The 72,089-nt window shown below is 43.7% G+C and overlaps 1 protein-coding gene across 5 annotated transcripts; it reads left to right on the forward strand.

Annotated features, from left to right (window-relative positions):
- The first annotated feature begins 1,814 nt into the window (after positions 1-1,814).
- LOC121573905 (BRCA2-interacting transcriptional repressor EMSY-like) lies at positions 1,815-60,049 on the forward strand. Of its 5 annotated transcripts, none has more exons than XM_041886299.2 (21): positions 1,816-2,151; positions 3,043-3,107; positions 5,389-5,497; positions 5,855-5,954; positions 6,096-6,170; positions 6,305-6,480; positions 6,721-6,876; positions 7,114-7,373; positions 9,425-9,668; positions 16,415-16,633; positions 16,836-16,985; positions 17,238-17,411; positions 36,193-36,329; positions 41,372-41,542; positions 44,975-45,179; positions 46,014-46,187; positions 53,970-54,128; positions 54,981-55,144; positions 57,022-57,573; positions 58,286-58,702; positions 58,827-60,049. In XM_041886299.2, exons 3-21 carry the CDS (start codon positions 5,392-5,394, stop codon positions 59,025-59,027), a joined length of 3,840 nt encoding a protein of 1,279 aa, XP_041742233.1. In that variant the 5' UTR covers positions 1,816-2,151; positions 3,043-3,107; positions 5,389-5,391; the 3' UTR covers positions 59,028-60,049. The 5 variants fall into 5 exon arrangements, with proteins under 5 accessions (XP_041742236.1, XP_041742237.1, XP_041742233.1 ...); XM_041886300.2 differs by having other exon boundaries at positions 5,401-5,497; XM_041886301.2 differs by having other exon boundaries at positions 5,404-5,497.
- The last annotated feature ends 12,040 nt before the right edge of the window (positions 60,050-72,089 follow it).

The following is a 72,089-nucleotide window of genomic DNA, read 5'->3' on the forward strand; positions in this document are numbered from 1 at the left end:
AATTAGTAAGAAAAATATACTTTATTTCTCAGCTGCCTCCCCAATATCTTTACAGTGTGCTGTGAATTATTAACTTTTCAATATTCACAAGTCCATTCCTCAGACTAAGCTAACATATGGAATTGTTTTAAGATTGTCATACCAAGGATAATTTAGCTATTTGATTTAGAATTTTAGGACCCCTAAGGTATCAAAAAATGAATAAACAAATTATTTAATGAAACATTGAATTTGGCCTTACTGCTATTAGCCCTTATAAGCGTATTGAATAACAGCTTCATACATGGATAACAGATAGTAAAAGAAATCTAAAGGAAATGTGTTCTGAAGTTTCTCTACTATATCTGAGAGATAATTTATAAGAAAGAAAATGAACCTATTTATCCCCTTATTTTAGGCACTAAACTATCAACATACAGTTGAAGTCGGAAGTTTACATACACCTTAGCCAAATACATTTAGACTACGTTTTTTAATCCTAGTAAAAATTCCCTGTTTTAGGTCAGTTAGGATCACCACTTTATTTTAAGAATGTGAAATGTCAGAATAATAGTAGAGAGAATGATTTCTTTCAGCTTTTATTTCTTTCATCACATTCCCAGTGGGTCAGAAGTTTACATACACTCAATTAGTATTTGGTAGCATTGCCTTAAAAATGTTTTACTTGGGTCAAACGTTTCGGGTAGCCTTCCACAAGCTTCCCACAATAAGTTGGGTGAATTTCCTCCTGACAGAGCTAGTGTAACTGAGTCAGGTTTGTAGGCCTCGATCGCACACGCTTTTTCAGTTCTGTCCACAAATGTTCTATAGGATTGAGGTCAGGGCTTTGTAATGGCCACTCCAATACCTTGACTTTGTTGTCCTTAAGCCATTTTGCCACAACTTTGGAAGTATGCTTGGGGTCATTGTCCATTTGGAAGACCCGTTTGTGACCAAGCTTTAATTTCCCAAGTTGTTCAGTGATGCTTAACAGAGCTCCACAGCGGAGGTGTCATAATACCCATAACACCTAGCAATCAAACAGGGAAATGGTTCCAATTGTTTTTCCACCATTCATTTTTCCCATAGGGGATTTTAGAAACACTTAAAATAAGGGCTGTGTTTCGTGTAGGCTTACCCTGGCGTTACATGGTTTTGATAACCATGTAAATCTCTCTCGGACAAGGTGACTTTTATCCGCCATCTTTCCTCCTCACACCTCAGTCAGCTCAGGATCAAAACTCCGAACAGTAATATTGCGCTGCTCTGTCATTTTGTCAACAAGGCAGCATGGTGGATCGTCCAGAAACATACAACATATATTTTCCATGAAATAAATGTTTGATTTTTCTAATTACTTTTCATTGGAAATGCAGATAAAGCGTTTTTTATCAAAAGCAATCCCTTTTGTAAGGGAAAACACATAATCCTAGTAATTACTCCACGTGCTTAATTATGTCACTTTCTCTCCTCTTTCTAGAGCTCAGTCTTTCCGACCATAAGATCACTAACGTCACGATATAACCTAGGTTTTTTTTCGAGTTCCCAGTTGTCGTGAACGTACCACTAGAAAGAGGCTCGAGTTCCCGAGTTGGAATTCCGAGTTGATGGCCGTTCAAAACGATTTTTCCCAGTCGGAGCTCGTTTTTTTACTCCGAGTTCCCAGTTGCTTGAACGCACTGAAGGCAAAGATTTCCGAGTTCCCAGTTGTTTTGAACGCGGCAATTATAACCAAAGATGGTGGCACAAAGAACGTCAACAGTGACGTAAATGGTCCTAAAAAATAACGCTTGAAAAAGCGCCTATTTGGTTGGATGTCTGTGCATAACTTTATGAGGTCTTTCAATTATTATGCATGTAAAAAAAAATATTGGTGATGGAGATGCCTAACTGGAATCAATATTTGTTCGAAACAATGGTGATAATTTCAAAATCATGGGTCAATCCAATCCAGGCTTATGTTTAGACAGCATTATTTCAGGCCCAAGTGTTTTGGCGTCGTTCAATCATGGCGGAATGGAAGATCTATTGAACTGAGGTGGATCCTCTGTAAAGAAAAACATGTATTTGTCATTTTGGTGGGTGCAACTTCCTTTGGAATAATATGTAGCTAATCTCTTGATCCTGTAAATCAGGATCATAACGACGTTGTACTCATCTCAACACTACATGGTAAGTTGGAAGCTTACTTGCTCCATTTTCCTGGGGGATGCTTGCACAATTTTAAATGCTTGACAACAACAGCTATGCAAACACTGTTTAACTTCGTGTTAGCAAGATAATATACGAATATACATATACTGAGTTACACCCCCATTTGTCCTCAAAACAGCCTCAATTAGTCAGGGCATGGACTCTACAAGGTTTCGAAAATGTTCCACAGGGATGCTGGCCCATGTTGACTCCAATGTTTCCCACAGTTGACTAGTTGGCTGGATGTCATTTGGGTGGTGGACCATTCTTGATACACACGGAAAACTGTTGTGTGAAAAACCCAGCAGTGTTGCAGTTCTTGACACACTCAAACTGGTGCGCCTGGCATCTACTACCATACCCCGTTCAAAGGCACTTAAATATTTTGTCTTGCCCATTCACCCTCTGAATGGCATACATACACAATCCATGTCTCAAGGCTTAAAAGTCATTCTTTAACCTGTCTCCTCCCCTTCATCTATACTGATTGGAGTGGATTTAACAAGTGACATCAATAAGGGATCATAGCTTTCACCTGGTCAGTCTGTCATGGAAAGAGCAGGCGTTCCTAATATTTTATACACGATGTATATTTGCGGTAATGTTGTTAGTTAGTAAGTAATATATGGCACCTTATAGCTTCGGACCGCAATTTGGATCTAGACTAGGTAGCTAGCTACAGTCATAACGGGATATGTGATTCTCCATATCGCAGTTACAGCTTCGCTAGTGTAAAGTTTAGCAAGGAATTTTTCAACTAATCTCTTCTTGTCTGGCAGCTAAAATGGCGAGAGAACTCATCTCTCAGTGCAAAAGGTGGATATAATATCTTTCTGAATTCATTATTATTTTTATTTATTTATTTTTTAGAGCCACCTGCAACTGGACACGGACATTTATGATACAATTTTCTTCTGACTCGAGAAACGACAAAAGTAAGTTTCAAGTTTTAATGTCACATGCACAAGTACAGTGAAATGCCTTTCTTGCAAACTCAAAACCCAACAATGCAATAATAAATAATAATGTATTACTAGAAAAAACATATGTCTGCTGCTGAGGTTCGTGTTTACATGGCTAGATCTTGATGGGACATTGAGCTTAAGTGTTTATTTTTTATTTTTTTATTATGATTATTATTTTAAAGAAAATTTAGGGGGTAGATCAGCTTTAATATTGCAGATAGATTGTAACTTCCATCAATGTAATTGTCTGCATCACTTCCAATCCCCCATGTTTTTTTCTTTCTCGCAAATATGTATACATACATATACACACATACATACATATAAATACATATCCTTTAAAAAAAAATATTTCCCTTTATTACTTTCCAACCCCACCACCCCTTCCCTAATTGGAGTAAACTAGTGAACAACAATGATTAGGCCTCTACTTCCAGCTTATACATACTATATACATTTTATGGACACAGTCAATTTTACAATAATTCTATTTTGTTTGTTTTTACTCCTGAACTTCCTCTACCCTCAACCTCTCCGATCATTTTCATGATGTCCATCCCATTGGGCTTAAGTTAGATGGATTCTTAGCTCTAGTTTGTCTTCCATACAGGGTTCTAGAGCGATGTGCCCAGAAGAGCGTTGCACTACAAGTCTACTTGTAAAAATGTCCATTCTTTAATGCTTTCCTTGTAACTATGTTTGTCTTGTGTAACTGCATGCTTTTTTTAGTTGCTGAAATCTGTAGTTATTTAGTTATTTTAATTTTAACATTTGTCAAACTGCGCCCCGTAATCCACTGTTTTCCAATGCAATAGAGTAGGAAGGTAGGACTGCAAGCGTTCACTACCACTCAATACTTGTATAAATGTCCATTATTTAACGCTTACTGTGTACCTGTGCTTGTCCTGTTCGTTATAGAGTTGTCAGTTGCATTCTTTGCGTCCCCTGTCAAAACAAAGCAATGACGGGCTTCTCCTTCTTCATCAACAAACAACGGCTCCCTTGGCAGAGGTCACTTAAAATGCTACTTTTATAAAAAGCTACGGATTTCACACCGAAAGAAAAGTTTGCAGTTACTTAGGACAAACATAGGTACAAGGAAAGCATGAAAGAATGGACATTTTTACAAGTATCGACTGATAGACTCGATGTAGTCGGTGGTACACTCCACCGACACTCATCGCAACTAAACTCCGTTGGAAGGAGTTGAGTTTACTAAGCTAATGGATCCTAAACCCAATGTTCCGTCGATCCTATTTGTGGTCCGAAGCTAGGCACCCGTAGGCTAGACCCGTAGGCAAAGTTAAACAAACCATACAACAATGCACAAGGACTAATTTTAACAATTTCCACTGAACATTTTATGAAACACATTTACTTGAATAACAGTGCAGATGCAAAGTTTGGTAACATAATGACTGCACCAACAGCACATACTGTCTTACTTAGCATCTGCACGGTTCTTCAAGTAAATGTGTTTTTGTAACATTTTCTGTGGAAATTGATAGAATTATTAGTTGTGCATAGAGTTGTATGGTTTGTTTAACTTTGCAATCATTGGTTTTTGTTTGGCATACATTTTAAAGGGGAAAATCAGAAGCTCAGCCTCACTCTGTTACTGTGTAATTGCCCCTAGGCTCCTGAAAGTGTTATCTAACTAGCTATGCCAATGATGTCTAGAAGGTAACCATATAGCTAACCCTCATTTTTGGAGGCTTATTTAAACCTCTTACTGAAAGCAGGTTCCAACTCAGGGAATAAGCGTACTCATAACAGACCTTTGGTTAGTTAGCTTGTTTCAATCTAGCTTCGGACAGCAACTACGATCTTGACGGGACATTCTGTGCCCAATATCCCGTCAAGATCCTTGTTGCAGTCTGAAGCTAGTATCAATCCTGATTTGGAAGCTGCTGGCCGTGCTTGTTTATGGTAACATCCAGAGTTGAAGAAACTCATTCATATTTCAAATGAAGGATTTGTAGTGTATGGATAATCTACAACAGTGTTTTCAACCCTGGTCCTCGAGTACCCTCAACAGTACACATTTTTATTTTAACCCTGGACAAGCACACCTGATTCAACTTGTCAACTAATCATCAAGCCCTCAATGAGCTGAATGAGGTGTGTTTTTCCAGGGCTACAACAAAAATGTGTACTGTTGGGGGTGCTCGAGGACCAGGGTTGGGAAACACTGACCTAGAAGATGACATATTTGCCATGTCCTCTCCTCTTCTGCTCACTCTAAATGTAGTTGATGATTCAGCAGGTGAAACCGCATCTGGCTGTCACCATGCCTGTGGTGTGGCCCACCCTCCTTGACCTGGGCAGGGATGAGTGTAAGAGAATCCTCCGTAAACTTGGTAAGACCCTTTCAACTTCTCCGGCTTGCCTCTTGCATTAAGTTACTTTTTTTAAATTATTTTTTTATTTAACCTTTACTTAACTAGGCAAGTCAGTTAAGAACAAATTCTTATTTACAATGACGGCCTACCCCGGCCAAATTGTGCGCCGCCCTATGGGACTCCCAATCACAGCCGGATTGTTATACAGCTGGAATCGAACCAGGGTCTGTAGTGACGCCTCTAGCACTGAGATACAGTGCCTTAGACTGCTGTGCCACTTGGGAGACCTGTCACTTTCAAAGAACCCAAAATGTTACTGATGTTTCAGAGTGAAAGCGAAGTTGTTTTTAATGATAGCCCGTATTGTTTCAACAGAGCTGGAGGCGTACGCCGGCGTAATCAGTGCTTTGCGAGCCCAAGGCGACCTCACCAAGGACAAGAAGGACCTCCTCGGAGAACTCACTAAAGTCCTCAGGTAAACCACCGAAGTCACTGTATTTTTTCCATAGCTAGAGGAACCTAGGGAATATGGGGCCCTTTTCTTTGTAAAAACAAACTTTGCCTGTTACTTAATTGCTCATTCTTACTTTGCTAATTGTGTGGTTGTCTCCCACAGCATTTCAACAGAGCGTCATCGTGCCGAGGTCCGTAGGGCCGTCAATGATGAGCGCCTTACCACCATTGCCTATCAGTAAGTCATGTTACCGCCCCAAGATTATCAATACTGAAACTACATACACATTATGAACTACTACCAAATACTAATACACGCATCAGTCCCTCAATGTACCATCAATTTACCCTGACAATTCTCTCTTGTCACAGCATGTCAGGTCCCAACAGCTCCTCAGAGTGGTCCATCGAAGGACGTCGGCTGGTCCCCCTGATGCCCAGACTGGTCCCCCAGACGGCGTTCACCGTGACGGCCAACGCAGTGGCCAGCGCCACAGCCAATCAGAATGCCTCCCTCTTGCTGCCTGCCAAAACAGGAAATAAAGAAGGTAAGATCACCGACAGCTCAAGGTGGAAACTGCCCTTAACCACAGATCTAGGATCAGATTACTTTACTCCTAATCATAACTGGAGGGATTTTGGAGATTAAAAAATATCTGACCCTGTATCAGTGGTTAGGGGTAACATGCTACCTGCAGCATCAACGGAAGACAGAGGAAGACCATAAAGTATCACTTGACATGTCTCGTTATAGTGTCTTTATATGAAGTATGGTTATTTGTTTGCAGTGGTTGTTTGCTACTCCTACACAAGCACCACGTCCACCCCCACCAGTGCCACGGCGCCCAGCGGCAGTGCAGCAGCCACAGTGAAATCCCCCCGTCCGGCCAGCCCTGCCTCCAACGTGGTGGTGCTGCCCAGCGGGAGCACCGTCTATGTGAAAAGTGAGTGTCAGAACAGAGATTCCATGTTTGTTTATTCCTTTACTTCGGAAAGAAAAATAAGTGTTAAGAGCATTGCATTGGTTAAGGGATCTCCGGTGTAACACTCCTTAAACAGAACCTGCAAAATGGAACAAGGCAAACCTCTTAATGTATCACTGCATTTTTTTGTCTCAATTTACATTTGTCTCTGTCTGAATGTTTAGTTTTTCTCTCCCTCTGTCATTCTCTCGCTCACAGGCGTGAGCTGCTCTGACGAGGACGAGAAGCCGCGCAAGCGGAGGCGGACCAACTCCTCGAGCTCCTCCCCCGTGGTGCTGAAAGACCTTGCCAAGGTGGCCCCTCCCTTGTCCAAGACCATCACCGTGCCAGTAAGCGGTAGCCCCAAGATGAGCAACATCATGCAGAGCATCGCCAACTCGCTGCCATCGCACATGTCCCCCGTCAAGATCACCTTCACCAAGCCCACCACCCAGACCACAAACACCACCACGCAGAAGGTGAGCAGGAGAGAACCAACCGGAATTCGTAAGAAAGCCTCTTGTTCTATAGGCAAAGAGTCAATATACTGAGGTGTGAGACAAATAGTATAGGAATGGTTGAATATGTTTGTATGATCGTAAATTATTGCATACTTTCTGCAAATTTGATTGCAAGGGATTGTGTACATGAACTCTATTTTAAGTGATTGTATGTATATACAGTGGGGGAAAAAACTTATTTAGTCAGCCACCAATTGTGCAAGTTCTCCCACTTAAAAAGATGAGAGATGCCTGTAATTTTCATCATAGGTACACGTCAACTATGACAGACAAATTGAGAATTTTTTTTCCAGAAAATCATATTGTAGGATTTTTTAGGAATTTATTTGCAAATTATGGTGGAAAATAAGTATTTGGTCACCTACAAACAAGCACGATTTCTGGCTCTCACAGACCTGTAACTTCTTCTTTAAGAGGCTCCTCTGTCCTCCACTCGTTACCTGTATTAATGGCACCTGTTTGATCTTGTTATCAGTATAAAATACACCTGTCCACAACCTCAAACAGTCACACTCCAAACTCCACTATGGCCAAGACCCAAAGAGCTGTCAAAGGACACCAGAAACAAAATTGTAGACCTGCACCAGGCTGGGAAGACTGCATCTGCAATAGGTAAGCAGCTTGGTTTGAAGAAATCAACTGTGGGAGCAATTATTAGGAAATGGAAGACATACAAGACCACTGATAATCTCCCTCGATCTGGGGCTCCACGCAAGATCTCACCCCGTGGGGTCAAAATGATCACAAGAACGGTGAGCAAAAATCCCAGAACCACACGGGGAGACCTAGTGAATGACCTGCAGAGAGTTGGGACCAAAGTAACAAAGCCTACCATCAGTAACACACTACGCCGCCAGGGACTCAAATCCTGCAGTGCCAGACGTGTCCCCCTGCTTAAGCCAGTACATGTCCAGGCCCGTCTGAAGTTTGCTAGAGTGCATTTGGATGATCCAGAAGAGGATTGGGAGAATGTCATATGTTCAGTTGAAAACTTTTTGGTAAAAACTCAACTCGTCGTGTTTGGAGGACAAAGAATGCTGAGTTGCATCCAAAGAACACCATACCTACTGTGAAGCATGGGGGTGGAAACCAGGACGACTGACCAGGACGACTGATCCGTGTAAAGGAAAGAATGAATGGGGCCATGTATCGTGAGATTTTGAGTGAAAACCTCCTTCCATCAGCAAGGGCATTGAAGATGAAACGTGGCTGGGTCTTTCAGCATGACAATGATCCCAAACACACCGCCCGGGCAACGAAGGAGTGGCTTCGTAAGAAGCATTTCAAGGTCCTGGAGTGGCCTAGCCAGTCTCCAGATCTCAACCCCATAGAAAATCTTTGGAGGGAGTTGAAAGTCCGTGTTGCCCAGCGACACCCCCAAAACATCACTGCTCTAGAGGAGATCTGCATGGAGGAATGGGCCAAAATACCAGCAACAGTGTGTGAAAACCTTGTGAAGACTTACAGAAAACGTTTGACCTGTGTCATTGCCAACAAAGGGTATATAACAAAGTATTGAGAAACTTTTGTTATTGACCAAATACTTTTTTTCCACCATAATTTGCAAATAAATTCAATAAAAATCCTACAATGTGATTTTCTGGAATTTTCTCTCATCTTTTTAAGTGGGAGAACTTGCACAATTGGTGGCTGACTAAATACATTTTTTCCCCACTGTATATACTGATCAAAAATAGAAACGCAACATGCAACAATTTCAACGATTTTACTGAGTTACTGTTCATATAAGGAAATCAGTCGGTTTCACATTACTGGGCTGGGGTGCAGCCATGGGTGGGCCTGGGAGGGCATAGGTTTTTCCCCACAAAATGGCTTTATTACAGACAAAAATACTCCTCAGCACCCCCTCCCCTCAGACAATCCATATTTTATTTCAGCTCATGAAAAATGGGACCAACACTTTACATGTTGGGTTTATATTTTTGTTCAGTATATGAACTTGATTCTACGTGGCTGTATAACTTACTGTATAATGTATGATTTGTCAGGTAATCATTGTGACGACCTCTCCAAGCTCCAACTTCGTGCCCAACATCCTGTCCAAGTCTCACTCCCACAACTACGCGGCGGCCATGTCAAAGCTGGTTTCCACCTCCATGCTGACCTCGGCCAGCCAGAAACAGACGGTGTTCATCCCGGCCAGCTCAAGTCCCTCCTCGGCCCCCTACACGGTTGCTGTGACCACCGTGGTCTCCTCCAGCCCATCTGTGCTCATGTCGACCATAGCGCAGAGTAGGTTTGAGAGTCCCGCAATAGACAAAGATGTTAGATGTGTTCCTTCCAGCAGTGTTCAACAGATGTCAGATATTTTACTCAGGATTTATTACCAGCCTTCGCCCAATTAGAGACAGAGTTTGTCTTGTTGTAGCTACCAAGACCTTATATATATATATATATATATATATATATATATATATATATATATATATATATATATATATATATATATATATATATATATACATACTTTTTTCCCTCACTGAATGTATGTATTTGATCCCCTGCTGATTTTGTATGTTTGCCCACTGACAAAGAAATGATCAGTCTATAATTTTAATGGTCGGTTTATTTGAACAGTGAGAGGCAGAATAACAACAAAAAAATCCAGAAAAACGCATGTCAAAAATGTTATAAATTGATTTGCATTTTAATGAGGGGAAATAAGTATTTGACCCCCTCTCAATCAGAAAGATTTCTGGCTCCCAGGTGTCTTTTATACAGGTAAACGAGCTGAGATTAGGAGCACACTCTTAAAGGGAGTGCTCCTAATCTCAGCTTGTTACCTGTATAAAAGACACCTGTTCACAGAAGCAATCAATCAATCAGATTCCAAACTCTCCACCATGGCCAAGACCAAAGAGCTCTCCAAGGATGTCAGGGACAAGATTGTAGACCTACGCAAGGCTGGAATGGGCTACAAGACCATCGCCAAGCAGCTTGGTGAGAAGGTGACAACAGTTGGTGCGATTATTCGCAAATGGAAGAAACACGAACTGTCAATCTCCCTCGGCCTGGGGCTCCATGCAAGATCTCACCTCGTGGAGTTGCAATGATCATGAGAACGGTGAGGAATCAGCCCAGAACTACACGGGAGGATCTTGTCAATGATCTCAAGGCAGCTGGGACCATAGTCACAAAGAAAACAATTGGTAACACACTATGCCGTGAAGGACTGAAATCCTGCAGCGCCCGCAAGGTCCCCCTGCTCAAGAAAGCACATATACAGGCCCGTCTGAAGTTTGCCAATGAACATCTGAATGATTCAGAGGAGAACTGGGTGAAAGTGTTGTAGTCAGATGAGACCAAAATCGAGCTCTTTGGCATTAACTCAACTCGCCGTGTTTGGATGAGCAGGAATGCTGCCTATGACCCCAAGAATACCATCCCCACCGTCAAACATGGAGGTGGAAACATTATGCTTTGGGGGTGTTTTTCTGCTAAGGGGACAGGACAACTTCACCGCATCAAAGGGACGATGGACAGGGCCATGTACCGTCAAATCTTGGGTGAGAACCTCCTTCCCTCAGCCAGGGCATTGAAAATGGGTTGTGGATGGGTATTCCAGCATGACAATGACCCAAAACACACGGCCAAGGCAACAGGAGTGGCTCAAGAAGAAGCTTATTAAGGTCCTGGAGTGGCCTAGACAGTCTCCAGACCTTAATCCCATAGAAAATCTGTGGAGGGAGCTGAAGGTTCGAGTTGCCAAACGTCAGCCTCGAAACCTTAATGACTTAGAGAAGATCTGCAAAGAGGAGTTGAACAAAATCCCTCCTGAGATGTGTGCAAACCTGGTGGCCAACTACAAGAAACGTCTGACCTCTGTGATTGCCAACAAGGGTTTTGCCACCAAGTACTAAGTCATGTTTTGCAGAGGGGTCAAATACTTATTTCCCTCATTAAAATGCAAATCAATTTATAACATTTTTGACATGCATTTTTCTGGATTTTTTTGTTGTTATTCTGTCTCTCACTGTTCAAATAAACCTATCATTAAAATTATAGACTGATCATGTCTTTGTCAGTGGGCAAACGTACAAAATCAGCAGGGGATTAAATACTTTTTTCCCTCACTGATACATACATACATACATACATACATACAGTACCAGTCAAACATTTGGACACACCTACTCATTCCAGGGTTTTTCTTTATTTTTTACTATTTTCCTCATTGTAGAATAATAGTGAAGACATCAAAACTATGAAATAACACAAATGGAATCATGTAGTAACCAAAAAAGTGTTAATTCAAATCAAAATATATTTTATATTTGAGATTCTTCAAATAGCCACCCTTTGCCTTGATGACAGCTTTGCATACTCTTGGCATTCCCTCAACCAGCTTCACCTGGAATGCTTTTCCAATAGTCTTGAAGGAGTTCCCACATATGCTGAGCACTTGTTGGCTGCTTTTCCTTCACTCTGCGGTCCAACCCATCCCAAACCATCTCAATTGGGTTGAGGTCGGGGGATTATGGAGGCCAGGTCATCTGATATAGCACTCCATCACTCTCCTTCTTGGTCAAATAGCCCTTACACAGCCTGGAGGTGTGTTGGGTCATTGTCCTGTTGAAAAACAAATGATAGTCCCACTAAGCCCAAAACAGATGGGATGGCGTATCGCTGCAGAATGATGTGGTAGCCATGCTGGTTACAGTGAGGGGGGAAAAAGTATTTGAACCCCTGCTGATTTTGTACGTTTGCCCACTGACAAAGAAATGATCAGTCTATAATTTTAATGGTAGGTTTATTTGAACAGTGAGAGACAGAATAACAACAAAAAAAATCCAGAAAAACGCATGTCAGAAATGTTATAAATTGATTTGCATTTTAATGAGGGAAATAAGTATTTGACCCCGTCTCAATCAGAAAGACTTCTGGTTCCCAGGTGTCTTTTATACAGGTAACGAGCTGAGTTAGGAGCACACTCTTAAAGGGAGTGCTCCTAATCTCAGTTTGTTACCTGTATAAAACACCTGTCCACAGAAGCAATCAATCAATCAGATTCCAAACTCTCCACCATGGCCAAGACCAAAGAGCTCTCCAAGGATGTCAGGGACAAGATTGTAGACCTACACAAGGCTGGAATGGGCTACAAGACCATCGCCAAGCAGCTTGGTGAGAAGGTGACAACAGTTGGTGCGATTATTCGTAAATGGAAGAAACACAAAATAATTCTCAATCTCCCTTGGCCTGGGGTCCATGCAAGATCTGACCTCGTGGAGTTGCAATGATCATGAGAACATAACTTTTTTCCCTCTCTGTAAGTGTGCCTTGAATTCTAAATAAAACAGTGTCACCAGCAAAGCACTATTACACCTCCTCCTCCGTGCTTCACGGTGGGAACTACACATGCGGTGATCATCCGTTCACCTACACTGCGTCTCACAAAGACACGGCGGTTGGAACCAAAATCTCAAATTTGGACTCCAGACAAAAGGACAGATTTCCACCGGTCTAATGTCCATTGCTCATTGCTCGTGTTTCTTGGCCCAAGCAAATCTCTTCTTCTTATTGGTGTCCTTTTAGTAGTGGTTTCTTTGCAGCAATTCGACCATGAAGGCCTGATTCACGCAGTCTCCTCTAAACAGTTGATGTTGAGATGTCTGTTACTTGAGCTCTGTGAAGCATTTATTTGGGGCTGCAATTTCTGAGGCTGGTAGCTCTGGGTCTTCCTTTCCTGTGCCTGTCCTCATGAGAGCCAGATTCATCATAGCGCTTGATGGTTTTTGCGACTGCATTTTAAGAAACGTTCAAAGTTCTTGAAATTTTCCGGATTGACTGACCTTCATGTCTTAAAGTAATGATGGACTGTTGTTTCTCTTTGGTTATTTGAGCTGTTCTTGCCATAATATGGACTTGGTCTTTTACTAAATAGGGCTATCTTCTGTATACCAACCCTACCTTGTCACAATACAACTGATTTGCTCAAACGCATTAAGAAGAAAATAAATTCCACAGATTAACTTTTAAGAAGGCACACCTGTTAATTGAAATGCATTCCAGGTGACTACCTCATGAAGCTGGTTGAGAGAATGCCAAGAGTGCGCAAAGCTGTCATTAAGGCAACGGGTGGCTACTTTGAAGAATCTCAAATATAAAATATATTTTGATTTGTTTAACACTTTTTTGGTTACTACATGATTCCATTTGTGTTATTTCATAGTTTTGATGTCTTCACTATTATTCTAAAATGGTGAAAATAAAGAAAAACCCTTTAATGAGTAGTTGTCCAAACTTTTGACTTGTACTGATATATAAACTCAGCAAAAAAAGAAACATCCTCTCACTGTCAACTGCGTTTATTTTCAGCAAAATTTACGTGTAAATATTTGTATGAACATAACAAGATTCAACAACTGAGACATAAACTGAACAAGTTCCACAGACATGTGACTAACAGAAATTGAATAATGTGTCCCTGAACATAGGGGGGGTCAAAAGTAACAGTCAGCATCTGGTGTGGCCACCAGCTGCATTAAATACTGCAGTGCATCTCCTCCTCATGGACTGCACCAGATTTGCCAGTTCTTGCTGTGAGATGATACCCCACTCTTCCACGAAGGCACCTGCAAGTTCCCAGACATTTCTGGGGAGGAATGGTCCTAGCCCTCATCCTCTGATCCAACAGGTCCCGGATGTGCTCAATGGGATTGAGATCCGGGCTCTTTGCTGGCCATGGCAGAACATGTCATGTCAGGATGAGCCTGCAGGACGGGTACCACATGAGGAAGGAGGATGTCTTCCCTGTAACGCACAGCGTTGAGATTGCCTGCAATGACAACATGCTCAGTCCAATGATGATGTGACACACCGCCCCAGACCATGACGGACCCTGCACCTCCAAATCGATCCCGCTCCAGAGTACAGGCCTCGGTGTAACGCTCATTCCTTCAATGATAAACGCGAATCCGACCATCACCCCTGGTGAGACAAAACTGCGACTCGTCAGTGAAGAGCACATTTTGCCAGTCCTGTCTAGTCCAGCGACGCTGGGTTTGTGCCCATAGGCGATGTTGTTGCCGGTGATGTCTGCTGAGGACCTGCCTTACAACAGGCATAAAAGCCCTCAGTCCAGCCTCTTTCAGCCTATTGTGGACAGTCTGAGCACTGATGGAGGGATTGTGCGTTCCTGGTGTAACTCGGGCAGTTGTTGTTGCCATCCTGTACCTGTCCCGCAGGTGTGATGTTCGGATGTACCGATCCTGTGCAGGTGTTTTTACACGTGGTCTGCTGCTGCGAGGACGATCAGCTGTCCGTCCTGTCTCCCTGTAGCGCTGTCTTAGAAGTCTCACTGTACGGACATTGCAATTTATTGCCCTGGCAACATCTTCAGTCCTCATGCCTCCTTGCAGCATGCCTAAGGTACGTTCACGCAGATGAGCAGGGACCGTGGGCATCTTTCTTTTGGTGTTTTTCAGAGTCAGTAGAAAGGCCTCTAGTGTCCTAAGTTTTCATAACTGTGACCTTAATTGCCTACTGTCTGTAAGCTGTTAGTGTCTTAATGACCGTTCCACAGGTGCATGTTCATTAATTGCTTATGGTTCATTGAACAAGCATGGGAAACAGTGTTTAAACCCTTTACAATGAAGATCTGTGAAGGTATTTGGATTTTTACGAATGATCTTTGAAAGACAGGGTCCTGAAAAAGGGAAGTTTTTTTCTTTGCTGAGTTTATATATATATATATATATATATACACACACACAGACATTACCAAAAGTATGTGGACACCTGCTCGTCGAATATCTAATTCCAAAATCATGGGCATTAATATGGAGTTGGTCCCCCCTTTGCTTCTATACCAGCCTCCATTCTTCTGGGAAGGCTTTCCACTAGATGTTGGAACATTGCTGCAGGGGCTTGCTTCCATTCAGCCTCGAGCATTAGTGAGGTCGGGCACTGATGTTGGGCGATTAGGCCTGGCTCGCCGTCAGAGTTCCAATTCATCCCAAAGGTGTTTGATGGGGTTGAGTTCAGGGCTCTGTGCAGCCAGTCAAGTTCTTCCACACCGATCTCAACAAACCATTTCTGTATGGACCTCGCTTTGTGCACGGGGGTACTGTCATGCTGAAACAGGAAAGGGCCTTCCCCAAACTGTTGCCACAAAGTTGGAAGCACAGAATTGTCTAGAATGTCATTGTATGCTGTAGCGTTAAGATTTCCCTTCCCTGGAACTAAGGGGCTTAGCCTGAACCATGACAAACAGCCCCGGACCATTATTCCTCTTCCACCAAACTTCACAGTTGGCGCTATGCATTGGGGCAGGTGGCGTTCTCCTGGCATCAGACAAACCCAGATATGTCTGGCAGATGGTGAAGCATGATTCATCACTTCAGAGAACGCGTTTCCACTGCTCCAGCGTCCAATGGCGGCGAGCTTTACCCCACTCCATCCGACGCTTGGCATTGCGCATCGTGATCTTAGGCTCAACCATGGAAACCCATTTCATGAAGCTCCCGACGAACAGTTCTTGTGCTGACGTTGCTTCCAAAGGCAGTTTGGAACTCGAGTTTTGCAACCGAGGACAGACTATTTCTACGCGCTTCAGCACTCGGCGGTCCCGTTCTGTGAGCTTGTGTGTCCTACCACTTCGCGGCTGAGCCGTTGTTGCTCCTAGACGTTTCCACTTAACAATAACAGCACTTACAGTTGACCGGTGCAGCTCTAGCAGGGCAGAAATGTGACGAACTGACTTGTTGAAAAGGTGGCATACTATGACTTTGCCACGTTGAAAGTCACTGAGCTCTTCAGTATGGGCATTCTACTGCCAATGTTTGTCTATGGAGATTGCATGACTGTGCTTGATTATAATTGTTTTACACCTGTCAGCAACGGGTGTGGCTGAAATAGTCCATTCCACTAATTTGAAGGGGTGTCCACATACTTTTGTATCCATCTATTAAATATACATTTTAAACTGGAACTGTGCGTATGTAATTGGGCCACTATTTCCTGTCCTCTCCCTGTGCCAGGTGGCTCGTCGGCGGGTGTGAAGGTGGCCTCTGCCAGGCTCCCCTCTCCTAAGACCATGGTGGGGTCTCCCACCCAGATTCTGTCCCAGTTCCCCAAGCAGCACCCGCAGTCCCCCAAGCAGCAGCAGCAGGGCTCCCCCATGGGGACCGGCGCCATGGGCCAGGCCTCCAACACTCCCCCCAGCTCCAAGCCCATCATTCAGATCAAGGAGGAGTCAGGTGAGCACAGGGTGTAAACCCGAAACCCACTGGTGTTAGTACTCTACCCTGAGTTTCCCCATTATAGTTTTTTTAATGAGTGTGCAATGTTTCATTTTCTGGACCTTCTCACCTGAACTTGGTTAAGTGTACAGAAAATCTGGGGGTGAACAAATATGTGACCTATGTAATTACTTAACGATTTGTCTAATTGTTCCTATAGGTGTGAAAATCATCACCCAGCAGATGCAGCCCAGTAAGATCCTGCCCAAGCCCTCCTCTGCAGGCATGCCCAGCAGCAGCTCCTCCCCCATCATGGTCGTCAGTAGCAACGGGGCCATCATGACCACCAAGCTGGTGTCCCAGCCCACAGGTGTAACTTCTCATAGAAACTCCCTAAACAGACAGAACTGTCGTCCAAGCATGTATATAATACACAAAGACAGCAGATGGCAGCACTGGTTTGGACAATAGTTTGATTTAAGTTAATTGTTTAGGCATTGTTCTGTGTGCTTTTATCCTTTATTCTATCTGTAGATATTGATATGGAGAAAGAAAACTGTGCTAAGTGAGGACCTGTCAATTGTTTTAATTTAAATTGAGGAAAAGCATTGTTTTTGTGCAGGCACCCAGGCCACCTACTCGAGGCCCACCGTGAGCCCCACTATTGGAGCCAGGATGGCGACGTCGGCCAGTGGTGCCACCTACGTCAAGACCACCAGTGGCAGCATCATCACGGTGGTCCCAAAGTCTATGGCCACATTGGGCAGCAAGATCATCAGCAGCAACATTGTGTCTGGTGAGACTGGTATTATTTTTCTACACTTCTGTAGTGTTTAGGGATGTGAACGTTTAAACGTTAAAACATCTAAAGAAAATTGGGATCATTAACTAAGAAATAATCCTAACCAACATTTTTTTTTTTTTTTACAACACATTTTTTTTGCAGTGCAGTTATCACAAAACTACCATAAAATGGGTCATGATCAACATCATAAAGTAAAAAAATTAAATAAACAAATACTTAACCCAACAAAGCTGTAACGTTAGGATGAGAATATTATTATTATTTTAGCTGCTTTATTAACCGGATCTGTAATGCAGGGCTAATTGAGACTACATAACTGTAACTGTGCACATTATCCCCTTCCTACAGTAAATAACGTTCACCTTATTAAAGGGGTTTGTTCCTAAACCCCTCTGACTCGTTGTTGGACTGTCTGTCAAATTGCGCAACTCTCTCACTCAGGGAGAGCGAGGTAGAGCTAGAGCGAAAGCTACGTCACAGGGTTATACAGCCCCCCACTCACTGCAGCACTAGATAGAACTTTGTGGAATAACGCAAATCAACAAAAAATATATACGTTCTGTCAGAGCGATAGGGCTGACCCCATGTCGATAGGCTGTTGGTCGACTGAGATTTCTTTAGTCGAGCAGTAGCAAAAAAAATATAATAAAAAATATCATGGTGTACAAGACACCTGTGTGATTCACGCCTGTCTGAGTGGACTGATCAGTTGTGGAGGCCGTTGGGATGGCACAGTCCATCAGTTGACCGAGATTTATTTAGTTGAGCAGTGGAAGAAAAAAATAATTATATATATATATATATATATATACACACACACACACAGTGCATTCGGACCCTTTACCCTTTTCAACATTTTGTTACATTACGGCTTTATTCTAAAATGTATTAAATTTTTTTCATCATCAATCTACACACAATACCCCATAATGACAAAGCGAAAATAGGTTTTTAGACATAAAAAGAAAAAAGGAAATACATTATTTACATAAGTACTCAGACCCTTTGCTATGAGACTCAATTGAGCTCAGGTGCATCCTGTTTCCGTTGATCATCCTTGATGTTTCTACAACTTGATTGGAGTCCACCTGTGGTAAATTCAATTGATTGGACATGATTTGGAAAGGCACCCACCTGTCTATATAAGGCCATAAGGTCGATGGAATTGTCCGTAGAGCTCCGAGACAGGATTGTGTCGCGCCACAGATCTGGGGAAGGGTACCAAAACATTTCTGCAGCATTGAATATCCCCAAGAACACAGTTGCCTCCATCATACTTAAATGGAAGAAGTTTGGTACCACCAGGACTTTTCTTAGAGCTGGCCGCCCGGCTAAACTGCGCAATCAGGGGAGAAGGGCCTTGGTCAGGAAGGTGACCAAGAACCCCATGGTCACTCTGACAGAGCTCTAGAGTTCCTCTGTGGAGATGGGAGAACATTCCAGAAGGACAACCATCTCTGCAGCACTCCACCAATCAGGCCTTTATGCTAGAGTGGCCAGACGGAAGCCACTCCTCAGTAAAAGGCACATGACAGCCCGCTTGGAGTTTGCCAAAAGGCACCTAAAGACTCTGACCATGAGAAACAAGATTCTCTGGTCTGATGAAACCAAGATTGAACTCTTTGGCCTGAATGCCAAGCGTCACGTCTGGAGGAAACCTGGCACCATCCCTACGGTGAAGCATGGTGCTGGCAGCATCATGCTGTGGGGATGTATTTCAGCGGCAGGGACTGGGAGACTAGTCAGGATCGAGGGACCGATGAATGGAGCAAAGTACAGAGATCCTTGATGAAAACCTGCTCCAGAGCACTCAGGACCTCAGACTGGGGCGAAGGTTCACCTTCCAACAGGACAACGACCCTAAGCACACAGCCAAGACAACGCAGGAGTGGCTTTGGGACAAGTCTCAATGTCCTTGAGTGGCCCAAACAGAGCCCGGACTTGAACCCGATCAACCATGTCTGGAGAGACGATCTGCAGAGAAGAATGGGAGAAACTCCCCAAATACAGGTGTGCCAAGCTTGTAGCGTCATACCCAAGAAGAGACGTTGATTCAACAAAGTACTGAGTAAAGGGTCTGAATACTTATGTAAATGTGAAATTTCTGTGTCTAAAAACCAGTTTTTGCTTTGTCATTATGGGGTATTATATGTAGATTGATGAGGGGATAAACTATTTAATCCATTTTAGAATAATGCTGTAACGTAACAAAATGTGGAAAAAGTCAAGGTGTCTGAATACTTTCCGAATGCACTGTATATCATGGTGTACAAGACACCTGTCTGATTCGCGCCTGTCTGAGTGTTCTGATCCATTGTGGAGGCCGTGGGGATGGCACAGTTCTTCAGTCAAACACGTGCTTCTGAAATTGAATATGGTTATATTTCATAAGAACAATAGTGCAACACTAATAACAAATAATATTATTTAATAACAAATACGCTTTCTCCCGAGTTGGATAGTGGTCGCTGTCCGCGGTTCAGAAACACATAATTGCGCTGTTGAATCCTTTTCGTAGACCATGTTGCTGCAGTTGAAGTCGGGAGTTTACATACACCTTAGCCAAATACATTTAAACTCAGTTTTTCACAATTCCTGACATTTAATCCTAGTAAAAATTCCCTGTCTCAGGTCAGTTAGGATCAACACTTTATTTTAAGAATGTGAAATGTCAGAATAATAGTAGAGAGAATAATTTATTTCAGCTTTTATTTATTTCATCACATTCCCAGTGGGTCAGAAGTTTACATACACTCAATTAGTATTTGGTAGCATTGCCTTTAAATTGTTTAACTTGGGTCAAGTTTTTCGGGTAGCCTTCCACAAGCTTCCCACAATAAGTTCGGTGAATTTTGGCCCATTCCTCCTGACAGAGCTGATGTAACTGAGTCAGGTTTGTAGGCCTCCTTGCTCGCACACGCTTTTTCAGTTCTGCTCACACATTTTCTATAGGATTGAGGTCAGGGCTTTGTGATGGCCACTCCAATACCTTGACTTTGTTGTCCTTAAGCCATTTTGCCACAACTTTGAAAGTATGCTTGGGGTCATTGTCCATTTGGAAGACCCATTTGTGACCAAGCTTTAACTTCCTGACTGATGTCTTGAGATGTTGCTTCAATATATTCATATAATTTTCCTTCCTCATGATGCCATCTATTTTGTGAAGTGCACCAGTCCCTCCTGCAGCAAAGCACCCCCACAGCATGATTCTGCCACCCCCATGCTTCACGGTTGGGATGGTGTTCTTCGGCTTGCAAGGTACCCCCTTTTTCCTCCAAACATAACAATGGTCATTATGGCCAAACGGTTCTATTTTTGTTTAATCAGACCAGAGGACTTTTCTCCAAAAAGTACGACCTTTGTCCCCATGTGCAGTTACAAACCGTAATCTTTTGGAGCAGTGGCTTCTTCCTTGCTGAGCGGCCTTTCAGGTTATGTCTATATAGGACTCGTTTTACTGTGGATATAGATACTTTTGTACCTGTTTCCTCCAGCATCTTCACAAGGTCCTTTGCTGTTGTTCTGGGATTGATTTGCACTTTTCGCACAAAAGTACGTTAATCTCTAGGAGAAAGAACGCGTCTCCTTCCTGAGCGGTATGACGGCTGCGTGGTCCCATGGTGTTTATACTTGCATACTATTGTTTGTACAGATGAACGTGGTACCTTCAGGCGTTTTGATAATTTCTCCCATGGATGAACCAGACTTGTGGAGGTCTACAATTTTTTTTCGGAGGTCTTGGCTGATTTCTTTTGATTTTCCCATGATGTCAAGCAAAGACGCACTGAGTTTGAAGGTAGGCCTTGAAATACATCCACAGGTACACCTCCAATTGACTCAAATGATGTCAATTAGCCTATCAGAAGCTTCTAAAGCCATGACATCATTTTCTGGAATTTTCCAAGCTGTTTAAAGGCACAGTCAACTTAGTGTATGTAAACCTTTGACCCACTGGAATTCTGTTATAGTGAATTATAAGTGAAATAATCTGTCTGTAAACAATTGTTGGAAAAATTACTTGTGTCATGCACAAAGTAGATGTCCTAACCGACTTGCCAAAACTATAGTTTGTTAAGAAGAAATTTGTGGAGTGGTTGAAAATGAGTTTTAATGACTCCAACCTAAGTGTATGTAACCGTTTACTTGACATGTCATTGCATGAGGCTTGGTGGTCGCGGGACCGAGACCGAGACATGAAAAATGCAAGTCCAATTCAAGATCATGATTGTAATTCTGTCAAATCACCACCATAGTAAGAGTTCAAAATGTCCAGTATTTCTGTGTTCATATTTCAGAACAACATATGGAGTCTTTAGATATTCAGAATAGTGAAAAAATGAATGCTGAGCGAAAATAGAGCCACTCTACAAATTATTACTAACCCAAACACAGCGGGGGAAAATGGGCCTTCTACGCCTTCAGAGAAGGGCTAAGGATTTCTAAAATAATAATAATAAGAATTATTATATTATTATTTTCAATGATGTTCTGATGTAATCTCTTCAGTTTTTGTTGGAAAGGAAAGACTTAATACTGAAGAGAAAAAAAGATCCAATCAGGCTTTTTCTTTGCTGCTCTCTGGGGAGGTATATCTAGCTAGCTAAGTCAGACATTGGCTAGGCCATCAGAAGCTAGATAAAGGCATCTGCCATTCAACTGTATTAGGGCAACATTTTGGAGTGACAGTGGAATCAACCAATCATATTTTGACTTAATGAGTGGGACCGTTTTTACAAAAACATGGAAACGTCTGCCTTCTTGAAGGCCAACAGGTCACTGCACAATAGCGAGCAATTGTTTTCCCACGGTCTAGCTAGATAGCTTTTGTTGTCGGCTAGTTTGCAGCGGGTGCAGCAGGTGTTATCAAAGAGGATGTTGTTGCTAATTTGTCGGCTAATTTGCTTCTCCCTTTTCAAAAATAACTTTTAACAAGAAGTTAAGTTTCAAATGATCATCTGGTGAGTGGAGCAGTGTTTTGTTTATTGACCTTCAACAAATTAACTTTTAAGAAGGCACACCTGTTAATTGAAATGCATTCCAGGTGACTACCTCATGAAACTGGTTGAGAGAATGCAGAGTGTGCAAAGCTGTCATCAAGGCAAAGGGTGGCTATTTGAAGAATCTCAAATATAAAATATATTTTGATTTGTTTAACACTTTTTTGGTTACTACATGATTCCATGTGTTATTTCATAGTTTTGATGTCTTCACTATTATTCTACAATGTAGAACATAGTAAAAATAAAGAAAAACCCTGGAATGAGTAGGTGTGTCCAAACTTTGACTGGTAGTATATGTAAACACCACGGAGTCCTCTTACATTTGGGAACTTTACAGTCCTATAGATAAAATAACCATGAAAAGGTAGGCTCTCTCTCCCTCAGTTATGCACATCAACAACAACAAGATCAACAACTAATGCTAGCCAGAGCAAGCTGAGCTAAAATCTAACGAAGGAACATTAGATAATCCCTCTCAAACCTTTTCAGCTAGTTGCACTGATAAACGATGGGGAATTGTAGCCTCCTCGTCCTTCTGCAGCTTGCCTGCCAATGCATGCTTGTCTCAACCAAGCACCCAAGCAAACTGGCTAAAGTTGCCTAGCTTGCTAGCTAGCTACTTCCAGAGAGACATGAGAGAACACCTCACTGACCATTTTACTCGCATTAGCAGAGCTGATTATGCTGTTTACATGTTATCTAGAGCATTCTTGACTAACTATTACTTTTTTGCCTACGTTTACTGACACCGGTCATATTCAGCAGGTGTTGCGCATTCCTAAATTCATCAGTTGTTCTGCTCTCTGGCACACTCAGACGAGAGTGCTCTGAAATCGAAGTAGATGGCCAGAGTGAATTTGCGAACGCAAGAGATATACAGTGGGGAAAAAAAGTATTTAGTCAGCCACCAATTGTGCAAGTTCTCCCACTTAAAAAGATGAGAGAGGCCTGTAATTTTCATCATAGGTACACATCAACTATGACAGACAAATTGAGGAAAAAAAATCCAGAATATCACATTGTAGGATTTTTAATGAATTTATTTGCAAATTATGGTGGAAAATAAGTATTTGGTCACCTACAAACAAGCAAGATTTCTGGCTCTCACAGACCTGTAACTTCTTCTTTAAGAGGCTCCTCTGTCCTCCACTCGTTACCTGTATTAATGGCACCTGTTTGAACTTGTTATCAGTATAAAAGACACCTGTCCACAACCTCAAACAGTCACACTCCAAACTCCACTATGGCCAAGATCAAAGAGCTGTCAAAGGACACCAGAAACAAAATTGTAGACCTGCACCAGGCTGGGAAGACTGAATCTGCAATAGGTAAGCAGCTTGGTTTGAAGAAATCAACTGTGGGAGCAATTATTAGGAAATGGAAGACATACAAGACCACTGATAATCTCCCACGATCTGGGGCTCCACGCAAGATCTCACCCCGTGGGGTCAAAATGATCACAAGAACGGTGAGCAAAAATCCCGAACCACACAGGGGGACCTAGTGAATGACCTGCAGAGAGCTGGGACCAAAGTAACAAAGCCTACCATTAGTAACACACTACGCCGCCAGGGACTAAAATCCTGCAGTGCCAGACGTGTCCCCCTGCTTAAGCCAGTACATGTCCAGGCCTGTCTGAAGTTTGCTCGAGTGCATTTGGATGATCCAGAAGAGGATTGGGAGAATGTCATATGAAACCAAAATATAACTTTTTGGTAAAAACTCAACTCGTCGTGTTTGGAGGACAAAGAACGCTGAGTTGCATCCAAAGAACACCATACCTACTGTGAAGCATTGGGGTGGAAACATCATGCTTTGGGGCTGTTTTTCTGCAAATGGACCAGGACGACTGATCCGTGTAAAGGAAAGAATGAATGGGACCATGTATCGTGAGATTTTGAGTGAAAACCTCCTTCCATCAGCAAGGGCATTGAAGATGAAACGTGGCTGGGTCTTTCAGCATGACAATGATCCCAAACACACCGCCCGGGCAACGAAGGAGTGGCTTCGTAAGAAGCATTTCAAGGTCCTGGAGTGGCCTAGCCAGTCTCCAGATCTCAACCCCATAGAAAATCTTTGGAGGGAGTTGAAAGTCCGTGTTGCCCAGCGACAGCCCCAAAACATCACTGCTCTAGAGGAGATCTGCATGGAGGAATGGGCCAAAATACCAGCAACAGTGCGTGAAAACCTTGTGAAGAAAACGTTTGACCTGTGTCATTGCCAACAAAGGGTATATAACAAAGTATTGAGAAACTTTTGTTATTGACCAAATACTTATTTTCCACCATAATTTGCAAATAAATTCATAAAAAATCCTACAATGTGATTTTCTGGATTTTTTTTTCTCATTTTGTCTGTCATAGTTAACGTGTACCTATGATGAAAATTACAGGCCTCTCTCATCTTTTTAAGTGGGAGAACTTGCACAATTGGTGGCTGACTAAATACTTATTTTCCCCACTGTATGATATGCTAACAGTCGTTCAAGTTCTTGCTAGCTAACCAAATGACACCTGTCTCTAGCTGTGTATAGGCACCGAAAACGATATGAGGGGAAAAAGTCAGTCACTCACCCACTCCTCCAATGGCATTACATGACATCCTCCTAGCAGCTAGCTAACGTTAGGCTCTGTGTTTTTAGCTTGCTACCTAAATAGATATGCTAGCCTATTAGCCACGTAATGACTGACTTGTGATCATTGCCCTTGCTAGTTTGCTTGTATTGACATTCCCAGCCTTAGTTACAGTTGTCCGTTTTTGTCCAGAATATTGAGTCATTGAAACTGAAACAGTGCATCCCGAATGGAGGCAGCAAACAATGTACCAGGCCAGCTGTGTTTTACAACCTGATAGCAATATTTTTTGTACTTCCAAGAAATGTATTTGTGAATGATATTAATCATGCATTGAACTGCGTTCATGTATTCTGCCAACAATGACTTAGTGTATGGCATGGAACATTGAGTCAAATAGAAAACCTCTTTATAAAGTTGGTTTTATAGCATAAACTGGGAATTTGATATTTTCGACTGATATTATGATTGTCTATTTGTTTCATATCTGCAAAGTAGTTCAAACACTGTCAGTTCTACTTTAAACTTTAGGTCACCTGTTACTTTGTGTGCTAAACATGAAATGTTTTTTGCAATTTGGAAGTAATAGTTGTTAATTTTCGATTGGGAAATGCTTAATGGTTGTGTTTTTGTATTCTTATGATTGGAACCTACTGGCTTATTATGTCAGAGTGAATGGACTGCTTATCCTTTAACATCATGCTATGTGTGACTGCTGTCTTTCCATCAGCCCTATACAGTGGTGTAGTGGTGCCTGGAGAAGTGGTTATACTCTAATTTTGCCAAAAAGTTCCCAAACGGCCCACCCAGCGAAGGAAAGGCACCCTGTGTGAAAAATCCTATGTTTTCCTATATCTTTTTCAGATTTTCACTCTCAAAATCATTAATTTTTTTGAAAAACAACAACAATTTGATGGTCTAAGTCCACAACAATGCTTAAACCGCATCAATCTGATTGGGTGGGCCTGTCACGGCCTGTCTCCCCAGTGGGTGGGCCTCTGTCCACCCAGGCCCATCCATGTCTACGCCCCCAATGCAAACAGCCCATGATGACAATTGCACATCAACTTTTTCAATACCTGGTTTGCGTACCCATTGTTGCCTTATTTAGCATTTACTGGTAGATATCATAAGTTGAAACGTCTTTCCTACCCTAACGGCTACCGATGTCCTCCTTCTGTGAGCTGCTCCTTGACAAAACCAGTTGAGAGCTGCATGCTCTTGCTGCCTGCAGATGATATTCCGCTGAAAGTAGGCTATGTGTGTGGCACACGTGAATATATTTCACGTGCTTTGCGATTGTGTAGGCTACTTTTGCATGATTTCTCTATTGTACTACATAATTGATAAGTCGTGTACCTCCACTACATTACTTTATATGCATCAATAGGGATTAAGAAGTGAGTATAAGCAATGCCCACTGAAAGAAAAGTGGGTATACGGCTTATACCTGCGCATAACCTCCACTACACCACTGGCCCTTTGCGTTTTACAAAAAGTGCACTCCTACATGAGTGCGCTGGTATTACGGTTGCTGTCCTTTCAGAATCACAAACCAGTCACACACTGAAGGCCTATAGGTTCGCCACTGCGCAAACATGTCTAATAATGTATATAAAGGCTGTTAAGATATTAATGTTTCAAGAAAGGAGTGTATATATTTGTCCTGGCGAAGCGGTTTTATGCGCTGACTGAATGGGAGCTGATAATTATTGGAAGCTGATAATTTTTTACCCCGAGTCAAGGCTGAGACAAGACCGAGACACTCAATAAGTGGTCTCGAGACCGGACTCGAGACTGGTCTCGAGTACTATAAAACTGGAGCAAACCACAACTTCATTATAATCAGTAGCGTAACTGTTAAATGTGCCTGGCTTTATAAATAATATATCTACAGAAATAAGATAAAATTGAACTACCCTTGAATAATTAGCTTAAACAATAAATAAACCGTTCCATTTCTGAAATTGCATTCACGAATGAATGCGACTGTTTTTAGTCTTTGCTGTAATAAAGGCTTAACAAAAATACAACGTTACAACAGACTCTCTGTTACGCTTATAATTTATTTAGTGTTTACATTGTTCCAAACGGTCAGAATAATTATATTGTAATCTATACAGCACCTGTTTGGCACACATAATATGCACGCAGCTCTTGCTCCTTACCTTCTTTTTCTTGAACTCCAGTATTTTCCTCAACTAGTCAAATTTATTCTACACATCTGACTTTCCCTTTACCACCTGAGCAACCAGTAAATGTTCCCCATTTCGAGTTTATTTGTCACGTCCTCTGCATCCATTTTGCTGTCACATGTGTTACGGTGTTGAGAGTTTGTTATAACCAATTTATTGATGTGATTATGATATGCTATAGGTCATGCCCTATTGTGCCCTATTCTGACGGGATTACATTACATTTAACATTTAAGTCATTTAGCAGACGCTCTTATCCAGAGCGATTTACAGTTAGTGAGTGCATACATTTGTCATACTGGCCCCCCGTGGGGAGCGTCACTGCACAGCTATTTTCAGGTCTCTCCAGAGATGTTAGATTACTTTTACTGGGGGAGGTCGGGCAATGTAATTATGTGCACGAGCACAAAACACAGCATCTGTAATTTTAGTCCCGTCCGAATCTGACATGTCAGTCGGAGAGTAACAATTCCAGCCAGAATAACCTACTGTTTTTTGGCGAACTCCAAGGTCTTCTGATAATACTAGTCCCGTGCGAATCGACATCCCTGTGTTTTGAGAGAATTGTCTCAGTTTGACAGGTATTGCTCGCGGTTTGCGCAAGAAAACAATAACTGATTCGATAAATTGAAATAAGTGCTGTGCAAAAGCTATATATGAATGATCTACATGTAGCTATCAACTTTCACAGTGAATGCTTTTGTTTATGTTTTGTGCGTATGAATTGAATATTGCCAAATGCATCAGAAAACCCTTGCTGTTAATAGATTGTAAAGCAGCATACAACTGACCTAAATGTTTGGAAATGATAAATTAACTTTCTAATCCATAGCCTTATAACGCACCTCAAGTGCAACTGCACTGTTTAGCTCGCATCTGAAGGCTGGGGGGCATTTAGTACATACTGTGGGTTGTTAAAATATCCTAATGATTATGATCACACTTCATCAATTAAAAAATTATGGCTTCAATATACCAAAGATGGTATGGTTTAGAAACTTGGGAACCAAGCTTGAGTTATCAGTGTGGCCCTATCACCTAGACATGTTGAAATACTGTATCCCGTGTGGCTCAGTTGGTAGAGCATAGCGCTTGCAATGCCAGGGTTGTGGGTTCGATTCCCACGGGGGACCAGCACGGGGGGAAAAAGTATGAAAATGTATGCACTTGCGTTTGCTAAATTACTAAAATGTAAAAATGAAAATCTTCACTTCATAACTTCACTCTTCTGTCATAACTGTCAATTTATTGAGGGAAAAAAACTCAATTAGAATTACAGTGGGCAGTTTGTAAAAAAACTAATCCCGTCCGAATAGTCCTCTGGAATAACGGACATTCTGGAGTCATAATTACATAACCAACGTTCTCTAGTAATAATAGTCCCGTGCGAATACGTCTTTGAGTCACGTAAAGAGAGCAAGGGTTGAAGGAATAGGGATTTCGGTAACAGAACTTTTCAGTCAGAAATGGCTGTAATTATGTTGCAGCTTCAGCAACACGGACAGCGTGATAAACACTTTGATGTTCTGTGGTGTTCGCTGCAGCAGGGAGGAGAGCGACAACGGGTGCTAGTCACACAGTCACTTGCTGTCTTTTATCTTTTAACACAGAGCAGGAAGTCTGAGCCCGGCCCGGCATAATCAAATCAGTTGCTGGTTGGACTCCCTCTAGTCATTTGTGTGTCATAATTATTTAATCAAACAGTGTGCTTAAATCATCAGACAAGCTCAGTGCATATAGTTGATTTGATTAAAACACATAGGATGTGTCAATATATGGAAAGATACACGTTTAAAAATTGGTCGAAAGAACAGACGACTCTTGGTCGACCAAGATTTTGTTTTGTCAGGGACGTCCCTACAGAGCGAAAATACTAAATTTGAAGTACAATCGATTGTGAGATATGGCATATACATTTTATGTGATAAGTTTGGTTCGTGGGTTCACAATTTTACCTTTTCTGAGATAGCTGTCAAGCAAGGAGGAATTTCCAGCCAGCTCATGCAACAACACAAGCACAATAATCACAACACACCGGCAGTTTTCAAAATAGCCTACATCAGACTTTATTTTTTATTTTATTTTTAGCACATCACCCGACCAAACACAACACGCCTTTTACTATATTGTCAGAAGCATCATCAGACCTCGGTTGTAGCCAATTTAATTTCTCTCTTTCAATGCTCTGGAAACCAAACAGAAAATGCTTGCTCTAAAGATGGCATCGTAGCCACACAAATACATTAGAAGATACAGTGGGGAAAAAAAGTATGTGCAAGTTCTCCCACTTAAAAAGATGAGAGAGGCCTGTAATTTTCATCATAGGTACACGTCAACTATGACAGACAAAATGAGAAAAAGAATTCCAGAAAATCACATTGTAAGATTTTTTATGAATTTATTTGCAAATTATGGTGGAAAATAAGTATTTGGTCAATAACAAAAGTTTCTCAATACTTTGTTATATACCCTTTGTTGGCAATGACACAGGTCAAACGTTTTCTGTAAGTCTTCACAAGGTTTTCACACACTGTTGCTGGTATTTTGGCCCATTCCTCCATGCAGATCTCCTCTAGAGCAGTGATGTTTTGGGGCTGTCGCTGGGCAACACAGACTTTCAACTCCCTCCAAAGATTTTCTATGGGGTTGAGATCTGGAGACTGGCTAGGCCACTCCAGGACCTTGAAATGCTTCTTACGAAGCCACTCCTTCGTTGCCCGGGCGGTGTGTTTGGGATCATTGTCATGCTGAAAGACCCAGCCACGTTTCATCTTCAATGCCCTTGCTGATGGAAGGAGGTTTTCACTCAAAATCTCACGATACATGGCCCCATTCATTCTTTCCATTACACGGATCAGTCGTCCTGGTCCCTTTGCAGAAAAAACAGCCCCAAAGCATGATGTTTCCACCCCCATGCTTCACAGTAGGTATGGTGTTCTTTGGATGCAACTCCGCATTCTTTGTCCTCCAAACACGACGAGTTGAGTTTTTACCAAAAAGTTATATTTTGGTTTCATCTGACCATATGACATTCTCCCAATCCTCTTCTGGATCATCCAAATGCACTCTAGCAAACTTCAGACGGGCCTGGACATGTACTGGCTTAAGCAGGGGGACACGTCTTTCACTGCAGGATTTGAGTCCCTGGCGGCGTAGTGTGTTACTGATGGTAGGCTTTGTTACTTTGGTCCCAGCTCTCTGCAGGTCATTCACTAGGTCCCCCCGTGTGGTTCTGGGATTTTTGCTCACCGTTCTTGTGATCATTTTGACCCCACTGGGTGAGATCTTGCGTGGAGCCCCAGATCGAGGGAGATTATCAATGGTCTTGTATGTCTTCCATTTCCTAATAATTGCTCCCACAGTTGATTTCTTCAAACCAAGCTGCTTACCTATTGCAGATTCAGTCTTCCCAGCCTGGTGCAGGTCTACAATTTTGTTTCTGGTGTCCTTTGACAGCTCTTTGGTGGAGTTTGGAGTGTGACTGTTTGAGGTTGTGGACAGGTGTCTTTTATACTGATAACAAGTTCAAACAGGTGCCATTAATACAGGTAACGAGTGGAGGCCAGAGGAGCCTCTTAAAGAAGTTGTTACAGGTCTGTGAGAGCCAGAAATCTTGCTTGTTTGTAGGTGACCAAATACTTATTTTCCACCATAATTTGCAAATAAATTCATAAAAAATCCTACAATGTGATTTTCTGGATTTTTTTTCTCAATTTGTCTGTCATAGTTGACGTGTACCTATGATGAAAATTACAGGCCTCTCTCATATTTTTAAGTGGGAGAACTTGCACAATTGGTGGCTGACTAAATACTTTTTTTCCCCACTGTAATTGTCGATCTGATCAGAAACACGGCGCTCACAACCTTTATCTCCTAAATTATGTCGCCGGTGTATTTTGTTTACATTTTGGAATATATTACGCAATAGGTTATGAGGTTTATACCTGTACATCCAGACTCGATTCCTGTGCGCGAAACAACACACAACGAGCTCGACATGTCACACCCTGGCTCTGGGACTCTATATGTTGAGCCAGGGTGTGTTCATTCTATGTGTTGTGTTTCTATGTCGGGAGTTCTAGTTGTGCTATTTCTATGTTGGCCTGAGTGGCTCCCAATCAGAGGCAACGAGTGTCAGCTGTTGTTGGTTGTCTCTGATTGGGAGCCATATTTAAACTGTCTGTTTTTCCCTTTGTGTTTGTGGGATCTTGTTTCCGTTTGGTTTGTTCCTTGTTGGTTGTGTTAAACCGTAGGACTGCACGTTTCGTTTTGTTGTTTTGTTGTTCTTATTATCACTAAAGATAATAAAGATTAAATATGTTCGTTCATCACGCTGCGCCTTGGTCTACTCCATACGACGATTGTGACAGAAGATCCCACCATACCAGGACCAAGCAGCGTGTCCAGGAGCAGGCAGCCTGGACGTGGGAGCAGATCTTGGACGGGCAGGGGTCCTGGACCTGGGAGGAAATCCTGGCCGGGATGGATCGCCGGCCATGGAGTGAGACGGTAGAGGCGCGACGGAGAGAGGAGCAACGGCGTAATCAGTGTCGTCGTCAGACGGACGAGAGGCAACCCCAAACATTTTTTAGGGGGGGGCACAGGGCATGGACGACGGGGCTGACGGAGGCAGACAAGGGGCGAATTCAGAAGGCCACCAGGTTACGGGGGTCACTGGTCAAGGAAGGTGTAGAGGCACGGCGAGAGGTACTGGGGTGTGTTACCAGTCCGGTCCGGCCCGTTCCAGATCCCGGTGTAGAGCCAGTGGTGTGTGTCCCCAGTACGGTCCGGCCTGTTCCTGCCCCTCGCACCAAGTGTACGGTGCGCATCGCCAGCCCGGCCCGGCCTGTTCCTGCCACTCGCACCAAGCCTACGGTGCGCGTCGCCAGCCCGGCCCGGCCTGTTCCTGCCCCTCGCACCAAGCCTATGGTGCGCGTCGCCAGCCCGGCCCGGCCTGTTCCTGCCACTCGCACCAAGCCTACGGTGCGCGTCGCCAGACCGGCCCGGCCTGTTCCTGCTACTCGCACCAAGCCTACGGTGCGCGTCGCCAGCCCGGCCCGGCCTGTTCCTGCCACTCGCACCAAGCCTACGGTGCGCGTCGCCAGCCCGGCCCGGCCTGTTCCTGCCCCTCGCACCAAGCCTACGGTGCGCGTCGCCAGCCCGGCCCGGCCTGTTCCTGCCCCTCGCACCAAGCCTACGGTGCGTGTCGCCAGCCCGGCCCGGCCTGTTCCTGCTACTCGCACCAAGTCTACGGTGCGCGTCGCCAGCCCGGCCCGGCCTGTTCCTGCTACTCGCACCAAGCCTACGGTGCGCGTCGCCAGCCCGGCCCGGCCTGTTCCTGCCACTCGCACCAAGCCAGGGGTGCGAGACGTCAGCCTGGTAAGGCCTGTTCCTGCTCCACGCACCAAGCCAGGGGTGCGAGTCGTCAGCCCGGTAAGGCCTGTTCCTGCCACTCGCACCAAGCCAGGGGGTGCGAGACGTCAGCCTGGTAAGGCCCGTTGCTGCTCACGCACCCAAGCCAGGGGTGCGTATCGTCAGCCCGGTCCGCCCGTTGCTGCTCCACGCACCAAGCCAGGGGTGTGCATTGTCAGCCCGGTCGGTCCGTTCCTGCTCCACGCACCAAGCCAGGGGTGCGCGTCGTCAGCCTGGTAAGGCCCATTCCTGCTCCACGCACCAAGCCAGGGGTGCGTATCGTCCAGCCCGGTCCGGCCAGTTGCTGCTCCACGCACCAAGCCAGGGGTGTGCATCGTCAGCCCGGTCCGGTCCGTTCCTGCTCCACGCACCAAGCCAGGGGTGCGCGTCGTCAGTCGGCACAACCCGTGCCTGGGTCACCGGTGCCTGATCAGGTACCGGTCGGCTGCTCCACACCGGAGCTGAAGCTATCCGCTCCTACTATGTCCAGTTCAGCTCCAGCCAGCGGGGCCAGATCGGACCAGGGGCGCTATGGGGGGATTATTGGAGGGTGGTGGGCAAGCCCGGAGCCAGAACCGCCGCCGAGGAGGAATGCCCACCCAGCCCTCCCCTGTTTGGTTCTAGTTGAGGCGCGGTCGCAGTCCGCGCCTTTAGGGGGGGGTACTGTCAAAGTTTTATCCACATTTTAGATAAAATATCCACCTACCTTTCTGTAATGTCAACCATTCAAATCAAATAACTCCATATGTCAGCCTTTGTCTTTATAAACTTTAACCTAGCCTGCTCCATGATATGGGTAATCCGATGAGCAACACTGCAGCTGTTGATTTCAGTGATCATCATTCATCACGTATGTGACCGACCGCCTCGATTCGGTCTTATGTACCAAAATTTGAAATTGTGTTTTTTACATTAGATAAAAGTAGGGACTCGGAGCTAGAAAATGGTATATCATACACTGCAGTCGAGGAACAATGGGGGAAGTAATTCTGCTTTGAAAGTTGATAAACTTTTGAGAAAATGGCCCTTGAATGTTTTGGTACACCTACTGGAGAGCTCTTCTTTGTCTACACCCATTCAGCATCGTTCACACCCTCTTAAGCCTTAGCCCCACCAACCTCTTTAAGGATTGACATGTGAGCCAATGTGCTAAACAGAGTGAGTAGTTTTTAGTAAACAACCAAAGATTTCAAGACTAAAAGTGGTAAAAGTAGTAGCCTACAATAAGGAAAAACTCCAGGTAAAAATATGCTATCTAGTCCTTGGCCTATATCCTAATCTGACTTTGGTGCAGGTCATGTTGTTGTTCACATTACCATCTCTGGTAAACACGCATTATATAAAATCAAATCAAAGTTTATTTGTCACATGCACAGGATACAGAATGGTTATGTGAAGGAAATGCTATAACCACCCCTCAGCCACATCTAGCTAAGTGGATGGGTCACTATTGTCTAGACATGAAATACAATAGATGGCCGTAATCACCCCCAGACACACCTGGCTAACTTGATGGGTCATGTAATCATCTGGAGAAGTTTATACATGTAGCTAGCTAGCTAAACAATGAACCGGCATAATCCCAACTCGTACTACTACCAATACAAACATTGTCATAGCTGTATTATGAATCTGCAGGTAGCTAAAGCTAACAACTAGGTTCAATGTTAGCTAGCTAGCTATAACTAGCAAAGCAAATGGTTTCTGATTTGAAAAATATTACTACACAGATCATACACGTAACGTTCGCTAGCTAGCTAACAGTATGCTTTAACTTGCAATGAAAACGACTTTCTGACCAAATTAGAAACGTATATCTGAAAATGTAGCTAGACTCTTACCCGTATACATGGATGAACGCTGCAGTGAGTGGGGGGCTGTATAACCCTGTGACGTAGCTTTCGCTCTAGCTCTACCTCGCGCTCCCTGAGTGAGAGGGGTTTGCACTTTGACAGACAGTCCAACAACGAGTCAGAGGGGTTTGGAGGACAAAGAATGCGGAGTTGCATCCAAAGAACACCATACCTACTGTGAAGCATGGGGGTGAAAACATCATGCTTTGGGGCTGTTTTTCTGCAAAGGGACCAGGACGACTGATCCGTGTAAAGGAAAAAATGAATGGGGCCATGTATCGTGAGATTTTGAGTGAAAACCTCCTTCCATCAGCAAGGGCATTGAAGATGAAACGTGGCTGGGTCTTTCAGCATGACAATGATCCCAAACACACCGCCCGGGCAACGAAGGAGTGGCTTCGTAAGAAGCATTTCAAGGTCCTGGAGTGGCCTAGCCTGTCTCCAGATCTCAACCCCATACAAAATCTTTGGAGGGAGTTGAAAGTCCGTGTTGCCCAGCGACAGCACCAAAACATCACTGCTCTAGAGGAGATCTGCATGGAGGAATGGGCCAAAATACCAGCAACAGTGTGTGAAAACCTTGTGAAGACTTACAGAAAACGTTTGACCTGTGTCATTGCCAACAAAGGGTATATAACAAAGTATTGAGAAACTTTTGTTATTGACCAAATACTTATTTTCCACCATAATTTGCAAATAAATTCATTAAAAATCCTACAATGTGATTTTCAGATTTTTTTTTCTCATTTTGTCTGTCATAGTTGACGTGTACCTATGATGAAAATTACAGGCCTCATCTTTTTAAGTGGGAGAACTTGCACAATTGGTGGCTGACTAAATACTTTTTTTCCCCACTGTAACTTTTAGTTTTGTCATTTTATTTTCATCTTCCATTGATTAGCCTAGATATCTCCTAATAACTTAACACAGAGGCTCTAGCTCTATGAATGTAGCCTAGTGCCGATTTGATGACTTGTGATTGGACGACAACAGTAACAAGCTACAAGGATCACTCTCGTGAAAAACGAGAGCAGCAGCATAAATGATAAAATGTTCTCTTTCTCCGCGCGATGTAGATCTTCTGCATTGTGAATTCAGGTTTAATTTAATGTTTTTTCCCCTTATCGTTTTAAAGGAAAATAACGTTTTAAAAAATTGTCAATTTCCTTAGTAGTGTTACTGGAGTTGCAAAGAGGAGCAATATAACCGGTAACATTCTAAATTTACCAGTAAACTACAGAATTTTGGAAGCTTTCAAGGATTTTGGGTAGTTGTCATAACATGTAAAATATAACATGTTTTTAATATGAAAAATAGAATCACAAAGCTGTGAAACATTATCTTACGTATAATCCGTTACCATTGCTGTTTAATATGAAGATTTCTGCATGTCATATTTTTTCAATGTTATTTTATTATATCATAACTTTGTTGTAAATGTTTTGGGGCCGAACTGGTGAAAAAAGTCAGTAGTTGAAAGAAACTCATGGACAACATGGACACAGATATAGAAAAATATATGAATACATATTTTAAAATTAAAGTATAAATTACCAACGTTTACATAGATTACCAATATCTGTTAATTACCAAAAACGAATTTAAATGTTGGTAACATTGATAAATTACCGGGTGTTTTGCAAATTGGTGTTACCAATTTTGACTGAACATCTAGTTGCAGAATTGTCCAATGATAGTGACTTAAAAACCTTTAGATCTTCTTTGCCCCTCCATTGCAGGTACAACAACTAAGATCACCACCATTCCCATGACGTCCAAGCCCAACGTTATCGTGGTGCAGAAGACCACTGACAAAGGAACGACCATCCAGGGTCTGCCTGGCAAGAATGTGGTCACCACGCTATTGAACGCAGGGGTCAGTTCAACATTGTTTTTTATTCTTAATTAAGCCATTTTGTGATGTTACATTTCATTTATCTAGATTGTAATTAATTATTTCAGAATCTTTCAGATGTATTGACCCAACAACTTATTTTAGGTTTATTTAGCCTTTCCGTCTGATCAGTCTATTGCATTTAGCTTCATATTATACGTCACAAGTTTAAAATGTTGTCATTTAGCAGACGCTATTATTCATAGCGACTTACATTAAGACAACCACATATCACAGTCATAGTAAGTCAGTGCTAGTAAGAAAAGACCCGTGCAAGTGTTGGTGCAAGAAAGGCAAATGACTATGGTAGCGTCAGAAATGGCACCCTATTCCTGTTATAGTGCACTACTTTTGACCAAGGCCCATAGGGCTCTGGTCAAAAGTAGTCCACTATATAAGGAATAGGGTGGCATTTGGTATGTATCCTAATTAGGGCTGTCAAAGTTAACGCTAGCGTTTATGCATATCATTTTTAATGCCGTGAATTTTTTAAAAGCCGTTAACGCATTTTCTTAGTTTGACCCCCTGAACCATCCATAGTTCAAATTCAAGCCCCGGCAGCCGATGCGCTAGTTTGACAATTAGTTTACTAGCTAGCTACTTGTATGACTGAATTATGGATAATGCTAGTAAGGGGCTTTTAAATGGCAAATTCGATTTAAAACCCTCCCAGATGGCTCTCTGGATAAAACCAAAATAATTTGCATCTACTGCAAGGCTGATTTTGTTTATCACCGAAGTACATCGAGTCTTCGTTATAATTTACAAGCGAAACAGGCGCCGGGCAATACAAGTAATGTTACTAGTAGCAATGTAGGACATCTTCGGCAGGCTAAGCTAGAAGAGTATGCACGCAGGAGGCCTATGGACAAGTCGACGAGCAGCACACAAGCAATAGCCAAGGGGATAGCTACAGCTTGCAGGCCAGTCCACATTGTGGAGGACGAAGGCTTGAGGGATATAATTCGGATCTCATCGAACGACTCAACGTATGAGTTACCCTCGAGAGCCACCGTCATTACAAGAATACACGAGCTGTATGAAAGCGAGAGGGCTACGAAAGCGGAGGAGTAGAAACATGCAACAGCTGTTGCTCTTACGGGAGACCACTGGTGAGTAACCACAACTACCTTGGGGTTACTGCGCACCACATCGATGAAAACTGGAAACTGCATTCACACGCTCTGGCCATAATGAAGACAGAAGAGAGGCACAATGCTGAAACGTGCACTGAGCATTTCATGGATGTAGCAAAGCAGTGGAACATTGAAAACAAAGTTACCACACTTTGCACAGACAGTGCATGGGACATGATTGCAGCTGCGAGACATCTGCCTTTTGAACACCTGGTTCAAAAGGTCCATCACAGTGTCCCTACAGAACAGCGGGTTCGACAATGCCCTAGCCAAATGCTGAAATGTTGTTGAGCATTTCAAACACAGCCCACCAAACGTTACAGAGCTAGGACAACAGCAAGTTGCAAATGGGCAAAAGAAGTCACTTGCACAAGATCAAATCAAATCAAATTGTATTTGCCACATGCACTGAATACAACAGGACCTTACAGTGAAATGCTTACTTACAAGTAGGGGTGTAACGATCCATCTACTACATCGATGTATCGATTTATATTCCTATGATCCAACTACATCGATCTGTGCTCGGCGAGTTGGCCTTTTGGACAACATATATCAATCTAACATCGTTTTAAAATGTAATAAATCGATTGTATCGATACTAGGAAATAACCCATTGGATTTAAGCACGTCAGACTTTATATGGATGTTTTTTCTTAGCACTTTTAATGATAAAGGCTTTAAACATTACTCGATTCAGTCTGCCTATCCGTGACGTCATCGCCCCGCGCCAGCAGCAGCGCAAAGGCGCAAAGACAACAAAACATAGCATGGCGGACGACAGAGGAGAAGCCGACGAGCGAGAAATTATCAAGCCACCATTGCGGTCCTTACAAGAAACAGGAATCTAGGAAACTTCACCTGCACTGTCCAGTATCCAGGTATTTATTTCAGTCACACTGGTTGAATTTTTGGCTAAAAGGTTACTGAATCGATTTCAAGTCACTGAATCGTTTCGGATCGTATCGTTCTAAATGAACCAATATCGACCTTGAATCGTATCGACAACCACGAATCGTGATACAAATCGAATCGTTGTTAAAACGAATCGTTACACCCCTACTTACAAGCCCTTAACCAACAATGCAGTTTTAAGAAAAATAAGTGTTAAGTAAAAAATAGATAAGTAAAAAGTAAAACGAACAAATAATTAAAGAGCATCAGGAAAATAAAATAACAGTAGGGAGGCTATATACAGGGGGAACCGGTACAGAGTCAATGTGCAGGGGCACAGGTTAGTCGAGGTAATTGAGGTAATATGTACATGTCAATTAAAGTGACTATGCATAGATAATAAACAGAGTAGCAGCAGCGTAAAAGGTGGGGTGGGGTGGGGTGGGGGGGCAGTACAAATAGTCCGGGTAGCCTTGATTAACTGTTCAGGAGTCTTATGGCTTGGGGGTAGAAGCTGTTAAGAAGCCTTTTGGACCTAGACTTGGCGCTCTGGTACTGCTTGACGTGCGGTAGCAGAGAGAACAGTCTATGACTAGGGTGGCTGGAATCTTTGACAATTTTTAGGGCCTTCTTCTGACACTGCCTGGTATAGAGGTCCTGGATGGCAGGAAGCTTGGCCTCAGTGATGTACTGGGCCGTACGCACTACCCTCTGTAGTGCCTTGCGGTCGGAGGCCAAGCAGTTGCCATACCAGGCAGTGATGCAACCAGTCAGGATGCTCTCGATGGTGCAGCTGTATAACTTTTTGAGGATCTGAGGACCGATGCCAAATCTTTTCAGTCACCTGAGGGGGAATAGGCTTTGTCGTGCCCTCTTCACGACTGTCTTGGTGTGTTTGGACCATGATAGTTCGTTGGTGATGTGGACACAAAGGAACTTGAGCTCTCAACCTGTTCCACTACAGCCCCGTCGATGAGAATAGTGGCATGCTCAGTCCTCTTTCTTTTTTTTCCCTGTAGTCCACAATCATCTCCTTTGTCTTGATCACGTTGAGGGAGAGGTTGTTATCCTGGCACCACACGGCCAGGTCTCTGACCTCCTCCCTATAGGCTGTCTCATTGTTGTCGGTGATCAGGCCTACCACTGTTGTGTCGTCGGCAAACTTAATGATGGTGTTGGAGTCGTGCCTGGCCATGCAGTCATGGGTGAACAGGGAGTACAGGAGGGGACTGAGCACGCACCCCTGAGGGGCCCCCATGTTGAGGGTCAGCGTGGTAGATGTGTTGTTACCTACCCTTACAACAAGATGGAATTCCACTCTGGAAATGGTAAAGCTTGTCCACAGAAACCAACAATTACTGAGAGATGCTCTGGCCCAACAGAAAACGAGCATCACCATGCCAACCACAGCTGAACTGGAGAAACTGCAGAAACTGGAGACACTACTGGAGCCCTGCAGGTAATCTTCTTTATCTCACTATTAGTGTTAGAATAATATTTTTTGTGTGTGTCTGTGTATTATAAGTCTCTCACAATTGACTGAAGTGATTTTGAATGATCTTCCATTGCAGGCACTTGACTGAACTTCTGGGAGGAGAGAAGTACATTTCATGCTCAGTGGTGTTGCCTGCTTTGTGCCATCTCTTTCGGGTGATGGAGAGCTCTGATGATGACCCTGCCTAAGTGGTAAGATTCATGCTGACATTCACAACAGACCTGGAGAAACGCAAGGAAAACACCAACCTCATATGGCTGAAGATCGCCACAGCACTCGACCCAAGGTTTAAGGACCTGAAGTGCCTTCCCAGACCTGAGAGGGGTGAGGGAAGAGAGGCCTGCACAGCAACCTGGTAAAGCAACAGAGTCAGAGCCAACAAAGAAGAAAGCTGCCCTTTTTCTTGAGTTCGTATGGGTCTGATGAGGAGGAGTCCATTGAGAAATGTGTGGAGCGTAACAAAGCAGAGCCCAGCATCAACATGATGGACTGTCCACTACAGTTGTGGTCACAGTATGCAGGGGCACACACCAGGCTAGCCTGCATTGCACAAAGGTACCTGGCAACGCCTGCCACTTCAGTACCCTGTGAGAGGTTGTTTTCACTCTGGGGGTGTATCGTACAAAAGAAGAGAGCAGCTTTATCATCTGAAAATGGCAACAGGCTTGTTTGTCTTTGCAACTGGCTCAGTGAAAATAAATAGGAGGACGTCTGAAGTGTATGGTCACAGGTTTATGTTTTGTGGAATTCATGACATTGTTGGACAGGTGATTGTCTTTGTTCTTTGTATCCATAGAGCCCGTTTTGTTTTTCTTAGTGCCAACCCTCCAATCAGTAATTGTGAATGGCTGATGCTTTAAGTGTGTGTGTGTGTGTGTGTGTGTGTGTGTGTGTGTGTGTGTGTGTGTGTGTGTGTGTGTGTGTGTGTGTGTGTGTGTGTGTGTGTGTGTGTGTGTGTGTGTGTGTGTGTGTGTGTGTGTGTGTGTGTGTGTGTGTGTGTGTGTGTGTGTGTGTGAGAGAGAGAGAGAGAATTTGAGGGAGCATTAGTAGGCCTACTGGGAGCATTAATAAGTTACAGGACTTTTGTATTGCTTAACTTGTTTATGGTGAATATGCCATTAAAAACATTCTGATACAGAATATGTTTTGTGTTTCAGTCCCTACATGCCTAGAACTCAATACACTGCTTTTTTTTTAAATGGAAAAATCTTTATTTAGCACCAAATTTGAGCAAATAAGAAATGAACGATTAATCGCGACTAACTACAGAATTTTTTTTGTCATTTAGCAGACGCTCTTATCCAGAGCGACTTACATGAGCAATTAGGGTTAAGTGCCTTGCTCAAGGGCACATCGACAGATTTTTCACCTAGTCGGCTCGGGGATTAGAACCAGCGACCTGTCGGTTACTGGCACAACGCTCTTAACCACTAAGCTACCTGCCGCCCTAAAAATTGTTTGACAGCCCTAATCCTAATATGAATGCATCTGTGCCTTAGGGTGAGAAGACACTGCAGGGTATTCCGGGGTCCAAGCCAGCCATCATCACAGCCTCCAGACCCATCACCAAGATGATCGTGACACAGCCCAAAGGCATGGGTTCCGGGGTGCAGCCCACCACCAAGATCATCCCCACCAAGATAGTGTACGGCCAGCAGGGCAAGACCCAGGTTAGTACCAGGCCAGTGCTGTCTCAGCCGGTGTAGGGTGAAGTTGCCCCTTGACGCTGGGTCTTGGGTCAGTTTTGTCTTTCTCCCACTAATGGTTAGGGTTGGGGGAGGGGAAGCTGATCCTATATCTGTCTGTACCCTGGGGAAACTTCACCCCGTAGAAGTGTGGAGATCAATTTGTACTCAAAGCTCTTTGTCTTGGATATATTTAAACCTCTGTCTTGAATTACCAATGCATCAAGTCAGTGGAGCTATAATTTAACAAATCAATGTTGTAGCTTTAAGGTATTTTTAGAATGGCGCCGAAGAAGATGGCAGCCATTTTACAGCCCTCTAACCAATTGTACTATTATGTGTTTCTTCGCGTAATTTATTCTGTACATAATGTTTCTGCCATCGTCTCTTATGACCAAAAAGAGCTTCTGGATATCAGGACAGCGATTACTCACCTCGTATTGGACGAAGATTCTTTCTTCAACGAGTCGGATGCGAAGGATATCCTACAGACACCTGACAAGGCCCAAATCCCCGTCATTCGCATGAGAAAGAGATGGAGATATCGTGGACGTAGGTCGGGGTGCCTTATAAGGATCCAACGGCGAGCGATTTAAACTGCCTCTTCCATCAATCCTATTAGCCAAGGTTCAATCATTTTAAAATAAATTAGACGACCTAAGATTACGGTTTTCCTACCAACGGGACATTAAAAACTGTAATATCTTATGTTTCACCGAGTCATGGCTGAACGACGACATGGATAACATAAAGCTGGCGGATATACGCTACATCGGCAGGATAGAACGCTGACTCCGGTAAGACGAGGGGTGGCGGTCTGTGTATATTTGTAAACAACAGCTGGTGCACAAAGTCACCTAAGGCACTAAGATTGCACTCAATGAGCTGTATAAGGCCATAAGTAAACAGGAAAACGCTCATCCAGAGGCAGCGCTCCTAGTGGCCTGGGGACTTTAATGCAGGGAAACTTAAATCCGTTCTACCTCATTTCTACCAGCATGTTAAATGTGCAACCAGAGGGAAAATAACTCTAGACCACATTTACTCCACACACAGAGACGCGTACAAAGCTCTCCCTCGCCCTCCATTTGGCAAATCTGACCATAACTCTATCCTCCTGATTCCTGCTTATAAGCAAAAACTAAAGCAGGAAGCACCAGTGACTCGGTTAATAAGGAAGTGGTCAGATGACGCAGATGCTAAGCTACAGGACTGTTTTGCTAGCACAGACTGGAATATGTTCCGGGATTCTTCCGATAGCATTGAGCAGTAAACAACATCAGTCACTGGCTTCAATAAGTGCATCGATGATGTCGTCCCCACAGTGACCGTACGTACATAACCCAACCAGAAGCCATGGATTATAGGCAACATCCGCACTGAGCTAAAGGGTAGAGCTGCCGCCTTCAAGGAGCGGGACTCTAACCCGGACGCTTATAAGAAATCCCGCTATGCCCTCTGATGTGCCATCAAACAGGCAAAGAGTCAATACAGGACTAAGATTGAATCGTACTACACCGGCTTTGACGCTCATCGGATGTGGCAGGGCTTAAAAACTATTACAGACTACAAAGGGAAGCACAGCCGTGAGCTGCCCAGTGACACAAGCCTACCAGACTAGCTATATCACTTCTATGCTCGCTTCGAGGCAAGTAACACTGAAGCATGCATGAGAACATCAGCTGTTCCGGATGACTATGTGATCAAGCTTTCTGTAGCTGATGTGAGTAAGAGCTTTAAACAGGTCAACATTCACAAGGCCGCAGGGCCAGACGGATTACCAGGACGTGTACTCCGAGCATGCGCTGACCAACTGGCAAGTGTCTTCACTGACATTTTCAACATGTCCCTGACTGAGTCTGTAATACCAACATGTTTCAAGCAGACCACCATAGTCCCTGTGCCCAAGGACACTAAGATAACCTACCTAAATGACTACCGACCCGTAGCACTCACGTCTGTAGCCATGAAATGCTTTGAAAGGCTGGTCATGGCTCACATCAACACCATTATCCCAGAAACCCTAGACCCACTCCAATTTGCATACCGCCCCAACAGATCCACAGATGATGCAATCTCTATTGCCCTCCACACTGCCCTTTCCCACCTGGACAAGAGGAAAACCAATGTGAGAATGCTATTCATTGACTACAGCTCAGCGTTCAACACCATAGTGCCCTCAAAGCTCATCACTAAGCTAAGGATCCTGGGACTAAACACCTCCCTCTGCAACTGGATCCTGGACTTCCTGACGTGCCGCCCCCAGGTGGTAAGGGTAGGTAACAACACAAATGCCATGCTGATCCTCAACATTGGGAACCCTCAGGTGTGCGTGCTCAGTCCCCTCCTGTACTCCCTGTTCACCCATGACTGCATGGCCAGGCACGACTCCAACACCATCATTAAGTTTGCTGACGACACAACAGTGGTAGGCCTGATCACCGACAATGATGAGACAGCCTATAGGAAGGAAGTCAGAGACCTGGCCGTGTGGTGCCAGGATAACAACCTCTCCCTCAACGTGCTTAAGACAAAGGAGATGATTGTGGACTACAGGGGGGAAAAAAGAGAACTGAGCACGCCCCCATTCTCATCGACGGGGCTGTACTGGAACAGGTTGAGAGCTTCAAGTTCCTTGGTGTCCACATCACCAACAAACTATCATGGTCCAAACACACCAAGACAGTCGTGAAGAGGGCACAACAAAGCCTATTCCCCCTCAGGAGACTGAAAAGATTTGGCATGGGTCCTCAGATCCTCAAAAGGTTGTACAGCTGCACCATCGAGAGCATCCTGACTGGTTGCATCACTGCCTGGTATGGCAACTGCTCGGCCTCCGACTGCAAGGCACTACAGAGGGTAGTGCGTACGGCCCAGTACAACACTGGGGCCAAGCTTCCTGCCATCCAGGACCTCTATACCAGGCGGTGTCAGAGGAAGGCCCTAAAAATTATCAAAGACTCCAGCCACCCTAGTCATTGACTGTTCTCTCTGCTGCCGCACGGCAAGCAGTACCGGAGCGCCAAGTCTAGGTCCAAAAGGCTTCTTAACAGCTTCTACCCCCAAGCCATAAGACTCCTGAACAGCTAATCATGGCTACCCGGACTATTTGCATTTTTAAACTGCATTGTTGGTTATGGGCTTGTAAGTAAGCATTTCACTGTCTACACCTGTTGTATTCGGCACATGTGGCAAATAAAATTTGATTTAATATTAAGTCCATACTACTTTATATAGGCACATTAATTAATAGTATGATGTAAAAAGGAACACCAACCAGGACACTTGACAATGGTCTCAGCTCTGCTTTACATTATGGAAAAAGTCAAATAAAAAAACGATTTCCCTGTTGCCATTCACTGAGACTGTTCTACGTGTGTAATATCAAATAACATTAAACATTTTATGCCCCTCCAGGTGCTGATCAAGCCCAAGCCCATCTTCCAGACAGCGGTTGTGAGCGAGCAGACCAGGCAGCTGGTGAGCGAGACCCTTCAGCACACATCCCGGGTGGCCGATGCGGGTCCGGCTTACGCACAGGAGAGGGCGCACAAGGAAGAGTCAGGTGCCATCGCTAAGGGCAGGTCCCCGCCCGCTGAGGGCTCCCACGGCATCGTTCACAGTACGTTGCATCACTCCACATCACAGAGCAAAAAATCCATAATATAGTCTGCAGGCTAATTACGGGAACATAAATCATGGTCAAGTTAAAACTGCTGTGTATTGCTCTTGCATTGTTGTCTCACACAGCCGTTGACTACTTCAAATCAAATTGTATTTGTCACATGCGCCGAATACAACAGGTGTAGACCTTACCGTGAAATGCTTACGTACAAGCCCTTAAGCAACAATGCAGTTCAAGAAATGGTTAATAAAATAAAAAGTAACACAAAAAGATTACATAACAATAATGAAGCTATATACAGGGGGTACCGAGTTAATGTGCGGGGGTACAGGTTAGTCGAGGTCATTTGTACATGTAGGTAGGGGTAAAGTGACTATGCATAGATAATAAACAGCGAGTAGCAGCAGTGTAAAAACAAAGTAGGGGGGGCAATGCAAATAGTCCGGGTGGCCATTTGATTAATTGTTCAGCAGTCTTATGGCTTGGGGGTAGAATCTGTTAAGGAGCCTTTTGGACCTAGACTTGGCGCTCCGGTACCGCTTGCAGTGCGGTAGCAGAGAGAACAGTCTATGACTTGGGTGACTGGAGTCTTTGACCATTTTTTGGGCCTTCTGCCGTAGTACGAAAGTGTATCTATTCTCACTAGTATTAAGCTAAGTATAACATTTCCCTTAACTTTCAAGTTTCAAATGGTACAAAGTTCCACTCGCATAATATAATTGTTTCAATTTCCTTCTACTTGAATGCCATGCCTAAATCAACTGGAATCGAAAGGGAATCAGCCCAATTTTATATACAACATGAATTGTTATGGTTGTCGTCTTCGGTCAGACTCCCAGTCCGTAGTGCACATCATCTCCTCCAGGGGGCAGGAGTGGGCCGAGCAGCACGAGGTGTCGGTGAAGTCCAGCCCTACCATAATCTACCAGGACGTGTCTACGGGTGACGTGTCCCAGTCGGCCACCTCGACCATCAAGGCCCTGCTGGAACTGCAGCAGACAACAGGTGACTGACAGACTGACCGTCGTCATCATGGCAACTATCACGCCACTTACCAGGTCAATTCCATTTCAATTCAGAAACTGAATTTACTGAATTGAAATGGAATTGACCCTAACCCTGCCACTAACTCTTCTCTCTCTCATGTGAACATTACATTTTAGTCATTAAGCAGACACTCTACAGAGCTCGACATTATGGCTTGTCATCCGGGGCAAGTAAAAAAATTGTCGGACAACCAAAATATAGATTTCAGTTGTCTGGATGGACAGGTATAAAAAATCGATCGCACAAAAATCACTATCAAACAATTACTCCGATCAGAATTGGATCAGGCAGCGCACAGCAGGGGAGTGCATGGTCGACATTGAGTAAATTGCTTATATTCCTATTCGCTATTGCCTATTTCATTAAATACGTTATATTAACACAAAGCAAGAGAACAATGTAGACAGAGCTAAGAGTCTTACCAAAGCAGCGCAAAATATCTGTTCAGAAAATGTTGAGACATTTTCATTCGCTAAATTAAATTTGATCTGTCTTTTTAATTGTGTGCTCCGTATTTAGTTTAAGATGGGTTATAATTATGTCTGTTGTAAAATAAGTAACATCAGCCTATTTCTGTCATTTGTTGGGTAGGGTAGGCACTTGCTGCCATATACTGTATCCTGTTCAGAACGTTTGTGAATGTTTAAACCATATTTCATTCTGTTGAGACATTTTGTTTGGCCAAATTAAGTTCCAACTGTCATGCTGTGTTTGCGCAATATAATAGCCTGCTCCTATATTCCTTATAAACAATGGATTTACTTACTTTTGATGTTACCCTAATAAAGTTCAGAAACTTTTGTGAACGTTTGGTATGGTGTGGCTATTATTAAGCTTTAGCTACTGCAAGCCTATGATATGAAGGCAGTGAGCACCAGCGCTCCAATTGACTCCGACAGTTGAACTTGAAGTGAGGAAGAATGTTTCAGGCCTACCAGAGTTACTCCTATAATCAAACAATATAATACTTATCTTTATACAAAATATTCTGATTTGAAAATTTTGTAATTAACCTCCTGTAAGTTTATATCTGTATCGCAGACGCAGTAGCCATCTGACATAAAGAAATGCATGTCGGTGTTGTTACGGATACAGGTATCCTGTGTTTTTGTGTGTTTCTACTCTTTCTGCCCTAATCACAGGTGTCCTGTATGTTCCTGATTGGTGGTCGTTGAGGTGTCTGCTGATTGGACCAATCAGTGAACATTCCTGTTAATTGCACCACCTGTTATTCGTTTGTTCAATCACACATCCCATTTTATAAAAACCAGACTTGTGTTTGTTGCAGGAGAGAGAGACTTTTTGCCATATGTGAGTATGGACACGGTGGTGTCCTGTGTGTTGTGTACGCACTAAGTTGTTGGTTACCCTATTGGTAACATTATTAGAATATATTTCTTTACCTGAGTGTGGATACTGTTGTATCCTGTGTACTTATTTAATTGCTGAGTACCCTGTTTAGTAGTTTTGTGTGTTTTTTTGGGAAAAGGGGGTTTAAGCTAGTTGCCCTTGGGCGTACATTACCCGTAGGGAAGAAATCTGTCTATAAACCCCAGTTAGACCTGAGCGGACCACCCACTGTATTTTTGTATGACTAGCAGTAGCCTAGCGGTTCTTTAGGCAGGCTAGATCAGTTTAGGGGGGTTTACACTATTGTTTCATTTCTTGGGTCCTGCTCAGCCCTTTTTCCCAAACCTTTACCGTGTGTTTAGCAATAAACCATTTGTGTTTGACGGTAGTTCATGGTAGTTGTGTCCTATTTGTTCTCACTGTTCCATGCCACACTCCTAATTTGCATAATTTATGTTACGGGTCTCATGTCCATCCACCCTAGACGTTTAGAGCCACGGGGTTCGTAACATAAAGTGGGGGCTCGTCCGGGATACTATCTATCCCATGCTACTCATGCAAATTAGTAAGTGTCTGGTTCAGTGTTGAGCTTGGCAGCTGTCCTACCTGTTTTTTTTGTGTGTTCAGTAGTCGACGGCTCGTGTTGCTAGTAGGATGGCTACTTTTGATTTGGAAGCATTTTTGGAAAACCCTACGTGGGAGATTTTTGAGAATTGTCGTAGAGTGGATCTACAGGCTTTGGCTGACCACTTTTCTGTACCCATACCGAGGGGTTTAGTGAAAGCAGAAGTTAGGGAAGTAGTGTTAGCGATATTGTTAAACGAGCGAGTGCTTGAGTTACCGCCGCCTGAGTCTGCTGCTCCTGTAGGGGATGTGGTTGATGTTTCTGTAAGCCCATCAGTGTCTGAGGACGAGACTAAGGCTCCAGCCACATTGCCCCGTTATGACCCCCCTCTCCCCACTGACTGACAGTGATGCCAGGATGGATGTCCGCTCGACACGGCTCCAAATAGAGGCGGAAGAGCGGGCACAAATCAGGCAAGATAAGCTGGAGATGCGTAAAATGGAGCTAGAGGCAGAACAGGAGACGCGTAAGATAGAACAGGAGACGCGTAAGATGGAACTGGAGACGCGTAGGCTTGATCAAGAACTGGAGACGCGTAGGCTTGATCAAGAACTGGCGATGCGTAAAATGGAACTAGAGGCAGAAACAGCGAGGTTAGTCTCTGCTAATACTATGCCTGCTAGTGAGCCATCCTCACCAGCTGTGTCATCTGCTACGTTTGATATTAGTAGGCAGATCACCTTGGTACCTGTGTTCAGGGAGTCAGAGGTTGATTCCTATTTCAGTGTTTTTGAACGTATAGCGGTAGCATTGAAATGGCCCGACGAGGTATGGTGCCTATTACTTCAGTGTAAGCTAACAGGTAAAGCCCAAGAGGTTCTGGCAGCGCTACCTCTTGAAGACAGTTTGAATTATGAGATGGTCAAAGCTACTGTTCTTCGTGCCTATGAGCTTGTTCCTGAGGCATATCGACAGAGATTTAGGTCTCATAAAAAGTCTCCTACTCAGACTTATGTGGAGTTTGCTAGAGACAAAGGAAATCTGTTTGACAAATGGCACAGTGCTAGTAAGGTAACTGATTTTAACTCTCTACGGGAGTTAATCTTGTTAGAAGAGTTTAAAAATTGTTTACCGGAACGCATTGTAGTTTATCTGAACGAACAGAAAGTATCCTCACTGTCGGAAGCGTCTGTATTGGCAGACGAGTTTGTGTTGACGCATAAGAGCGTGTTTTTCGCTCGTACGGAGAGCAGGGCTGCGGAGTTGCTAACTTTTTAATCCTAATCGACCAGCAGTACATCCAGCACGCCCAAAGATGTGCGTCACTGTTTCTATTGTCATAAGGTGGGACATATGGTTAATGATTGCTTTCTGCTAAAACGTAAACCGGGGATGCCTCAGCACGCCAGGCCGCCAACGGGTGTTGGGCTGATTCGTACGGTTGTAAGGCCGGAATCAAGACAGAAGCCTCATAGTGAATGTGGTTTGAAAGTCCCTGTCCCAGATCACAGTTATGAACCGTTCATTTTGAGGGGTTTGTTTCTATATCAGATGATGAAGCGTCTCAGCGTCCAGTTAGAATCCTCAGAGATACTGGTGCGGCGCAGTCGTTCATACTAGCTGATGTGTTGCCCTTGTCTAATAATACATATTGTGGTTCCAGTGTGTTAGTACAAGGAATTGAAATGGGATTTGTCCCAGTGCCATTGCACTTTGTGAACGTACACTCTGAGTTAGTCAGTGGATTGTTCAGAGTGGGCGTACGTCCTATGTTGCCAGTAAAAGGTGTGACATTTATAATGGGCAACGATATTGCCGGAGGAAAGGTAATACCCATATTGGAGGTATTGGATAAAAGTGACCAGTCTCTCTCCGAGGAGCTGGCACAGGGTTATCCAGATGTGTTCCCCGCTTGTGCTGTCACACGTGCTCAAGCACGACAAGTGGGTGAAGTGGTAGATTTGTCAGACACGATTCTATTCAGAGAGTGTGACCCAGAGGATAGTTCGGGTGCTACCTCTGGTAAGCTGGTGCAGTCTGACCAACAGCCCAGAGAAAGGAAGAAGGATGTGGAACTTGTTGCTGAGGCCATACAGTTACCAGTTACTCGTGAGCAGCTGATCGCTAACCAACAGGTTGACATTAGCCTGGCTAAATGTTTTTCTAGTGTTGTCTCAGAGGAGGAGCTAAAGAAGAAAAACATGGCATACTTCATTGATGGTAATCTCCTCATGCGTAAATGGACATCCCATGTTGACGCTGGCGAAGATTGGAATGCTGTTTACCAAATAGTGATTCCTACAGCCTTTCGACAAAATGTTTTATCCCTCGCTCATGATCACCAGTGGTCCGGACATCTGGGAGTCACCAAGACTTATGATCGTGTTTTGCGACATTTCTTTTGGCCTGGCTTAAAACAAGATGTGGCTCAGTTCTGTCGGACTTGCCACACCTGGCAAGTAGTTGGGAAACCGAACCAGGTTATTTCCCCCGCGCCTCTTTGTCCCATACCGGCCATAGGTGAACCCTTCGAACATGTGATGGTTGATTGTGTTGGACCATTACCAAAAACAAAATCTGGTAACCAGTTTATGTTGACAATTATGTGTGTGGCCGCCAGGTACCCAGAGGCCATTCCTCTGCGAAGAGGGGTTAGATAATGTGTTGGCAGATGCTTTGTCTCGTGTGTAATGATCTAGGTTTTTTTTTTGTTATCCCGACAGGATGATTATTGAAATTTGGGTGTTGTGATGGTACGTGTCGCAAACCATTGTGGTTTGCTCTTTTAAGGGTGGGAGTGTTACGGATACAGGTATCCTGTGTTTTTGTGTGTTTCTACTCTTTCTGCCCTAATCACAGGTGTCCTGTATGTTCCTGATTGGTGGTCGTTGAGGTGTCTGCTGATTGGACCAATCAGTGAACATTCCTGTTAATTGCACCACCTGTTATTCGTTTGTTCAATCACACATCCCATTTTATAAAAACCAGACTTGTGTTTGTTGCAGGAGAGAGAGACTTTTTGCCATATGTGAGTATGGACACGGTGGTGTCCTGTGTGTTGTGTACGCACTAAGTTGTTGGTTACCCTATTGGTAACATTATTAGAATATATTTCTTTACCTGAGTGTGGATACTGTTGTATCCTGTGTACTTATTTAATTGCTGAGTACCCTGTTTAGTAGTTTTGTGTGTTTTTTTGGGAAAAGGGGGGTTTAAGCTAGTTGCCCTTGGGCGTACATTACCCGTAGGAAGAAATCTGTCTATAAACCCCAGTTAGACCTGAGCGGACCACCCACTGTATTTTTGTATGACTAGCAGTAGCCTAGCGGTTCTTTAGGCAGGCTAGATCAGTTTAGGGGGTTTTACACTATTGTTTCATTTCTTGGGTCCTGCTCAGCCCTTTTTCCCAAACCTTTACCGTGTGTTTAGCAATAAACCATTTGTGTTTGACGGTAGTTCATGGTAGTTGTGTCCTATTTGTTCTCACTGTTCCATGCCACACTCCTAATTTGCATAATTTATGTTACGGGTCTCATGTCCATCCACCCTAGACGTTTAGAGCCACGGGGTTCGTAACAGGTGTCATAGCATGTCGCTGGCATAGCATGTCGCTGGCATATCCATCTCTCTCTCTATGGGGATAGGCCTAAGCTTCTCTTCCTTTTTATTTATTTATTTATTTATATATATATACACACACACACAGTACCAGTCAAAAGTTTGGACACACCTACTCATTCAAGGGTTTTTCTTTATTTTTACTATTTTCTACATTGTAGAATAATAGTGAAGACATCAAAACTATGAAATAACACATATGGAATCATGTAGTAACCAAAAAAGCTTACACAAATCTTCAAAGTAGCCACCCTTTGCCTTGATGACAGCTTTACACACTCTTGGCATTCTCTCAACCAGCTTCATGAGGTAGTCACCTGGAATGCATTTCAATTAACGGGTGCCTAGTTAAATATTAATTTCTTGAATTTCTTTCCTTCTTTTTAATTCGTTTTTTATTTAAAATTTTTAAAGTCTTTTTTATTTTTGTCATTTAGCAGACGCTCTTATCCAGAGCGACTTACAGTTAGTGAACACATATATTATTTTATTTTTTTGTTTTATTTTTTTTGTTATTATTATTTATTTATTTTATATATATTTTTTTTATACTGGCCCCCTGTGGGAATCGAACCCACAACCCTGGCGTTGCAAACGCCATGCTCTATCAACTGAGCTACATCCCTGCCGGCCATTCCCTCCCCTACCCTGGACCAATTGTGCGCCGCCCATGAGTCTCCCGGTCACGGCCGGCTGCGACAGAGCCTGGATTCGAACCAGGATCTCTAGTGGCACAGTTAGCACTGCGATGCAGTGCCTTAGACCACTGCGCCACTCAGGAGTACACCATTTGAGCCAATCAAGTTGTGTTGTGACAAGGTAGGGGGGGTATACAGAAGATAGCCCTATTTGGTAAAAGACCAAGTCCATATTATGGCAAGAACAGCTCAAATAAGCATAGAGAAACGACAGTCCATCATTACTTTAAGACATGAAGGTCAGTCAATCCGGAAAATTTCAAGAAGTTCCAGAGTTACCTCTGCTGCTGAGGATAAGTTCATTAGAGTTAACCGCACCTCAAATTGCAGCCCAAATAAATGCTTCACAGAGTTCAAGTAACAGACACATCTCAACATCAACTGTTTGTAGGAGACTGCGTGGATCAGGCCTTCATGGTCGAATTTCTGCAAAGAAACCACTACTAAAGGACACCAATAAGAAGAAGAGACTTGCTTCGGCCAAGAAACATGAGCAATGGACATTAGACCGGTGGAAATCTGTCCTTTGGTCTGATGAGTCCAAATTTGAGAATTTTGGTTCCAACCGCAGAGTAGGTGAACGGATGATCTCTGCATGTGTGGTTCCCACCGTGAAGCATGGAGGAGGAGGTGTTATGGTGTGGGGGTGCTTTGCTGGTGACACCGTCAGTGATTTTATTTAGAATTCAAGGCACGCTTAACCAGCAAGGCTACCACAGCATTCTGCAGCGATATGCCATCCCATCTGGTTTGCACTTTGTGGGACTATCATTTGTTTTTTGACAGGACAATGACCCAAAACATACCTCCAGGCTGTGTAAGGGCTATTTGACCAAGGAGAGTGATGGAGTGCTGCTTCAGATGACCTGGCCTCCACGGTCACCCGACCTCAACCCAATTGAGATGGTTTGGGATGAGTTGGACCACAGAGTGAAGGAAAATAAGCCAACAAGTGCTCAGCATATGTGGGAACTCCTTCAAGACTGTTGGAAAAGCATTCCTCATGAAGCTGGTTGAGAGAATGTCAAGAGTGTGCAAAGCTGTCATCAAGGCAAAGGTTGCTACTTTGAAGAATCTCAAATATAAAATATATTTTGATTTGTTTAACACTTTTTTTGGTTACTACATGATTCCATGTGTGTTATTTCATAGTTTTGATATCTTCACTATTGTTCTACAATGTAGAAAATATATATAGAAAACCCTTGAATGAGTAGGTGTGTCCAAACTTTTGACTGGTACTGTATATATTAGTTATACTATTTTGATATTGATTACTGCACTGTTGGGTAGAGTATGCAAGTTAAGCATTTCACTGTACTTGTGCATGTGACAATAAAACTTGAACTTGGGAGGAAAGCCCCAGCTCCCGACACCTGAGTTTTCAGACTGCTCCGAACTCTAATTCACATATAAGCGACGGTACTTTGTCACCCCACTTCCTTCCAATATAAATGGAGTAGTTGTTTATGAGAGGATTGATAGTGACAATCTCTATTGCCCTCACAGTGAAGGAGAAAGGCGAGGCCAAGCCTAGGCAGCAAACCATAGACCTGAGCCAGATGGCCGTTCCCCTTCAGATGGCCCAGGACAAGAAGCAGCAGGCCTTAAGCTCCTCCGAGATGTCCACTGTAGAGACTGAACCACCCATCGAATATGTCACTGACGGTACGTGACCGGACCACTCCAAGTGTGTCCCAAATGGCACCCTATTCCCTATACCAGGGCTGCCCAACCCTCTTCCTGGAGATCGTGGTCTCGTGTAGCTCAGTTGGTAGAGCATGGCGCTTGCAACGCCAGGGTTGTGGGTTCGATTCCCACAGGGGGCCAGTATGAAAATGTATGCACTCACTAACTGTAAGTCTGCTAAATGACTGAAATGTAAATGTAATCTACCGTCCTATGGGTTTTCAGTCCAACCCAATTAAACAGACCTGATTCTACTTATTAGCTGCTCAACAAGACCTTAACAAGCTGAATCAGATATGCTAAATTAGGGTTGGACTGAAAACCTACAGGACAGTAGATCTCCAGGAAGAGGGTTGGGCAGCCCTGCCCTGTACAGTAGTGCACTATATCGAGCAGGGCTGTTCTGTTTTTTGTTTATACCTGGTAGTTAATTGCACTCACCTGTTGTCCCAGGTCTGAATTAGTCCCTTATTAGAAGGAGAGGATGAAAACCAGAAGTGTTTTGGCCCTAAATGGATATGTTGCTCACTTCCTTTTCATAATGTGTTGTTGCTAAGTACATTGAAGTATATCATACTTGGTCACCACTTAATAATGATATTACACCATGGATGTAAAATAATGCACTTTTCTGCTCATGTATTCTTCAGGGGTTTACACACAATTGTAGCCCCCGCCCTAACCAGGCTGAATAGAGCAAAGTGAAAAAACAGCTGGCTGTTCGATACTTCCCCATGCTCACTAAAGAATGGCTCAAAGTAATGCAGTTCGTGTCGACCCCATAGTGTAAATAGTTTTATTCCATGTCTATGACTGTCTAACTTTGTGCAGGTAAAGCAAGCAGGGCCGGACCATCCTCTGTAGGCGTGGGGGACGTGGGCATATCCGCTAGCCAGCAGCAGGGGGCACCCTCGCAAAACACCAGCCACACCCCCGTGATGGCCAAGTCCATCCCCTCCTCCTCTGCAGTCACCGTCACACGCATTGTCCAACTGGTGAGAGAAATGCCTACCTAGAATGCATGCCCTTGTCAGTCTTTGTATTCTTCTTCACCTATGTTTTATCAAAGTATTTTTTCTAATTATATAGTTTATAGATAGTGCATGTTATACTCCATTATCTCACTGTCATATGATCTCACTGTTCATTGGGTAAGTGTTCCAGTGTATCAATATGCACCAATATACACTGCTCAAAAAAAATAAAGGGAACACTTAAACAACACAATGTAACTCCAAGTCAATCACACTTCTGTGAAATCAAACTGTCAACTTAGGAAGCAACACTGATTGACAATACATTTCACATGCTGTTGTGCAAATGGAATAGACAACAGGTGGAAATTATAGGCAATTAGCAAGACACCCCCAATAAAGAAGTGGTTCTGCAGGTGGTGACCACTGACCACTTCTCAGTTCCTATGCTTCCTGGCTGATGTTTTGGTCACTTTTGAATGCTGGCGGTGCTTTCACTCCAGTGGTAGCATGAGACGGAGTCTACAACCCACACAAGTGGCTCAGGTAGTGCAGCTTATCCAGGATGGCACATCAATGCGAGCTGTGGCAAGAAGGTTTGCTGTGTCTGTCAGCGTAGTGTCCAGAGCATGGAGGCGCTACCAGGAGACAGGCCAGTACATCAGGAGACGTGGAGGAGGCCGTAGGAGGGCAACAACCCAGCAGCAGGACTGCTACCTCCGCCTTTGTGCAAGGAGGAGCAGGAGGAGCACTGCCAGAGCCCTGCAAAATGACCTCCAGCAGGCCACAAATGTGCATGTGTCTGCTCAAACGGTCAGAAACAGACTCCATGAGGGTGGTATGAGGGCCCGACGTCCACAGGTGGGGGTTGTGCTTACAGCCCAACACCGTGCAGGACGTTTGGCATTTGCCAGAGAACACCAAGATAGGCAAATTCGCCACTGGCGCCCTGTGCTCTTCACAGATGAAAGCAGGTTCACACTGAGCACATGTGACAGAGTCTGGAGACGCCGTGGAGAACGTTCTGCTGCCTGCAACATCCTCCAGCATGACCGGTTTGGCGGTGGGTCAGTCATGGTGTGGGGTGGCATTTCTTTGGGGGGCCGCACAGCCCTCCATGTGCTCGCCAGAGGTAGCCTGACTGCCATTAGGTACCGAGATGAGATCCTCAGACCCCTTGTGAGACCATATGCTGGTGCGGTTGGCCCTGGGTTCCTCCTAATGCAAGACAATGCTAGACCTCATGTGGCTGGAGTGTGTCAGCAGTTCCTGCAAGAGGAAGGTATTGATGCTATGGACTGGCCCGCCCGTCCCCAGACCTGAATCCAATTGAGCACATCTGGGACATCATGTCTCGCTCCATCCACCAACGCCACGTTGCACCACAGACTGTCCAGGAGTTGGCGGATGCTTTAGTCCAGGTCTGGGAGGAGATCCGTCAGGAGACCATCCGCCACCTCATCAGGAGCATGCCCAGGCGTTGTAGGGAGGTCATACAGGCACGTGGAGGCCACACACACTACTGAGCCTCATTTTGACTTGTTTTAAGGACATTACATCAAAGTTGGATCAGCCTGTAGTGTGGTTTTCCACTTAAATTTTGAGGGTGACTCCAAATCCAGAACTCCATGGGTTGATACATTTGATTTCCATTGATAATTTTTGTGTGATTTTGTTGTCAGCACATTCAACTATGTAAAGAAAAAAGTATGTAATAAGATTATTTCATTCATTCAGATCTAGGATGTGTTGTTTAAGTGTTCCCTTTATTTTTTTGAGCAGTGTATATCTATCTACAGTATACCAATACATCGATATACCAGTATCACATGTTCTAGTATGCATTAGTTTCTTTGACTTGTGACACTAGTCTCATTGATAGTACATTGTTATTCCAGGCTTCGGCAGGCCAACTGATCCACAGTAAGCATGCGGAGGAGACTGTGATGGAGGAGGGCGAACTGGAGGGGGACACCCTGGACCCCCAGACGGGCCTGTTCTACCGCTCCATCCAACCCGCTGCAGTCCAGCCCCCTGCCCCCCATCACCAAAGCCAGTCACACTCGGAGCCCCAGTCGGAGCAGGGCAGACACATACCCCACTCCACCCAAACCCCACCCCAACCCCCACAGCTACACTGCAAGTCCCAGATGAGCCTGCCTTCCACCGCCACCTTGGCAAAGGAGCCACCCCAGCTCCAAGAGCAATACCAGCCCAAGCCCCAGGCTCCAGGGCAGAGCCTGAAGGAGAGGCCCTCCTCTGCCTCGGGATCCCCCCAGCTGGCGGGCCTGGGCACCCCCACCAAGCCTCCCTCACTCACCCCCCAGCTCCCCAAGTTGCAGCAGGCGCCCACCTCCCACCACAGGCCCATCCACACACAGCTGTCCCAGCCACCGCCACTACAGGCCCACCACCCGGTGGGTGCAGACAAGACTCCTGCCACAAGCCAGGTGAGTACCCTCCCTCTTTGATGCACATCCAGGGTCAGGTGCCTATTTGATTTATTTGGACATTTATTTGTCCGGGACAGATCCGGTTGACACAGTGAATCATCAATAGTAAAATGCATTGTGCCATAATGCTTTAGAATAGAACTTCATTTAAACTTTATTTTCCCTCAAGATGGATTTTGTCCTGCGCATTTAAAATAATTTGCAATACACAAACAGATGTACATAGTTCACATTCCATACAGAAATAACACGTGTAAATCTTGTGCTTATACACAGCACCTGTCCTTTGGTAGGCCTTTAAGATCAAGGAGATAAGACGGAGCTCTGGGCACCGTGCCTCAATGCTCAATTCCCTTCCAATCACATCAGCGTTATTTGTACAGCAGCGCAGGGAGCCTGACAAAACCTTCAAAGCCCTCCACTTATGACCACCTGAAAAAAAAATCCCATTGTTTTTCTTTCAAAAGGAGCACCTGGGTTTTAGAGTTTTCCCATGCCCTACTCTAGTTTCAACCATAGAAATATAATTACTAGAATGGGAAAAGCCCTTTCAGACCATGGCAATTTGACTGTAACACTCTTGGGTACATTCAATATGGCTGCATGTCCACTTATTACAAAATGTTGACATGAATGGCAATGTCCGTTTTAGTCATTCTATTTCTATGGTTCCAACCATATCTGTTTTTCCCTCTCTCTCCTGACACAGGCGCCAATCATCACCCAGGGCGCCAGCATCACCAAGATCACCTTTGGCGGTAGCAGCAGCCACCAGTCCCTGCCCGTGTCCAGCAGCGGCGAGGCCACTGCCAAGCTGGTCCCTGCCGAGCCCAGCAGCTCGGGCTCGTCCGGTGGCGAGAAGCCCTCCGTCTCGGACATCCTTAAGATCTCCATGATGGAGGCAGAGATCGACCCCAGTGCTGAACCCATGGTGGTGGACTCGTCCAGTGACTGCAGCCCTTACGTAAAGGCCCTGGAATTGGGGGCGCTGGGGGGCTCAGGTCCGGTCATCAGCAGCTCAGGGGCCTCCCTGCATCACTCGTCCCACTCCAAGCCCCAGCATGACCAGTTTAGCCGCATCCAGGGCCTAGCGGCCAAGAGCAAAGAGGACCTGGATGTCATTGAGGTAAGTTGCTGTGAGCCATATGATAAACAGTTCTTAAACATAGCTTTTTAATAGAACACAACTGATCTCTGCTTTTAACATCTATCAACAAGAAAAGCTAAACATGCATTACGCCACTCCCCAGGTAATTCCTCAGTACTCCATCATGCCAGACTCCAGTCAGTCCAATGTGGTGATGGAGCCCAGCGGCTTCCTGGAGATCACAGACTACACCAGCCAGCGGCTGGACGAGGAGAGCGTCATGGAGCAGGAGGTGGACAGCAGCAACGATGAGGCCACCGCTGTCAGCCCCATGGAGGAGGGCTGCCCTGACCAGTCCCAGTGACACCATCACGTGTGACGGGAATGACTTTGTGGCTTTGGTGTGAAGGGGATGATCTTGGTGTGACAGGGTAGATATGGAGATGATCATGACTGTGTCATCATGGTTACCTCCTGATGCAGTTGGAACCCTAAGGACTAAACGGCAAGCGGACACAAATGTGTGATAACTGCGTAAGGACTTTTCTTCTGTTTTTATTTATTTTTATTTCATTGAGCACCAACTTCATAAATATGCCTGGATGATGTTAGATAAGGCCTTATGAAGAACTTAAAGGCCTGGAAAGAAGGAACATGTTTAAAAAAAAAAAAGAGACATTTATAAAAAGAGTGCAAGGGAATCAAAGAGAGACCTAAGTCAACCCTAGCCTTGTGTACAGGTGAAGTTGACCAGGAACTGCATCCATGGAAGAAAAAAAAAGGTTTTTCGATAATTTCAAAGTGGACATTTTGTATTCACTGAATTAGCGGTTTAGTAAAGCAATCTTGTGTTCAGGAGCTTAAAATATTGCCGTGGCTCTTTAGGTCATTTATTTAATATTTTATTTAACACTTTTATAGCAAGGCAATATTAAAACTGGAAGTAGGACCTGGACTGAAACATGGCCACATTTTAAGAACTTCATCTCCTTAACTCAACAAAATAAGTAGAGCACATTGGACTGACCTTGCTGTAATTATGCTGATTTAAATTGCTTGCATAACAGTATTTGTTGAACACCATTTTTGATTTGCAAAACCTTTTGTTGTTTTTTAAGGTACATTTTAATACATAACGTAATTGTACTCGTACAGTTTGTTTATAGTGGGCACCTGCATGCTAAATAACTCAAACGTAAATGATAAAGTGCTTGTAGTAAGCCTTGAGGAATTAGCACTTTGTAGTTGAAACTGTTGGTAAGAACATTGTTGGAAGAAAAAATAGAAATTTCACCCGTGTTCCTTCAATGTTGTTTCTGTTTTGTGTTCTCTCTTTGTGTAACGTTTAGAATTTCAACTGTATAAACTTTTATACAAAAGCTTAAACTGTTTTTCTGTTCTCTCATTTACCTTGACTCCACTCTTTAACTGAGTTTAAAGAAGGACTGCACACAATTTTGCATTCCTTTTGTGAATTTCATTTTGTACATAACCCGGGGACCTGCAGTCCATATTATTGAAACGACCTGTCAACATGAGGAAATCACCAATGTTTAAGCAAAATGTTTTTTGGGGGACTGAATGTATTTTTTTAATGTCACTGTTTACCATAATGCATCATATAGGGGTAAAAATAAAGCATCAACCGAGAGCTTTATGTGGGCAGTGGTGGAGGGTAGATGTACGCTATACAGTTTCTAGCCTAATGGGGGGGGGGTGTGTGTGTGCGTTTGGAACTTTCGGTGGATACCAGCACCCTTATGTTAGTGCCTTAATAGTTTGGGTTGTATAATGGCAAGCTATACAGGTTTTGTTTACACCACGTTGTTGGGCTAAGTGCTATGTAATCAGCGATTGCCGTTAGGCTTGCCAGTGTACAGCTGGCTCAAAGGGGATGTCTGTTTGTCATTCATTATAGGGTGATTTTACTATCTCACCGGGCTTCTGCAAATCTTCCCATGTAAATCTAGGGACTTTCCATATCCGGATATCACTGAAGCGTATTCCACTGGGAGTATACCCAGGGCAGGATGACATAGGCCTAGAACTAGCTCTCCCCTCATTAACTTCGTTGAGGAGTGGTCAGCATTGTGTGCTAACAAACAACATCAAAAGATGATTCAAGTGGTTCATTTCACAATCTTTCTGGATTAAGATTAGGACATTTTGGGCTTTGCTTTGAGGATGTCTGTCTGAACATGTGACAAGCGCCTGTTTTGCAAAAAAGTAATTAAATGATACCTCAAAATTCACATTAATTCTAGCAGCATGCTAATCGTACCTCAAAGCCTTTGGAAAACAAAGTATGTAAGCATACCGTAATAAAACAAGTGTGTTTGGTTTTGTAAGAATGGGGGACCACAGACATAATCATTATTGTCCTTTTGTTTAAGAATACAATAAATGTTTTGAATGTGTCTGTCTTTTACAGAAAGAGCACACACTTCATCCAGGTTTAATTACAAAGTAGATATTTGTCAAATCTGGACTCAAAAGTTTGTAACAGGCCCACAATGTGGTTACTAAAGTACGATTTGGATATATTTGGCTGTTTTTGCTGCATAACATTTAAAAGTTGTCCCTTTTCAGGTTTAGAAGAAGTGACCGCTAAACGCTAACTCCCATTCGTATAAGATGATAGCATAGACAAATCGGTGCATAGACAAATCGGTGGTGGTAATCAGTCATTTTGAACTGTAATGCAGTTGATTGGGGACGATGACATGAACATGTATTGGGGTTTACATCCATACAAACATAATGCTCAGATTGTTACCTCAACATAGTGTGAAATACACATATAAACAGTAGCCTAAACGTGGGCTAATTTTGCTGGGGGATAATGAGGAGATTCTGGATCTTTCCCCCACGCATATCAATGCATTTCCATTGTTTTGATCGAGTTCCATTCCTCTTTACCACATCAATGAGCAAGCTCTGGCCTTCATGTATTGTTTGCAGCACATGTTTTTCAACTATGTTTACCCATTACAGCTAATGAGAAACTGCACTCACTCACTCTGTCTGACAACAATAGTACTATTAAGCCTTGTTCACATTGGCAGTTTGAAGTAACTCAATTCCTATTTTTTGCATATCCGATTTGAATATGTTATTTTTGCTGCAGTCTGAACAGCCAAAAAGCACATGGAATCGGATATTTCAAACCACCTTCGTAGGATCTATTTGCCCTCAATTGGTTTTAAGACTGTTATTTAGCATATATTGTTGCTTGCTAGCTACTCTGTTGACAGTTTGACAAGAATATGTGTTAGCTAACTAGCTTGTTAATTGTTTACAAACAAATGAGTGAATGTGTTAGAAAGCTAAACAGCCAGCTAGTTGATTGCTGTGGCTAGCCAAAAATGACTCATTTGAAAGTTGGATCATCTTATCCTTTTTTGAGGCTTTAAATGTGTTTATTACACTATGATTTTGAACATTCAAAGCAACTGAGAAACGTCCATGGCAGGCACCTTAGCTTGACAGGCACTTTAGTCACCTAGCTTGCTACATTACTTCTGAGTGATAGGAAGCACCACCACCAATCAGCCTACACCACTGTGCACACACCCGTCATTACTATTTTACCTAACCCTGCTGACCTCAAACCATACTGTACTGGCTCAGATATTTTCATTTCACTTTGTCCTTTCCAGTGCGATTCCAGCAACTCTGGTGGATGCGTAAACAGGCCAGCCCAATACAGTGTGGCTTGTCCGGTTTTGCTTAGCTCAGTAGTGTGCATTTATTTCACTCACACATAGATCATTTTTCTTTAGGTTCAGATAATTGAACTTACATTCACTACAAGGTACAGTGAGCTCCAAAGGTATTGGGACAGTGACACATGATTATTATTTTTGGCTCTGTACTCCAGCACTTTGGATTTGAAGTTATACCATGACTATGAGGTTAAAGTGCAGACTCCGTATCGGGTGAACCGCTTAGAAATTACAGCACTTTTTGTGCATAGTCCCCCCATTTTAGGGGACCAAAAGTATTGGGACAAATTCATCTATGTGTACTAAAGTTCTCAAAAGTTTAGTATTTGGTCCCATATTCCTAGCATGCAAGGATTACATCAAGCCTGTCCTTTTAAGACATCCACTGGCAGCTCTAGAAGAAGAATTCACATAGTACAAAATCCACCAGCTGGGTATTCATGAGGGGAGTGAGTTCAGATTACCCTGCTGGTTTGCTCCTCTATAGCCCGTCTACACATTCAGGTTGTACATCTGATGTACGATGCATTTGATACAATGGTTGTGATACAATAGTTTGTGTGCACAAACAAGTTTACACAGCAATTGTCCTGTCTACCCACAATGTTTGTGTCATTGCTTTTGTGCAGAAACACTCCATTGTATCACAACCATTGTGCCAAATGCATTGTACCTCAGTTGTATAACTACAGTGTATATGGGGCATCCAGAATCTAGTTTGTGGTAAGACTCCTGGTTAACCTTATCCCAGGGCTTTAACACTTTCACTGTGGTGTCCGCGGAGGGAGTTGACTGGGCATCTGGGGCTGTATGTATCAAGTAGGAGTAGGAATGCTGATTTAGGGTCAGATTTTCCTTTTAAATCACAACTAATAAGACCACATGGACAGGGTGGACCTGATCCTAGATCAGTACTCCTACTCTGAGACGCTTGATGTATACAGACCATGATATGATATCCCACCCTGTATACTTCTGCTCTGGTAGATTCGGGGGTGTCACCGTTTTTGTACCCTCATATCGATGTTTGTTCGGGCTTAGAGGAGCGGCTCCTTTGGCAGTGACTGGGCCTCTGGGTATCCCGGTATGCACTGTCCTGGCCCGCATTGTGGTCTGCCTCTCCCCTGCTTTGGAAGTGAAATCCTGGGTTGAGGGTTGAGTATGTCCTCCTGGGGCTGAGATCCAGCCGGCAGCCCAGACATAGTTGGAAGTGGCCCCAGGAAGTGTGGCTCTATTTAGGGGCAAGCTGACTTACCGTTCCCCCTCTTGTCCCCCACAGTCACTCCTCAACCTGTGATGAATGTGCCAAGTCCCAGTGTGTGACACGGCTTTCCTCGCTTCGCTGGCTCACCCAGGTGAAAGAGACACACTAAACCCTCATCTGGCCTTCTCTCTCTCTCTCTCTCTCTCTCTCTCTCTCTCTCTCTCTCTCTCTCTCTCTCTCTCTCTCTCTCTCTCTCTCTCTCTCTCTCTCTCTCTCTCTCTTTATTTGCATGGTATAACAGGAATATCTTAAATGGAAATGAATCCCAGACGTTGTGTATGTGTGTGTATGTGTGTCCGCACGTGTGTGTGAGAGAACACAGGCAGGCCCTTGGTTTATGTAGATTAAGATTTTGCTGGGGTCAGCAGATTAAGAGGGTTTGTCATATTTATGTTCCCCCTCCAAAGGAATTTCCAGCTGTAACTCATAGCTTTTCTTTGGTTGAGTATGTCTGTGTGTGTGATTGCGTGCGTATATTTCTGTATTTGTGTATTTCTATGTGCATGCAGCTAGGTGACAACTCCCATCTTCTCCTGTATAACATTGAAAATGCAGAACACCACCAAGGTTCTTGTCAACATGTGAAGTGTGTGCCAACATCTGTCACCGAGATGTATTGGGCTGGTGAGGTAAACATATCTACAGAGCATTTTAAAAGCCCTTTTCTGTTTTTTTATCACTTTAATGCTCCAATTGAAATAATTGAAATATCATTGTTATAACACGTCCTGATTCATGTCAATTCCAAGTGAATGAGACACATTGCTGGACAGAGCAGCCAAAGCCATTAACACTTAAGATAAAGTTTTATACCTCATCAGCGTGGACAGCTATTGTAGCGCCCATTTATAACACAATCTATCAACAGCTAACCATTATCAGACAGTGTGTCAATGCCTATAATGTTTAAAGGCCTCAAACCCACGTTGGTCCAACATTGAGGCTCTCTGTAGCAAACTCTTTTAGACTACTTTCAGTAGGCAAACGTTGTGGAATGCCGCAGTTAGAAATGTCATAAATAAGCTGAGTTGATTCTTTATTCTACTGTCGTATCGGGTGAATGCTGGCAATTATTGCTGATGAACAAAGAGTCCGCTTAGGCTGCACCGTGATTAGAGGCTTTTATTAATATCACACGTTTACAGCATAAGTTACAGACCCGCGGTGTCTGGAGAAGCCCCGTCCCAAATTAATCTGAATGCTTCTGACCGCTCTTCGTCTAGGTCCTACTTATAAACAATGGCAATAAATGGGTTGCTCCCTTTTTCGTCCAATCACCTATCCCCCCTGGGGCGTCACCCTCCAACTGCTATATTTGAACTAAGATAAACAACATTCCATTTCTTCATGAAAAACATTTAACAAAGGCATAATCCTAATACACGACACTACATGTCAGAGAAGCATGTTTATTCGATATAATATTTTTCTAACTGAACAAGTTTTGCACCGCTGAACACAGACTGCCCTAGATTGGTCAGAGAGAGAGCATGCTGGTTTGGGGAATGGGGCTGTGCTATGCTGCACTCCCACAGTGAACAGAGAGGGGGAGGGAGAGAGAAGGAGGACAGAGAAATCAGGAGGATGGGGAGGAGTAGGGGGAGAGGAGGAGGGGGATAGGAGGAGGGTGAGGGGAGAGTAGCAGGAGGGGAGGACGTGGAATGGAGAGGAGGAAGGAGAGATGGGGAGAGGAAGAGGAGGAAGGGAGATAAAGACAAGGAGAGGGAGGGGTTGGAGGAGAAGTAAGGGGAGGATGAGGAGAAGGAGGAGGAAAGGAAGATGGAGTGGAGGGGGGGATGGACTGACCTCTGGAAAGCATTTGCTGAAGAATAGCGAAAAAAGGGCCAAAGCGAGTCTACCTGGGAAGGGAAGCATCAGAGGGCATAAATAACTCTGTCTGAAGGTCACCTTTGACCTGTTGGTTTCTCATGTTCCCTCCCAGAGACAGACTCAGCTCCTCACTGTCATATATTCTGAGGTTGTAAGAGGTCAGACAGTCAGCAGTGTTTGATAAATGTGAATGGACATTTTCCATGTATTTTGTTTAGATTCTTCCATCATATCTCTATTGTCTCTTGTTTTATGGCGACATTGTATGGTCATGTCTTTATTTTGCCTTATGTCAATTCGATAAAATGCCATAGCTTGTCAGCGGGTCTTTGACAGAATTGTCAATTGACAGAATTTAACCTTGAATATTTGAGAAAACGAACATCTTGAATGATTTCCTCCATCTCTGGTAGTGTGTGTTTGTGTTATTTACTGTCTGTCTTATGATTATACTGTAGCAACTTCCTCAACTCTCTCAAGTGTCCCATTATTGTTTTGAGGGGGAGGTGGGAGATCTCTGCCAAAGAGGTAGCAATTGTCAGTAAGTTAGTTCATTGAGTTCAGTCCGCTTAGGAAGAATACCCTTGTATGTTTATTTGGATCCCCATTAGCTTTTGCAAAGGCAGCAGCTTTTCTATCTGCTATCCACAAAAAACACAAAACATGAAAATTAACAAAACACTGATACACTGATAGACAAGGACAGACACACAAAACAAGGACAGTCACACAAAATCCTATGGGCCCTGGTCAAAAGTAGTGCAGTATGTAGGGAATAGGGTGCCATTGACGTTTAACAATGAGGAAGTTGTGAGAAATGCCCTTCACACAAAGCTATCAGGTTCCCCCTCTCCCACACACTCAATAAAGGCCACAGACAGAGGGGCGGTACATTCTACGTAGCCAGATAGTGGGTGTAACTTTCACTTCTAGTGAATAGCCTAGTGGAACAAAGTTAGGGCCAGTACCTGCGAAAGAGAAGCAAAATATCAATGACGCAGCGCTTCTGTGAACTATGACATAGCAAAAAGAGTGTTCTATATATTTTTCACCACATCCCCATCTGCCGATTGAATGTTAATGTCAAAATATTTCCACATTGATGTCTGTATGCCTCAAGACCGCTATCAAAAACATTAAGGACAATGTTAAATGACAACAACAAACAAAGACTTACGAGTCTTCATAAGCACTACTTAAAAAGAAGCTTCACAAATCAAACAAAGTCATACTACATAAAGGTCTGGAACTTTGCCAAATGTGGCATAAACCTTTTGCCCACCCTTAGACCTAATACAGTGTGAAGGAAGGACCTTCACCTAAAGACATTCATTGTACAGTATTTAATTATTGCACATTAAGCAGACAATGAAAGCTCTTACAATATTCGATGATTACATTTCTCTAAAACAGGCTATAGGCTACATGTGCCTCACTAACAGCTAACAGCTTACTACACAACATACACTAAGTATTACTTTCTTAGCTACAGTATACATATCTCCCTGGCATATTACATCATTTGCATACAAAACATTATTGGACTCACCTTGTTGTGCTGTGCTCACTTGAACAGGAAGGTGGTGCGGCGGTCCTTCGTGGGCAAATTCTGTCATCAAACTTTGTCATCAAAGTCTGGCATTCTCTGGATTTATGGTGCTTTGAAAATGATTTGCCAGTAGATTGTCGACTTGATCCATGATGATGACTGCTAGCTTGCTAGCTAAGATTTTGAAAGTATGATGTGACATGATGAGTCCAATCAAAGCTACGGTAGGTATAACGTGATTTGATGTCATTTTATCTGTGGCCAATGACCTTGAGCCTTCTTGGATGGGCACTTCTAATGTAACTTTATGGCAGTACCCAAGGGGCTTGAATTTTCGAGCTCTCCCCATAGATTTTGTGGTGATGTAGTGTCCACATGAGTGACAGAACACTGAGCAAATCACGGCGCAACTAGAGAACATTACCAACCCCTACGCTCCATATTTTCCACCACCACAGAAAGCACTGAGCTAGGCTGAAACATCTGCATTTTGAAGCTGCCTTACTCAAGAAAGCAACAAAGAGACCATGTTTGTATGCGGCTTTATTAACTCAAAGATTTTTTTTTAAACATTGTTTGCAAACTGATATGTGGCATGTATTAATGCCAAAATAAAATGCAAAACAGGCAACAAAAAAAGGCTGTGGGAACCTTGACTGTATACAAAAAGGAGTTAACCACGTGTCCTTGGTTTTGATATTACATGCCTCTCTTATGTCCAAGGTCTTATAGACACCTACTAGAAGGAGGATACAGTAGGCCCAACTATTTGGTCTCTATCTGCTCCTCGCCCTATCTGAGCTGCCTAACCAACCTATGAGCTGCTAGCAGGGTCCTGCACAATGTCCAGCAGGGTCCTGTACCTGTCAGCCGACAATTTGTAAACACGATCCAGCTATCTATCGCCCTGCTCTTCACAGAGTTTTGTAAGTATATCTACAGTTGAAGTCGGATGTTTACATACACTTAGGTTGGAGTCATTAAAACTCATTTTTCAACCACTCCACAAATTTCTCGTTAACAAGCTATAGTTTTGGCAAGTCGGTTGGACATCTACTTTGTGCATGACACAGGTAATCTTTCCAACAATTGTTTACAGACAGATTATTTCACTTACAATTCACTGTACCACAATTCCAGTGGGTCAGAAGTTTACATACACTAAGTTGACTGTGCCTTTAAACAGCTTGGGAAATTCCAGAAAATGATGCCATGGCTTTAGAAACTTCTGATAGGATAATTGACATCATTTGAGTCAATTGGAGGTGTACAGTGGGGAGAACAAGTATTTGATACACTGCCGATTTTGCAGGTTTTCCTACTTACAAAGCATGTAGAGGTCTGTAATTTTTATCATAGGTACACTTCAACTGTGAGAGACGGAATCTAAAACAAAAATCCAGAAAATCACATTGTATGATTTTTAAGTAATTAATATGCATTTTATTGCATGACATAAGTATTTGATACATCAGAAAAGCAGAACTTAATATTTGGAACAGAAACCTTTGTTTGCAATTACAGAGATCATATGTTTCCTGTAGGTATTGACCAGGTTTGCACACACTGCAGCAGGGATTTTGGCCCACTCCTCCATACAGACCTTCTCCAGATCCTTCAGGTTTCGGGGCTATCGCTGGGCAATACGGACTTTCAGCTCCCTCCAAAGATGTTCTATTGGGTTCAGGTCTGGAGACTGGCTAGGCCACTCCAGGACCTTGAGATGCTTCTTACGGAGCCACTCCTTAGTTGCCCTGGCTGTGCGTTTCGGGTCGTTGTCATGCTGGAAGACCCAGCCACGACCCATCTTCAATGCTCTTACTGAGGGAAGGAGGTTGTTGGCCAAGATCTCGCGATACATGGCCCCATCCATCTTCCCCTCAATACGGTGCAGTCGTCCTTTCCCCTTTGCAGAAAAGCATCCCCAAAGAATGATGTTTCCACCTCCATGCTTCACGGTTGGGATGGTGTTCTTGGGGTTGTACTCATCCTTCTTCTTCCTCCAAACACAGCGAGTGGAGTTTAGACCAAAAAGCTCTATTTTTGTCTCATCAGACCACATGACCTTCTCCCATTCCTCCTCTGGATCATCCAGATGGTCATTGGCAAACTTCAGACGGGCCTGGACATGCGCTGGCTTGAGCAGGGGGACCTTGCGTGTGCTGCAGGATTTTAATCCATGACGGCGTAGTGTGTTACTAATGGTTTTCTTTGAGACTGTGGTCCCAGCTCTCTTCAGGTCATTGACCAGGTCCTGCCGTGTAGTTCTGGGCTGATCCCTCACTTTCCTCATGATCATTGATGCCCCACGAGGTGAGATCTTGCATGGAGCCCCAGACCGAGGGTGATTGAACTTCTTCCATTTTCTAATAATTGCACCAACAGTTGTTGCCTTCTCACCAAGCTGCTTGCCTATTGTCCTGTAGCCCATCCCAGCCTTGTACAGGTCTACAAATGTATCCCTGATGTCCTTACACAGCTCTCTGGTCTTGGCCATTGTGGAGAGGTTGGAGTCTGTTTGATTGAGTGTGTGGACAGGTGTCTTTTATACAGGTAATGAGTTCAAACAGGTGCAGTTAATACAGGTAATGAGTGGAGAACAGGAGGGCTTCTTAAAGAAAAACTAACAGGTCTGTGAGAGCCGGAATTCTTACTGGTTGGTAGGTGATCAAATACTTATGTCATGCAATAAAATGCAAATTAATTACTTAAAAATCATACAATGTCATTTTCTGGATTTTTGTTTTAGATTCCGTCTCTCACAGTTGAAGTGTACCTATGATAAAAATGACAGACCTCTACATGCTTTGTAAGTAGGAAAACATGCAAAATCGGCAGTGTATCAAATACTTGTTCTCCCCACTGTATAAGGTGAGTCAAAACACACAACAATAATTTACAAGGGCTACATAGCGAACATAACAAATACGAATGTTTATCATGACAATTAAAGTTGTCATACGCTACACAGTGTATGTGAATTGACGCTCTCTACTCTCGCACGCAAATTTGGATGCCATTGATGGTGTCTCTCCATGTGATTTCAACTTTACAGACAAGTTAATCTCTATTTACACACTTAGGATCACTGACAGTCTTATCAGCGTGGGTTAACGGTGCACACTAACCAGCTATGGCTGACTCAGAATATATGTTTTAGCTAGTGCACATGAAACCAGTTAAACCAGTCAAAAGGACTTCATGGGAAACTTTCAGAAAAATGTCAGAACTGGAAATGTATTGATCATCCTGGAGAGGAAACAAGGCTATGTCTGCATCCTAAATGGCACCTTATTCCCTACGTAGTGCACTACTTTTGACCAGAGCCCTACAGGCCTTGTCAAAAGTAATGCAGTACATTGGTTTAATGTGCGCTATGGGCCCCGGTCAAAAGTAGTGCACTACATAGGGAATAAGCTGCCATTTGGGATGCAGCCTCTGTCGGTCATATGCAAACATTTAGACTCTCATCTCCGCCCAGGGGCCCTCCTAGATCACTAGAGAGCCATGGAGCAGAGCTCTGACGGCCACTCTTTAGACCAGGGACGGGCAACTTTGGTGGGGGTGGGGGCCACAAGAAAAAGGAACTCATCATGAGGGGCCGCAGTGGCTCGTGGTTCTGCGTACTCACATCCATGGCCGCTAGACTAATTTACCAATCTAAGCTGACATGGGCTAATTAAGTGACTGCTGATGCACAACCAATTTACACCTTGTGTATTCTATTATTCTAACTCTCAACAGTAAAGTTGAGACCCCAAAACATTTTTGAAAAATATAATGTACATAGTTATTGGGACAGTGAATATTGTATTCTTCTTTTGGCTCTATACTCCAAAAGGTAGGATTTGAAATCAAACAATGACTATGAGGTTAAAGTGCAGATGGTCAGCTTTAATTTGAGGGTATTTTCATCCATATCGGGTGTACATCACTTTTTGTACATAGAAAAAGTATTGGGACAAATTCACTAATGTGTATTAAAGTAGTAAAACGTTAATTACGGGGGCGGCGGGGTTGAAATTGGTCCGCGGGCCTACAAAAGGGGGTTTAGACTGTAATTATGTTTTGTCTGGCTGGAATGACTGTGCAAAAAAGGAAGTTGGGCTCTATTTGTTAAGATATGGTCTAGTAAATGTAATCAGCCAGAGCAACTATGTAGAGGTTCATGGCCTCAAGAGCCATAAGTGTAGTTTTCGCTTGTAACGCAAAGCAATCTTTGGCGTTGCTGTACTCCATGCATTACAAGCTTCCTTTCCACCAACGGCAGACAGTTGGTTACCTTCAGAAAAGCTATTATGCACTTCTTACATCCTGTCACCCACTAAGATCCTTGTTGCAAAAATGTTTGAAAACGTTTTTGTAAACATGTTAGGCTACATTTTTCTATGGACCTACTTGTCTTCAGTCGTTTAGTTGTCCACCCTATTTGGTATTAATTGTCCTTTCCAAATTGTTTCTAGGAGCAGGACAGCATATGTTTCCATTTACAGCTCTAAGTCATCATAATACAGTAAAGGAGGTAGAGTAAGAGTTCTGTCCGGAGGTCTGTTTTCAGCGCAACATCTCTAATGAGGCTTTCAGTGAGTGACCAGCTCTGTCAGTAACAGTCACAGCCAGTGATTGGAGAGTCTCATTTCCTTTCCTGTCTATGACTAACACGTCACATAACTAAGTCAGTTTGACGTACAGTATCCGCGCGTGACGTGCGGCCAATGCAGAGTGCAATGCCTCTGACCACTTTTGACGCGTCCACATTTCAAGGACGACGGAAAAATTTACTGAATGAGAAAGTTCAAGTATCCGCCCAAGACCTAGTGGAAAAGTTAATGGTTTTCTGTAGTGGGAGATGATGACTGCGTCTCAAATGGTGCCCTATTCCCTATACAGATGTAGGTTCTTAATTTGATCACTCTTTTGTTGCTGAGAACTGCACAGTAGGAAATGCAAACGTGTAGTGTATTCAAGGTTTAAAAAGGCCTCTAAAGTTTGTAATTTCAGACTTGATTTGCCCTAATGAAAAATGTATCAACCCCTACAAAAAATGTCCATTAATTA

This window comes from Coregonus clupeaformis, unplaced genomic scaffold (assembly GCF_020615455.1).
Source record: "Coregonus clupeaformis isolate EN_2021a unplaced genomic scaffold, ASM2061545v1 scaf1206, whole genome shotgun sequence".
Classification (NCBI taxonomy): domain Eukaryota; kingdom Metazoa; phylum Chordata; class Actinopteri; order Salmoniformes; family Salmonidae; genus Coregonus; species Coregonus clupeaformis.

Bases quoted from the DNA above. Each gene is read 5' to 3' on its own strand.
- LOC121573905 (XM_041886299.2), top strand. From the start codon at position 5,392: ATGATTCAGCAGGTGAAACCGCATCTGGCTGTCACCATGCCTGTGGTG. The intron at 36,330-41,371 runs GTCAGTTCAACA...TCTGTGCCTTAG, and splicing joins CCACGCTATTGAACGCAGGG to GGTGAGAAGACACTGCAGGG. The intron at 41,543-44,974 runs GTTAGTACCAGG...ATGCCCCTCCAG, and splicing joins GCCAGCAGGGCAAGACCCAG to GTGCTGATCAAGCCCAAGCC.